Below are 72,089 nucleotides of genomic sequence, written 5' to 3'. Positions count from 1 at the left end.
CTATTTTTGTCTCATCAGACCACATGACCTTCTCCCATTCCTCCTCTGGATCATCCAGATGGTCATTGGCAAACTTCAGACGGGCCTGGACATGCGCTGGCTTGAGCAGGGGGACCTTGCGTGCGCTGCAGGATTTTAATCCATGACGGCGTAGTGTGTTACTAATGGTTTTCTTTGAGAGTGTGGTCCCAGCCCTTTTCAGGTCATTGACCAGGGCCTGCCGTGTAGTTCTGGGCTGATCCCTCACCTTCCTCATGATCATTGATGCCCCACGAGGTGAGATCTTGCATGGAGCCCCAGACCGAGGATGATTGACCGTCATCTTGAACTTTTGCGCCAACAATTGTTACCTTCTCACCAAGCTGCTTGCCTATTGTCCTGTAGCCCATCCCAGCCTTGTGCAGGTCTACAATTATATCCCTGATGTCCTTACACAGCTCTCTGGTCTTGGCCATTGTGGAGAGGTTGGAGTCTGTTTGATTGAGTGTTTGGACAGGTATATTTTATACAGGTAACGAGTTCAAACAGGTGCAGTTAATACAGGTAATGAGTGGAAACAGGAGGGCTTCTTAAAGAAAAACTAACAGGTCTGTGAGAGCCGGAATTCTTACTGGTTGGTAGGAGATCAAATACTTATGTCATGCAATAAAATGCAAATTAATTACTTAAAAATCATACAATTTGATTTTCTGGGTTTTGGTTTTAGATTCCGTCTCTCACAGTTCAAGTGTACCTATGATAAAAATGTCAGACCTCTACATGCTTTGTAAGTAGGAAAACCTGCAAAATCGGCAGTGTATTAAATACTTGTTCTCCCCACTGTATATCATGAACTGCATTTGAGGAACAATGGGAAAGTAATTCTGCTTTGAAAGTTGATAAACTTGTAAACTCACTTTTGAGAAAATGGCCTTTGAATGTTTAGGTACCTACTAAAGAGGTCTTCTTTGTATACACCCATTCAGCATCGTTCACACCCTCTTAAGCTTTAGCCCCACCCATCTCGTTTCGCTCTCGGAGTGTTCAGAGCGCACACTGGACGCTCTGGCAGATGAGTAGGGTTGATCCGAGCGTTTTGACCTCAACGGCAGTCAAGCACCCAAACTAACTGGCTAACATTGACTAGCTTGCTAGCTACTTCCAGACATAAAGTTGGGATCATGGTTAATTGTTTACCTCTGGATAACGTGAAAACAGTCTAACCACTGACCATTTTACTCGCCCTAGCAGAGCTGGTTAGGCTGTTTCCATGTTATCCAGAGCGTCGGTGACTGTAACTGTGCTGCTGGCAACAATTTAATTACACCTTTTTGCCGACGTTTACTGACACCAGCCATATTCAACGGGTGTTGAGCGTTGTAAATTCATCAGTTATTCTGCGCTCTGGCACACTCAGACTGAATTTACGAACGCACCCGAAATGGTTACTTGTATAGTGTAGTCTTTTGTTAAGACATGTAGCTAACTAGCTAGGTAAACAATGAACCATAATCCCAACTCATGATGTCACTACCCTGCGTGAATCTGCAGGTAGCTAACCAACCAGGTTCAATGTTAGCTAGCTAACATTAGGCTATAACAAGCCAAGCAAATTACTCTGAGATACGAATAATAAGATCATACATGTAACATTAGCTAGCGAGCCAGCTATCCAGCTAACGTTAGCTAGCTAAACAATGAACAATCCCAACTCATGGCGTTACTACCCTGCATGAATCTGCAGGTAGCTAACCAACCAGGTTCAATTTTAGCTTGCTAACATTAGGCTATAACTAGCAAAGCAAATGGATCTGAGATATGAATAATAAGATCATGCACATAACATTAGCTAGCCAGCCAGCCAACCAGCCAGCTAACATTAGCTAGCTAGCTAAACTATTAACAATCCCAACTCATGACGTTACTACACTGCATGAATCTGCAGGTAGCTAACCAACCAGGTTCAACGTTAGCTAGCTAACATTAGGCTATAACTAGCCAAGCAATTGGCTCTGAGATACAAATAATAAGATCATACACGTAACATTAGCTAGCGATAAAGCCAGCTAACATTAGCTAGCTAGCTAACAGTACACTTTAACTTGAAATGAAACCCCTTTCTGTCAAAATTTGAAATGTGTAATATCTGAAAATGTAGCTAGCTAGACTATCTTACCCGCATACATCATGCATGGATGGATGCGTCTCCCTGTCACGGATGCCATGGTTTCCCTTAGTTTGAAGATGTAATCCGGAGACAGGTGTTTCTCCATCTCTTGAGCTATTATACTCTAATTCCACTGATTTCAAAACTCAATCATCCATAAAGTGGAAAACAACACTTTTGCAGCGCCACTACACGATACATTTAAAAAAAACCTGCGTTAGACAGGATTACCTACACATACTGACCAATCTGAACTCCTCTCTCGGCATGTCCAGCCCACTCATTATCTCAGCCAAAAGATGACAGGTCCGCAGGGAGTCTAGTTTTTCTCCTGAGTGGCGCAGTGGTCTAAGGCACTGCATCGCAGTGCTAACTGTGCCACTAGAGATCCTGGTTCGAATCCAGGCTCTGTCGCAGCCGGCCGCGACCGGGAGACTCATGGGCGGCGCATAATTGGCCCAGCGTTGTCCAGGGTAGGGGAGGGAATGGCCGGCAGGGATGTAGCTCAGTTGATAGAGCATGTTGTTTGCAACGCCAGGGTTGTGGGTTCGATTCCCACGGGGGGCCAGTATAAAAAAAAAATGTATTCACTAACTGTAAGTCGCTCTGGATAAGAGCGTCTGCTAAATGACTAAAATGTAAATGTAAATGTAGTGGAAAGGTTGTAGTCTTTTTCTGTGGCTTAACAAATTAGGCTCGTAATTTAACAATTTGATTCGTATTTACAGATGGCATACAAGTTTGTTATTAAGGCACATGAAAGTTCACATGTTCCAGGAGGCAGTTCTGCCAAAGAAAATGCATTTTGATAAAATAAATAAAGTTTACGTTCAAATGGCTCTCCTGTGAAGTAGTGACCCGCGACATGCACCTAGTTTCCAGAAACTAGTCACATTTGTGCACCTTGGCTTCGTAGCTTGAAATAAGTGCTAACAGTGACTTATTTTTTGAAATTCCACTTGATGGCTCGCACATCACAAGTCAGGCATTAACTCGGTTATAGATAGAATACATGATTATATGAAAATATTATATTTTAAGGCATTTAACGCAGCACTAAAATTAATGCATTTCAATTAGAGATTCCTTATTCTTTACCGTTTGTGGGCGGGACTGAAGCTGTGGCCAGGGATGCAAGGCCCGAACACGTTCCTCCATATTCCGCTTTCTGTGTAAGGTAGGGTCGTACTCTGCGAATGTTGTAGAGCATGAACCTGCAGGATCGGGTCACCGCTTTGATGTTAGCGGAGAACGACAGGGTGTTGTCCAGGGTCACGCCAAGGTTCTTTGCACTCTGGGAGGAGGACACAATGGAGTTGTCAACCGTGATGGCGAGATCATGGAGCGGGCAGTCCTTCCCCGGGAGGAAGAGCAGCTCCGTTGTGCCGAGGTTCAGCTTGAGGTGGTGATCCGACATCCACACTGATATGTCTGCCAGACATGCAGAGATGCGATTTGCCACCTGGTTATCAGAAGAAAATTAATTGTGTGTCGTCTGCGTAGCAATGATAGGAGAGACCATGTGAGGATATGACAGAGCCAAGTGACTTGGTGTATAGAGAGAATAGGAGAGGGCCTAGAACTGAGCCCTGGGGGACACCAGTGGTGAGAAAACGTGGTGCGGAGACAGATTCTCGCCACGCCACCTGGTAGGAGCAACCTGTCAGGTAGGACGCAATCCAAGAGTGAGCAGCGCCGGAGATGCCCAACTCGGAGAGGGTGGAGAGGAGGATCTGATCGTTCACAGTATCAAAGGCAGCGGATAGGTCTAGAAGGATAAGAGCAGAGGAGAGAGAGTTACCTTTAGCAGTGCGGAGTGCCTCCGTGACACAGAGAAGAGCAGTCTCAGTTGAATGATCAGTCTTGAAACCTGACTGGTTTGGATCAAGAAGGTCATTCTGAGAGAGATGGCAGGAGAGTTGGCTAGAGACGGCACGCTCAAGAGTTTTGGAGAGAAAAGAAAGAAGGGATACTGGTCTGTAGTTGTTGACATCGGAGGGATCGAGTGTAGGTTTTTTGAGGAGGGGTGCAACTCTTGCTCTCTTGAAGACGGAAGGGACATGGCCAGTGGTCAAGGATGAGTTGATGAGCGAGGTGAGGTAAGGGAGAAGGTCTCCGGAAATGGTCTGGAGAAGAGAGGAGGGGATAGGGTCAAGCGGGCAGGTTGTTGGTCGGTCGGCCGTCACAAGTCGCAAAATGTCATCTGGAGAGAGAGGGGAGAAAGAAGTCAAAGCATAGGGTAGGGCAGTGTGAGCAGGACCAGTGGTGTCATTTGACTTAATAAATGAGGATCGGATGTCGTCAACTTTCTTTTCAAAATGGTTGACGAAGTCATCCACAGAGAGGGAGGAGGGAGGGGGAGGAGGAGGAGGATTCAGCAGGGAGGAGAAGGTGGCAAAGAGCTTCCTAGGGTTAGAGGCAGAGGCTTGACATTTAGAGTGATAGAAAGTGGCTTTGGCAGCAGAAACAGAGGAAGAGAATGTAGAGAGGAGGGAGTGAAAAGATGACAGGTCCGCAGGGAGTCTAGTTTTCCTCCATTTCCGCTCGGCTGCCCGGAGCCCTCTTCTGTGAGCTTGCAATGAGTCGTCAAGCCACGGAGCAGGAGGGGAGGACCGAGCCGGCCGGGAGGATAGGGGACATAGAGAGTCAAAAGATGCAGAAAGGGAGGAGAGGAGGGTTGAGGAGGCAGAATCAGGAGATCGGAGAAGGATTTAGCAGAGGGAAGAGATGATAGGATGGAAGAGGAGAGAGTAGCGGGAGAGAGAGAGCGAAGGTTGCGACGGCACATTACCATCTGAGTAGGGGCAGAGTGAGTAGTGTTGGAGGAGAGCGAGAGAGAAAAGGATACAAGGTAGTGGTCGGAGACTTGGAGGGGAGTTGCAGTGAGATTAGTAGAAGAACAGCATCTAGTAAAGATGAGGTCAAGCGTATTGCCTGCCTTGTGAGTAGGGGGGGGGACGGTGAGAAGGTGAGGTCAAAAGAGGAAAGGAGTGGAAAGAAGGAGGCAGAGAGAAATGAGTCAAAGGCAGACATAGGGAGGTTAAAGTCACCCAGAACTGTGAGGGGTGAGCCATCCTCAGGAAAGGAACTTATCAAGGCGATAAGTTTTCAATTACAATGGTCAAAAAGAAGCTAAAATAGCTTCTTAGCTAATAGCAATTTCTCAAGCAAGAATTTTGCTAAGACTGGCTGGGAGGGGTCTGAGTGGGAGGGGAAAATTGAAGAATAGCTGTTATTGGCAGAGAGGTTTGGAACACTCTTTCTCATTGGTCTATTAGCTAATTTGATGTCACCAGGCAGGCCAAACTCCATCCCACCAAAACAGGCTGAAATTTCAGCTGGTCTTTTCAAAAAGCTCTTACACTAAAATGGCATTATCATTGTTGTCACAATTTAACAGTACTATTCCAACCTCATAGTGTGGAAATATATATACAACACAGGAAAATCACGTTTGTGACTGCACTGGGCCTTTAACAAGTTATAAAATACATCTGAAAAGGGTAGGGGTCCAAATTATTGACACCCCTGTTGTCAATACATTTCAATACCTCACCTTGCGAGGATAACGGCACTGAACCTTTTTCTAAAATGTTTTATGAATTGGAGGACACATTGGGAGGGATATTTTTTTTTTAGGCAAACTATAATTTTTTTATATATTTTTTTAGGGGGTAGATCAGCTTTAATATGGCAGATAGATTGTAACTTCCATCAATGTAATTGTCTGCATCACTTCCAATCACCAATTCTTTCTCGCAAATATATATATATATATATATATACAGTGGGGAGAACAAGTATTTGATACACTGACGATTTTGCAGGTTTTCCTACTTACAAAGCATGTAGAGGTCTGTAATTTTTATCATAGGTACACTTCAACTGTGAGAGACGGAATCTAAAACAAAAATCCAGAAAATCACATTGTATGATTTTTAAGTAATTAATTTGCATTTTATTGCATGACATAAGTATTTGATCACCTACCAACCAGAAAGAATTCCGGCTCTCACAGACCTGTTAGTTTTTCTTTAAGAAGCCCTCCTGTTCTCCACTCATTACCTGTATTAACGGCACCTGTTTGAACTCGTTACCTGTATAAAAGACACCTGTCCACACACTCAATCAAACAGACTCCAACCTCTCCACAATGGCCAAGACCAGAGAGCTGTGTAAGGACATCAGGGATAAAATTGTAGACCTGCACAAGGCTGGGATGGGCTACAGGACAATAGGCAAGCAGCTTGGTGAGAAGGCAACAACTGTTGGCACAATTATTAGAAAATTGAAGAAGTTCAAGATGACGATCAATCACCCTCGGTCTGGGGCTCCATGCAAGATCTCACCTCAATGATCATGAGGAAGGTGAGGGATCAGCCCAGAACTACACGGCAGGCCCTGGTCAATGACCTGAAAAGGGCTGGGACCACACTCTCAAAGAAAACCATTAGTAATACACTACGCCGTCATGGATTAAAATCCTGCAGCACACGCAAGGTCCCCCTGCTCAAGCCAGCGCATGTCCAGGCCCATCTGAAGTTTGCCAATGACCATCTGGATGATCCATAGGAGGAATGGGAGAAGGTCATGTGGTCTGATGAGACAAAAATTGAGCTTTTTGGTCTAAACTCCACTCGCCGTGTTTGGAGGAAGAAGAAGGATGAGTACAACCCCAAGAACACCATCCCAACCGTGAAGCATGGAGGTGGAAACATCATTCTTTGGGGATGCTTTTTTGCAAAGGGGACAGGACGACTGCACCGTATTGAGGGGAGGATGGATGGGGCCATGTATCGCGAGATCTTGGCCAACAACCTCCTTCCCTCAGTAAGAGCATTGAAGATGGGTCATGGCTGGGTCTTCCAGCATGACAACGACCCGAAACACACAGCCAGGGCAACTAAGGAGTGGCTCCGTAAGAAGCATCTCAAGGTCCTGGAGTGGCCTAGCCAGTCTCCAGACCTGAACCCAATAGACAATCTTTGGAGGGAGCTGAAAGTCCGTATTGCCCAGTGACAGCTGGAGAAGGTCTGTATGGAGGAGTGGGCCAAAATCCCTGCTGCAGTGTGTGCAAACCTGGTCAAGACCTACAGGAAACGTATGATCTCTGTAATTGCAAACAAAGGTTTTTGTACCAAATATTAAGTTCTGCTTTTCTGATGTATCAAATACTTATGTCATGCAATAAAATGCAAATTAATTACTTAAAAATCATACAATGTGATTTTCTGGATTTTTGTTTTAGATTCCGTCTCTCACAGTGATATGATAAAAATTACAGACCTCTACATGCTTTGTAAGTAGGAAAACCTGCAAAATCGGCAGTGTATCAAATACTTGTTCTCCCCACTGTATATACAGTGGGGGAAAAAAGTATTTAGTCAGCCACCAATTGTGCAAGTTCTCCCACTTAAAAAGATGAGAGAGGCCTGTAATTTTCATCATAGGTACACGTCAACTATGAAAGACAAATTGAGAAAAATGTTTCCAGTAAATCACATTGTAGGATTTTTAATGAATTTATTTGCAAATTATGGTGGAAAATAAGTATTTGGTCACCTACAAACAAGCAAGAATTCTGGCTCTCACAGACCTGTAACTTCTTCTTTAAGAGGCTCCTCTGTCCTCCACTCGTTACCTGTATTAATGGCACCTGTTTGAACTTGTTATCAGTATAAAAGACACCTGTCCACAACCTCAAACAGTCACACTCCAAACTCCACTATGGCCAGAGAGAGGTTGTGTTTTCTCTAGCAGGAGGTAAGCTTGGCTTCTTATATGGTGTTGAGTAAAGCTTAAACCATGTATTTAGATTGTAGGTAGGTATTGTAGGTAGGTATTGTAGTTAGGTATTATAGGTAGTTTACTTAGGTAGTTATTGTAGGTTATTGTAGGTAAGTATTGTATTCGGCGGACCCCGGCGAAGCACGAGGCTAGCTTACCCACTACTTGGACCAACAAAGCTAGCTAGCTAGCTAGCGGGTAGCTACTGGTAACTTTTAGCAACTGTGGTTAGTTGTTTCCAATGTTATTTCACGCTTAAGAGTACCTGTGATTGAGCCAGCTGTTTTTCTAACCTCATTATCCGAGGCATTAACGTTAGGTGGTTGGTAGCTGCTGTACTTAATTACAGCTACTGATTGCAGTCTGCCACACAGACAGCTGGCGTCGGGTAAATTTGGCTTTATACATAGCTTGGGCTTTGTCGAGTAAGGCTTAAACTATGTATTTAGATTGTAGTTAGGTATTATAGGTAGGCATCGTGGGCTGTATATTATTAGGTAGTATAGGTAGGCATCGTGGGCTGTGTGGGTAGTTGTTGTATGTAGTTATTGTAGGTTACTTTTGAATTCGGCGGTGCCGGGTGTAGCACGAAGCTAGCTAGCTAACTCACCTCCTGGATTAGCTGGCGAGTAGCTATTAGCAACGGTAGCAACTAAAAACATTATCCTTTTAGCCAGCTACATTCGTTCGCAGCGACGCCATTTTCAAACAAAGTCAACACAGCAGCCATTGCTAGCTAGCCAACACTACCAGCTGGCTGTACTGTGGTAGCTAAATACAATATCTTTGTGCTAGCTAGCCAACGTTTAATTATTGCTGCGTTATGAAAGAACTAGACACGGACACGAATTATCTGTTTAGTGTGTTCACACACTATTGGTAGTTTGTTGTAACCAAGTATTGGTGCTAAACTGTGTGTTATTGGATTCTAGCATGCTAGTTAGCTATGGCGTCATAGTTAGCTAGCTGAATAAAGTAAGTTGAGTCTATTCATTGAAACATTGAACCGCTGTAGTTTACAACAATTCTAATTTCTAAAGTGGAAGTTGGGAGAGTTTTATTCGGGTGGTTCAGTGAAACAATTATAGTTTCTGAGGTGGAAGTTGGGAGAGTTAGATTTTTTTTGGTGAGGGAGGCCCTGCTCTCTCCTTTCCCAGATGTTTAGTTCATTTCATTCCGATCTCCTCTGCATTATTGTAGCCATCTGCTACAGCCTGTCAACTATGCCTCTGCCTATCCCTGTTCTCTCCTCTCCGCACAGGCTACACAAACGCCTCACACCGCGTGGCTGCTGCCTCTCTAACCTGGTGGTCCCTGCACGCACCACACACCTGGAGTTCCAGGTCTCAGGCAGCCTCTGGAACTGCCGTTCTGCCGCCAACAAGGCTGACTTCATCCCAGCCTATGCTACCCTCCAGTCCCTCGACTTCCTGGCGCTGACGGAAACATGGATTACCACTGAAAACACTGCTACTCCTACTGCTCTCTCCTCGTCTGACCATGTGTTCTCGCATACCCCGAGAGCATCTGGTCAGAGGGGTGGTGGCACAGGAATCCTCATCTCTCCCAAGTGGTCATTCTCAATTTTTCCCCTAACCCATCTGTCTATCTCCTCATTTGAATTCCACGCTGTCACAGTCACTAGCCCATTTAAGCTTAATATCCTTGTCATCTATCGCCCTCCAGGTTACCTTGGAGAGTTCATCAATGAGCTTGACGCCTCGATAAGTTCCTTTCCTGAGGATGGCTCACCCTTCACAGTTTTGGGGGTTTCAACCTCCCTACGTCTACATTTGACTCATTTCTCTCTGCCTCCTTCTTTCCACTCCTCTCCTCTTTCGACCTCACCCTCTCACCGTCCCCCCCTACTCACAAGGCAGGCAATACGCTTGACTTCATCTTTACTAGATGTTGCTCTTCTACTAATCTCACTGCAACTCCCCTCCATGTCTCCGACCACTACTTTGTATCCTTTTCTCTCTCGCTCTCCTCCAACACTACTCACTCTGCCCCTACACAGATGGTAACACGCCGCCGCAACCTTCGCTCTCTCTCTCCCACTACTCTCTCCTCTTCCATCCTATCATCTCTTCCCTCTGCTCAATCCTTCTCCCTCCAATCTCCTGATTCTGCCTCCTCAACCCTCCTCTCCTCCCTTTCTGCATCCTTTGACTCCCTGTGTCCCCTATCCTCCCGGCCGGCTCGGTCCTCCCCTCCAGCTCCGTGGCTTGATGACTCATTGCAAGCTCACAGAACAGAGCTCCGGGCAGCTGAGCGGAAATGGAAGAAAACTAAACTCCCTGCCGACCTGGCATCTTTTCACTCCCTCCTCTCTACATTTTCTTCATCTGTTTCCGCTGCTAAGGCCACTTTCTACCACTCTAAATTCCAAGCATCTGCCTCTAACCCTAGGAAGCTCTTTGCCACATTCTCCTCACTGCTGAATCCTCCCCACCCCCCCCCCCCCCTCCCTCTCTGTGGATGACTTCGTCAACCCCTTTGAAAAGAAGGTTGACGACATCCGATCCTCGTTTGTTAAGTCTAATGACACTGCTGGTCCTGCTCACACTGCCCTACCCTATGCTTTGACTTCTTTCTCCCCTCTCTCTCCAGATAAAATCTTGCGACTAGTGACTGCAGGCCGCCCAACAACCTGCCCGCTTGACCCCATCCCCTCCTCTCTTCTCCAGACCATCTCCGGTGACCTTCTCCCCTACCTCACCTCGCTGATCAACTCATCCTTGACCGCTAGCTATGTCCCTTCCGTCTTCAAGAGAGCGAGAGTTGCACCCCTTCTCAAAAAACCAACACTCGATCCCACTGATGTCAACAACTACAGACCAGTATCCCTTCTTTCTTTTCTTTCCAAAACTATTGAGCGTGCCGTCTTTAGCCAACTCTCTTGCTATCTCTCTCAGAATGACCTTCTTGATCCAAACCAGTCAGGTTTCAGGACTGGTCATTCAACTGAGACTGCTCTTCTCTGTGTCACGGAGGCTCTCCGCACTGCTAAAGCTAACTCTCTCTCCTCTGCTCTTGTCCTTCTAGACCTGTCTGCTGCCTTTGATACTGTGAACCATCAGATCCTCCTCTCCACCCTCTCCGAGCTGGGCATCTCCGGCGCGGCTCACTCCTGGATTGCGTCCTACCTGACCGGTCGCTCCTACCAAGTGGCGTGGCGAGAAGCTGTCTCCGCACCACGTGCTCTTACCACTGGTGTCCCCCAGGGCTCAGTTCTAGGCCCTCTCCTTTTCTCCCTATACACCAAGTCACTTGGCTCTGTCATATCCTCACATGGCCTCTCCTATCATTGCTACACTGACGATACACAACTAATCTTCTCCTTTCCCCCTTCTGATAACCAGGTGGCGAATCGCATCTCTGCATGTCTGGCCGACATATCAGTATGGATGACGGATCACCACCTCAAGCTGAACCCTGGCAAGACGGAGCTGCTCTTCCTCCCGGGGAAGGACTGCCCGTTCCATGATCTCGCCATCACGGTTGACAACTCCGTTGTGTCCTCCTCCCAGAGTGCGAAGAGCCTTGGCGTGACCCTGGACAACACCCTGTCGTTCTCCGCTAACATCAAGGCGGTGACCCGATCCTGCAGGTTCATGCTCTACAACATTCGGAGAGTACGACCCTGCCTTACACAGGAAGCGGCACAGGTCCTAATCCAGGCACTTGTCATCTCCCGTCTGGATTACTGCAACTCGCTGTTGGCTGGGCTCCCTGCCTGTGCCATTAAACCCCTACAACTCATCCAGAATGCCGCAGCCCGTCTGGTGTTCAACCTTCCCAAGTTCTCTCACGTCACCCCCCTCCTCCGCACACTCCACTGGCTTCCAGTTGAAGCTCGCATCCGTTACAAGACCATGGTGCTTGCCTATGGAGCAGTGAGGGGAACGGCACCTCCGTACCTTCAGGCTCTGATCAGTCCCTACACCCAAACGAGGGCATTGCGTTCATCCACCTCTGGCCTGCTGGCTCCCCTTCCTCTGCGGAAGCATAGTTCCCGCTCAGCCCAGTCAAAACTGTTCGCTGCTCTGGCACCCCAATGGTGGAACAAGCTCCCTCACGACGCCAGGACAGCGGAGTCACTCACCACCTTCCGGAGACATTTGAAACCCCACCTCTTTAAGGAATACCTGGGATAGGATAAAGTAATCCTTCTACCCCCTCCCCCCCCCCCCCCCCCCCCCAAAAAAAAAAAAAAAAGATTTATTGTAAAGTGGTTAACCCACTGGCTATAGGGTGAATGCACCAATTTGTAAGTCGCTCTGGATAAGAGCGTCTGCTAAATGACGTAAATGTAAATGTGAAAGACCAAAGAGCTGTCAAAGGACACCAGAAACAAAATTGTAGACCTGTAACAGACTGGGAAGACTGAATCTGCAATAGGTAAGCAGCTTGGTTTGAAGAAATCAACTGTGGGAGCAATTATTAGGAAATGGAAGACATACAAGACCACTGATAATCTCCCTCGATCTGGGGCTCCACGCAAGATCTCACCCCGTGGGGTCAAAATGATCACAAGAACGGTGAGCAAAAATCCCAGAACCACACGGCGGGACCTAGTGAGTGACCTGCAGAGAGCTGGGACCAAAGTAACAAAGCCTACCATCAGTAACACACTACGCCGCCAGGGACTCAAATCCTGCAGTGCCAGACCTGTCCCCCTGCTTAAGCCAGTACATGTCCAGGCCCGTCTGAAGTTTGCTAGAGTGCATTTGGATGATCCAGAAGAGGATTGGGAGAATGTCATATGGTCAGATGAAACCAAAATAGAACTTTTTGGTTAAAACTCAACTCGTCGTGTTTGGAGGACAAAGATTGCTGAGTTGCATCCAAAGAACACCATACCTACTGTGAAGCATGGGGGTGGAAATATCATGCTTTGGGGCTGTTTTTCTGCAAAGGGACCAGGACGACTGATCCGTGTAAAGGAAAGAATGAATGGGGTCATGTATCGTGAGATTTTGAGTGAAAACCTCCTTCCTTCAGCAAGGGCATTGAAGATGAAACGTGGCTGGGTCTTTCAGCATGACAATGATCCCAAACACACCGCCCAGGCAACGAAGGAGTGGCTTCGTAAGAAGCATTTCAAGGTCCTGGAGTGGCCTAGCCAGTCTCCAGATCTCAACCCCATAGAAAATCTTTGGAGGGAGTTGAAAGTCCGTGTTGCCCAGCGACAGCCCCAAAACATCACTGCTCTAGAGGAGATCTGCATGGAGGAATGGGCCAAAATACCAGCAACAGTGTGTGAAAACCTTGTGAAGACTTACAGAAAACGTTTCACCTGTGTCATTGCCAACAAAGGGTATATAACAAAGTATTGAGAAACTTTTGTTATTGACCAAATACTTATTTTCCACCATAATTTGCAAATAAATTCATAAAAAATCCTACAATGTGATTTTCTGGATTTTCTTTTCTCATTTTGTCAGTCATAGTTGACGTGTACCTATGATGAAAATTACAGGCCTCTCTCATCTTTTTAAGTGGGAGAACTTGCACAATTGGTGGCTGACTAAATACTTTTTTCCCCCACTGTATACACATATCCTTTTTAAAATTATATTTCCCTTCATTACTTTCCAACCCCACCACCCCTTCCCTAATTGGAGTAAACTAGTGAACAACAATGCTTAGGCATTGGTAGGGATTTTAGACCATTCTTCCACACAGATTCCTTCTAGATCCTTGATATCCTCCGTCTGCACTTATGGACGGCCCTCTTCAATTCAAACCACATGTTTTCAATGGGTTTTAGGTCTGGAGACTGAGATGGCCATTGCAAAATGTTGATTTTGTGGCCAATTAACAAATTCTTTGTGGATTTTGTTGTGTGCTTGGAGTTATTTTCTTGCTGGAAGATACACTTGCGGCCAAGTTTCAGCCTCCTGGCAAAGGAAATCAGGTTTTTCGCTAAAATCTTAACAAGGACCCCAGGAACAGTGGAAGCAAGATAGAACCATAACATCAAAGCTTTACAACCATATTTTACAGTTTGGGTATGGGGTTATTTTCTGCTCATGCATTCGCATTTCCACGGTTGGTCCGCTCATTAGGCAGGATTAGGCGGCCGCCTATGGCCAGATTCTGACCAAGACGCACAACCAACAACAACAACACATAAAACCTTATATAAATCTGCCCAAAAACAATGACAATTTCTCTCAACCAGTGGCATATTGGCTTTTTAGGTGAGCGCTGATGCTACCCTGTGATAAACAGTGCCCACTTTGTCAAAGGCAGGGGAGCAAAATATTTTGCTTGTCCATTCCCAGCGCACATATCCAGGGTGCTGTTTGAGAGATGCATCGCTGCGCCCCCCCCCCCCCATCAATTATGTAGCAGATATAGGATATGATAGAAAGAGTATGTGGCCTTTTCTGTAGCCTACAGGCTGGAGATAAAATGTATGACAATGTAATGAGACGGACACTTTTTACATCATGCAGGTTTCTCCGATCAAATAGCCTAACCTAAATGGCGCCCAATCAAATAAAAAATGTGCTGTCATGTTAACAAACAACCAGTGGAGGCTGCTGAGGGGAGGACGCCTCATAATAATGTCTGGAACGGAGCACATGGAATGGCATTAAACACATAGAAACCATGTGTTTGATTAATTTGATACCATTCCACCTATTCCGCTCCAGCCATTACCACAAGCCCGTCCTCCCCAATTAAGGTGCCACCAATCTCCTGTGCAAACAACATACACTGCATTCAGAAAGTATTCAGACCTCTTACGTTACAGGCCTATTCTAAAATGGATTAAATTGTTTTTTCCCCTCATCAATCTACACACAATACCCCATAATGATAAAGCAAATAACTTTTTTTTTTTTTATGTTTGCAAATATACCAAATTAAAAACGGAAATATGACATTTACATAAGTATTCAGACCCTTTCCTCAGTACTTTCTTGAAGCACCTTTGGCAGCGATTACAGCCTTGAGTCTTCTTGGGTAAGAAGCTACAAGCTTGGCACACCTGTATTTGGGGAGTTTCTCCCATTCTTCTCTGCAATTCCTCTCAAGCTCTGTCAGGTTGGATAGGGAGCGTCGCTGCACAGCTATTTTCAGATCTCTCCAGAGGTGTTCGATCAGGTTCAAGTCCCTGGCTGGGCCACTCAAGGACATTCAGAGACTTGTCCCGAAGCCACTCCAGTGTTGTCTTGGCTGTGTGCTTAGGGTCATTGTCCTGTTGGAAGATGAACCTTCGCCCCAGTCTGAGGTCCTGAGTGCTCTGGAGCAGGTTTTCATCAAGGATCTCTCTGTACTTTGCTCCGTTCATCTTTCCCTCGATCCTGACTAGTCTATCAGTCCCTAACTCTGAAAAACATCCTCACAACATGATGCTACCACCACCATGCATCACCGTAGAGATGGTGCCAGGTTTCCATTTAAGAATGATGAAGGCCACTGTGTTTTTGGGGACCTTCAATGCTGCAGAAATTATTTGGTACCCTTCCCCAGATCTGTGCCTCGACACAATCCTGTCTCGGAGCTCTATGGACGATTCCTTTGACCTCATGGCTTGGTTTTTGCTCTGACATGCACTGTCAACTGTGGGACCTTACATATACAGGTGTGTGCCTTTCTAAATAATGTCCAATCAATTGAATTTACCACAGGTGGACTCCAATCAAGTTGTAGAAACATATCAAGGATGATCATTGGAAAAAGGATGCACCTGAGCTCAATTTCTAGTCTCATAGCAAAGGGTCTGAATACTTATGTAAATATGGTATTTCTGTTTTTTAGGTTTAATAAATTAGCATAACATTAGAAAAACCTGTTTTTGCTTTGTCATTATAGGGTACTGTATGTAGATTGATGAGGAATAAAAATAATTTAATCAATTTTAGAATAAAGCTGTAACGTAACAAAATGTGGAAAAAGGGAAGGGATCTGAATACTTTCCGAATGCACTATATCCTAAAAACAGGACAGGTCAAAGTAAGATTGACAATATGGAATGGACAATCACAACTGTTGTCCATGAGTTTCACCTCATTGTCATGATCAGTGGTTTCAAGTTTGTATCCTTACATTTTTGACAAGCTGATCATAGCGAAAAATAAAATACTTCTGCATTTCCCGGTGTGTAAACACATTGCAAATAGGCTCACGATAACTCCTGATAAAGTTGGGTAGCTGATATTCAGAAATTAAATAGCCAAATTGATGTCACGTGAATCAGGACTAAGAAAGCCAATGCAACGGCCTGTTTTACAAACGGTGGGCCTACCAGTGTTTCCCAACCCTGGTCCTCGAGAACCCTCAACAGTAAATATTTTTATTTTAACCCTGGACGAGCACAACTGATTCAACTTGTCAACTAATCATCAAGCCCTCAATTAGCTGAATGAGGTGTGCTTGTCCAGGGATACAACAAAAATGTGTACCGTTGGAGGTACTGGAGGACTGGAGTTGGGAAACATTGGCCTACCACATTGATGGGCATTCATAAAATTCCACTCGGGTGGCCTGGACTTCTTTTTTTAGTGCAGTCTGGACCGGCCTTGATTTCCACACCCACGGACATTGGTTTTTGATCCGGTTTGGACCAAATCTGAATCAATCATAGACATCTATGTTTGGTTCAGATTTGCTGCGGTTTAGACCGGCCTTGATTTCAACGTCCACGGACATTGATTTTTGGTCCGGTCCTGACCAAATCTGAACCAATCATAGACATCTATGTTTGGTTCAGATTTTGTCCAGTCTGGACCAGCTTTGATTTGGCTCAAACATAGACGTCTATAAATAACGTATTTTCAACTTTCATTCAGAACCAAAAATAAGCCTGAATTAAACATTGGGAAAATACATATTTTCAACATCCAAAAAATCTGTATAATCAACTTTCATTCAGAACCAAAAATGAAGTTGATTTCAACGTCTGGAAAGTACGTATTTTACACGTCTTTTCAATGTAATTTTGCTTCAAGTTTTTATAAAAAAAATTTAGGGGGCTCATTTTGACGCCAAACCCACCACTGGTGTGCGTGGCCAAAGAGCTCTATTTCCATGTCATCTGACCATAGCACCGATTCCAATCCAAGTGCCAATGCCGTTTAGCAAACTCCAGGCCTTAACATTTGTTGGATGACATGAAAATAGAGCTCTTTGGCCACGCACACAAGTGGCATCACTATAAGAACAGGTGATAAGAAAGTAGTTCACAGGAGAATTGTGTTTGTGAGATTTACTGGGTTACAGCTGAAATTACAACTATAAATTAAATGCTTACTAAGACTATAACAAATGCTAAAATTGACGTTCCATGTTGACCTTATACAGAGGCTTGCAAAAGTATTCATCCCCCTTGGCGTTTTTCCTATTTTTTTGTATTACAACCTGTAATTTAAATGGATTTTCATTTGGATTGCATGTAATGGACATACACAAAATCGTCAAAATTGGTGAAGTGAAATGAAAAAAAGAACTTGTTTCAAATCATTCTAAAAAATAAATAACAGAAAAGTGGTGCGTGCATATGTATTCACTCCCTTTGCTATGAAGCCCCTAAATAAGGTCTGGTGCAACCAATTACCTTCAGAAGTCACATAATTAGTTAAATAAAGTCCACCTGTGTGCAATCTAAGTGTCACATGATCTGTCACATGATCTCATTATATATACACTTGTTCTGAAAGGCCCCAGAGTCTGCAACACCACTAAGCAAGGGGCACCACCAAGCAAGCGGCACCATGAAGACCAAGGAGCACTCCAAACAGGTCAGGGACAAAGTTGTGGAGAAGTACAAATCAGGGTTGGGTTATAAAGAAATATCAGAAACTTTGAACATCCCACAGAGCACCATTAAAAATCCATTATTAAAAAATGGAAAGAATATGGCACAAACCTGTCAAGAGAGGGACGCCCACCAAAACTCACGGACCAGGCAAGGAGGGCATTAATCAGAGAGGCAACAAAGAGACCAAAGCTCCACAGCGGAGATTGCAGTATCTGTCCATAGGACCACTTTAAGCTGTACACTCCACAGAGCTGGGCTTTATGGAAGAGTGGCCAGAAAAAAGCCATTGCTTCAAGAAAAAAATAAGCAAACACGTTTGGTGTTCGCCAAAAGGCATGTGGGAGACTCCCCAAACATATGGAAGAAGGTACTCTGGTCAGATGAGACTAAAGTGAGCTTTTTGGCCATCAAGGAAGACGCTATGTCTGGCGCAAACCCAACACCACTCATCACCCAGAGAACACCATCCCCACAGTGAAGCATGGTGGTGGCAGCATCATGCTGTCAGGATGTTTTTCATTGGCAGGGACTGGGAAACTGGTCAGAATTTAAGGCATGATGGATGGCGCTAAATACAGGGAAATTCTTGAGGGAAACCTGTTTCAGTCTTCCAGAGATTTGAGACTGGGACGGAGGTTCACCTTCCAGCAGGACAATGACCCTAAGCATACTGCTAAAGCAACACTTGAGTAGTTTAAGGGGAAACATTTAAATGTCTTGGAATGACCTAGTCAAAGCCCAGACCTCTATCCAATTGAGAATCTGTGGTATGACTTAAAGATTGCTGTACACCAGCGGAACCCATCCAACTTGAAGGAGCTGGAGCAGTTTTGCCTTGAAGAATGGGCAAAAATCCCAGGCTAGATGTGCCAAGATTATAGAGACATACCCCAAGAGACTTGCAGCTGTAATTGCTGCAAAAGGTGGCTCTACAAAGTATTGACTTTGGGGGGGTGAATAGTTATGCACGCTCAAGTTTTCTGTTTTTTTGTCTTACTTCTTGTTTGTTTCACAATCAAAAATATTTTGCATCTTCAAAGTGGTAGGCATGTTGTGTAAATCAAATGATACAACCCCCCCCAAAATCTATTTTAATTCCAGGTTGTAAGGCAACAAAATAGGAAAAATGCCATGGGGGGTGAATACTTTCGCAAGCCACTGTAGCTCATGGAAATGGCTTATATTTTTAGAATAAGATCTAATATAAAAGGTATGTGTCAATGTATGGGCACTCTCTGATAAACGTATTGACGGTGATTCCTCTTTTCAAACCTTTTCTTTGCAGTATTTTAGATATACTTGTCAGGTTTCTGTCAGAGGGCATAAATCATCACTCTTAATATCCTGGATCTTTCCTTGTCCCCTGTTACTTGTTGCTAGTCTTTAGCAAGCCAAATGTGAAAGCTTTGACCTACCCATTGCCCCCTACACCTGTCGTGTTGAATCTCTCAGCTTAGTCAATGTTTTAGCGAGAGCTGGGACACACTGAAGACACTGAGGCCTGTATGTGAGCAAATCCTGTGAGCAGGAAAGTAAGTGATCCTCCCATTGCTGTCCCCATTATCTGTAAAAACAGTAAATTATATACTAGGTTATTTACCTCTTGATATTTTGTTGAAAATGTTTTTTTACAGACGTGTAAGTGTAGGATTTTTAAATATCTACATTTTCCATAAATCAACAGCCAGTAATGGTTATTTGAGGAAATGTACTTTATGAACATTTTATTTTCTTGACATGCATTTAACTATATTAAAATGTGGGAGTTGTGTAATTCCTACTCTGTAGTAATTCCTGTCTGTAGTGCAAGTACAATAACAGTGAGTAAATAACAGTACGTATTAAGCTAAATACAACTGTCTGCAAATGACCTCATGGTTAAATGTCACTAAAACATTTACAATCCGTCCTTAACTCTTTCATGTAGCAAGGTCAAAAGTTGGAAGAAAAAAAACTGTGGTTCGGAGCTGTAAAATGTCAAAACGAACAATTGCCCATCAAGGTACAATACAACTATGTAAACAATGGAGGGTGACTTCATTGTACGGACAATAGGTTTGCTTTCATCACTGTAACCTTGGTTCCCAGACAGAAAACCAAAAAAAGGGTGGTCCTTAGACACTCTTTTCAGAGAAAGGGAACCAGGTTGACATCCCGGTATCATCCCATCCTACTTCAATAACCCTTTCCTGTTTGGGTAAAGGAGGGGGTGGAGGTAGAGGAGGAGGGGGGCAACTTTAACCCTGGTAATCTCCCAGAGTTCCTGCCGAGGCTTCTGTCAGGAACCCTGGTGATGCGTAGAGCGGGTGTCCCGTGTCTTGCGCCCATTTATCACCGCTGCCACATCCTCACCTTTGATTATGGCAGGTATTTATTGGTTTGTTTAGGTGCCGGGGGCACACAGGAAGGGGCACCATCCAGAAGCCATTTCGTAGATACTACGAGGGACCTTAGGGCGTTAAAGGTGGAAGTACATCACACCATTCCAGTTTATAGGTGTTGTTTTAATGTGTCAAGCTTCAAGACTGTCAGAGGCTTTAAAGGTTAAGGACTAAAAGACATGGTGCTAGGAGAGTCTGAGTGGCTGATTATTGATATATTTTCTCCTCAACATGAACAACAGCAGTTCAACTGTATTGCGAATTGCCTGCATCTTTGGTGTTCAGTGCATCTACACCTGCTATTGTGTCAATACTGTTTACAGACTCCCAGTCTCTCTGTCTACTGGCTAAAATTTACATAAAGATGTGTCTGTCCCCCACACGAGAGCGATCAAACGTCTGTGTTGATCAGAATTAATTGAAATCCATAATGTTGTGCAGCACAGAGTTACCAACAGAATATAAAGCAGCTTTGAGCTATTTAGGGATGTCCTGATGATGATTAAGAAACGTAAACAAATGCATATGCAATAGTATTGACATTTGTTTTGCTTTTTGTATGCTTGTGGTGTTGTCAGCAATCAGCACTTTCCTAATTAATCTGCCTATAGTCATGTGATAGGCCTACAGTTGCATTATTGTAGCATACCTGCACCATTGCTCTGATACCATACCGCTCATTATAGTACATGAAGCTAATACATACATACTGTATATTGGCTGTTGAAAATCTGCTCAGAATACAGATATACCCTAAAATGGACTATAATGTTCTGATACTGGATATTAAAATTGAAAGGAGACTCCTGTGTTGGCAATACTTTAGACCTCCTGTTATTTTAGTTAACCAATTTAACTGGTGATAAAATAGCAAAAGCTATGTCCATACCTGAACCCCCATAGTGTGGTGGTCACTGAGATGGAGGTGACCATTTATTCTGGCTTTATTGGAGTGGAAAACACAGCTAACGGGATTTTACTCTTACCCACATGTGTATTAGGCAACCAGTGATCTGTAAAGGCGCTCCGCTGGGGTACGCTAGCGAGTCTCTTTTATGCTGTGATCTATTGCCCGCTTCAACTCCGATGATCTATCATACGGAACTGGCAGTAACGGATGAGAATGATCTGCTGGAAAAACTCTCTCATTTGTCTCTGTCGCAGTCAGTGAACTAGAGGAGACGCTAATACAGGGAGACGGCCCAGGGAGGGGATATAATTATGTCTCGGTGCTCCTCTGCTCGCTCGCTGCATATGGAAGGCATATTAGACCATAATAAAGCCAGGCCTCGCTTCCTTTCTTTCTTTCCTCATATCTCTCTCTCTCTCCTTTCCTCTCCCTGTGGCTGTCTCCTCTTTTACTCCCACTGTCTCTTTCAGCAGGTCCCCCTTGGCTTACTCACTTTGCCTGTGCCAATTGTTTCCTCAAGACATTATTTTTCATGTACAGCTTTCAGACTATGTAAAGGGCTTGAATGTGAGGTTATATTCATGCGCACTACTTAACTGTTTATTTCAGAAGATACTGGTAACACTTAACTTGAAGCACCTATTTATGATGTGTTATGTTGTCATAAATATCTTCATAACACATATAGGTATAGTCAAAGAGTAATAGGAAACGGTATAGTAAAGGAATAAAGCACAAGAGGACCATTAGCTGTGATATATACAGTGAGGGAAAAAAGTATTTGATCCCCTGCTGATTTTGTACAATTGCCCACTGATAAAGACATGATCAGTCTATAATTTTAATGGTAGGTGTATTTGAACAGTGAGAGACAGAATAACAAAACAAAAATCCAGAAAAACGCATGTCAAAAATGTTATAAATTGATTTGCATTTTAATGAGGGAAATAAGTATTTGACCCCTCTGCAAAACATGACTTAGTACTTGGTGGCAAAACCCTTGTTGGCAATCACAGAGGTCAGATGTTTCTTGTAGTTGGCCACCAGGTTTGCACACATCTCAGGAGGGATTTTGTCCCACTCCTCTTTGCAGATCTTCTCCAAGTCATTAAGGTTTCAAACCTGACGTTTGGCAACTCGAACCTTCAGCTCCCTCCACAGAGTTTCTATGGGATTAAGGTCTGGAGACTGGCTAGGCCACTCCAGGACCTTAATGTGCTTCTTCTTGACCCACTCCTTTGTTGCCTTGGCCGTGTGTTTTGGGTCAGTGTCATGCTGGAATACCCATCCACGACCCATTTTCAATGCCCTGGCTGAGGGAAGGAGGTTCTCACCCAAGATTTGACGGTACATGACCCCGTCCATCGTCCCTTTGATGCAGTGAAGTTGTCCTGTCCCCTTAGCAGAAAACCAAAGCATAATGTTTCCACCTCCATGTTTGACGGTGGGGATGGTGTTCTTGGGGTCATAGGCAGCATTCCTCCTCCTCCAAACACGGCGAGTTGAGTTGATACCAAAGAGCTCGATTTTGGTCTCATCTGACCACAACACTTTCACCCAGTTCTCCTCTGAATCATTCAGATGTTCATTGGCAAACCTCAGACAGGCCTGTTTTCTTGGTGACTATGGTCCCAGCTGCCTTGAGATCATTGACAAGATCCTCACGTGTAGTTCTGGGCTTATTCGTCACCGTTCTCATGATCATTGCAACTCCACGAGGTGAGATCTTGCATGGAGCCCCATGCCGAGGGAGATTGACAGTTATTTTGTGTTTCTTCCATTTGCGAATAATCGCACCAACTGTTGTCACCTTCTCACCAAGCTGCTTGGCGATGGTCTTGTAGCCCATTCCAGCCTTGTGTAGGTCTACAATCTTGTCCCTGACATCCTTGGAGAGCTCTTTGGTCTTGGCCATGGTGGAGAGTTTGGAATCTGATTGATTGATTGCTTCTGTGGACAGGTGTCTTTTATACAGGTAACAAACTGAGATTAGGAGCACTCCCTTTAAGAGTGTGCTCCTAATCTCAGCTCGTTACCTGTATAAAAGACACCTGGGAGCCAGAAATCTTTCTGATTGAGAGGGGGTCAAATACTTATTTCCCTCATTAAAATGCAAATCAATTTATAACATTTTTGACATGCGTTTTTTTGGATTTTTTTGTTGTTATTCTGTCTCTCACTGTTCAAATAAACCTACCATTAAAATTATAGACTGATCATTTCTTTGTCATTGGGCAAACGTACAAAATCAGCAGGGGATCAAATACCTTTTTCCCTCACTGTATATATATACTAACAGGGATGAAAACACATTTCCCAGAAATATTCCATATAAACAAAAAGCGTATTTGTTTACATCCCTGTTAGTGAGTATTTCTCCTTTGCTGATCCATCCACCTGACAAGTGTAGCATATCAAGAAGCTGATTAAACAGTATGATTATTACACAGGTGGACCTTGTGCTGGGGCCACTCTAAAATGTGCCGTTTTTTCACACAACACAATGCCACATATGTCTCATGTTTTGAGCGGGAATGCAATTGGCATGCTGACAGCAGGAATGTCCACCAGAACTGTTGCCAGAGAATGTAATGTTAATTTCTCTACCATAAGTCGCCTCACACGTCGTTTTAGAGAATTTGGCAGTACGTCCAACCGGCCTCACGACCACAGACCACATGTATGGCGTTGTGTGGGCGAGCGGTTTGCTGATGTCAACGTTGTAAACAGAGTGCCCCATGGTGGCGGTGGGGTTATGGTATGTGCAGGCATAAGCTACGGACAACGAACACAATTTCATTTTATCAATGGCAATTTGAATGCATAGAGATACATTGACGAGATCCTGAGGCTCATTGTCGTGCCATTCATCCGCCGCCATCACCTAATGTTTCAGCACGATAATGCACGGCCCCTTGTCGCAATTATCTGTACACAATTTCTGGAAGCTGAAAATGTCCCAGTTCCTCCATGGCCTGCATACTCACCAGACATGTCACCCATTGAGCATGTTTGGGATGCTCTGGATCGACGTGTATGACAGCATGTTCCAGTTCCCACCAATATCCAGCAACTTTGCACAACCATTGAAGAGGAGTGGGACAACATTACACAGGCCACAATCAACAGCCTGATCAACTCTATGCGAAGAAGATGTGTCGCGCTGCATGAGGCAAATGGTTGTCACACCAGATACTGACTGATTTTCTGATCCACGCCCCTACTTTTTTTTAAGGTGTCTGTGACCAACAGATGCATATCTGTATTCCCAGTTAGGTGAAATACATAGATTAGGGCCTAATGAATTAATTTAAATTGACTGATTTCCTCATATGAATTGTAACTCAGTAAAATCTTTGAAATTGTTACATGTTGCGTTTATATTTTTGTTCAGTATATACAGTGGTGTGAAAAAGTGTTTTCCCCCTTCCTGATTTGTTATTTGTTTGCATGTTTGTCACACTTAAATGTTTCAGATCATCAAACAAATGTAAATATTAGTCAAAGATAACTCAAGTAAACGCAAAATGCAGTTTTTAAATGAAGGTTATTATTAAGGGAAAACAAAATCCAAACCTACATGGCCCTGTGTGAAAAAGTGTTTGCCCCCTCTGTTATAACACAACTCAACTGTGGTTTATCACACCTGAGTTCAATTCCTCTAGCCACACCCAGGCCTGATTACTGCCACACCTGTTCTCAATCAAGGATTCACTTAAATAGGACCTGCCTGACAAAGTGAAGTAGACCAAAAGATCCTCAAAAGCTAGACATCATGCCGAGATCCAAAGAAATTCAGGAACAAATGAGAAAGAAAGTAATTGAGTTCCATCAATCTGGAAAAGGTTATAAAGCCATTTCTAAAGCTTTGGGACTCCAGCGAACCACAGTGAGAGACATTATCCACAAATGGCGAAAACATGGAACAGTGGTGAACCTTCCCAGGAGTGGCCGGCCCGACCAAAATTACCCCAAGAGCACAGCGACGACTCATCCAAGAGGTCACATAAGACCCCACAACAACATCCAAAGAGCTGCAGGCCTCACTTGCCTCAGTTAAGGTCAGTGTTCATGACTCCACCATAAGAAAGAGACTGGGCAAAAATGGCCTGCATGGCAGAGTTCGAAGACGAAAACCACTGCTGAGCAAAAATAACATTAAGGCTCGTCTCATTTTTGCCAGAAAACATATTGAAGATCCCCAAGACCTTCGGTAAAATACTCTTTGGAAGGTGTGTGTCCCATTACATCTGGCGTAAAAGTAACACCGCATTTCAGAAAAAGAACATCATACCAACAGTAAAATATGGTGGTGGTAGTGTGATGTTCTGGGCCTGTTTTGCTGCTTCAGGACCTGGAAGACTTGCTGTGATAAATGGAACCATGAATTCTGCTGTCTACCAAAAACTCCTGAAGGAGAATATCCGTCCATCTGTTCGTGACCTCAAGCTGAAGCGAACTTGGGTTCTGCAGCAGGACAATGATCCAAAACACACCAGCAAGTCCACCTCTGAATGGTTGAAGAAAAACAAAATGAAGACTTTGGAGTGGGATAGTCAAAGTCCTGACCTGAATCCTATTGAGATGCTGTGGCATGACCTTAAAAAGGAAGTTCATGATCGAAAACCCTCCAATGTGGCTGAATTACAACAATTCTGCAAAGATGAGTGGGCCAAAATTCCTCCACAGCGCTGTAAAAGACTCATTGCAAGTTATCGCAAATGCTTGATTCCAGTTGTTGCTGATAAGGGTGGCCCAACCAGTTATTAGGTTGTAGGGGGCAATCACTTTTTCACACAGGGCCATGTGGGTTTGGATTTAGTTTTCCCTTAATAACAACAACCTTCATTTCAAAACTGCATTTTGTGTTTACTTGTGTTATCTCTGACTAATATTTAAATTTGTTTGATGATCTGAAACATATAAGTGTGACAAACATGCAAACAAATAAGAAATCAGGAAGGGGGCAAACACTTTTTCACACCACTGTATATACCTTTAGAGTAACACTTTACTTGACACCCAGCGTCATAACATGTTATGACACGGTCATAACCATGTCATAATATGTCATAACAGCTGAGATAACTTGTCATAACCTGTCATAATATGGTCATAACACTGTCATGACCCATATATTTACACCTGTTGTGACATATATTGCATTATTTTATGGCTGGCTATGACACCTACATACTGTAAGTGTATCAAAACCCACATTTATTCAAATGTATTTTTTCCTTGACAAGAAGTTTCCTTTCGTTTGAAAGTTTGTTTCTTAAGTCCTTTGTTGTTGAATTCTTGAATTCTTTACAGTCATGTTTTTCATCAAATTTTAAACAACTTGTAGAAAATACACTTTATGATATTTTCAAGAAGCATTATGAACATCCTGTGTCACTTTACTTGGACTAAGAAATGCACTTTATGACACTGTCAAGAAGCATTATGACCATCCTGTGTCACTTTACTTGGACTAAGAAAACACACTTTATGACACTGTCAAGAAGCATTATGATCATCCTGTGTCACTTTACTTAGTCTAAGAAAATACGCTTTATGACATTGTCAAGAAGCATTATGACCATCATAATCATATAAGCCAGATAGGCCTATCACATACATGCCCTTATGTCAGTCATCAGTCAAAAAGAGGGTGTCTTGTCCTGCTCCTGAACTCTGCTCCTGCATTCATCCCAGTCATCAGCAACAGAGCATTGGGGTAGGTGCATGTCTGACATCAATGTGTGCGCAATTACAATGATAATTTAATATGGTCAATTTCAGAAAATGTTATATGACATAAACATACTGTTGACAAGTAGGCTATGGTTTAATGGAATGTTTTGCCTTGTATGGTAGGTTTTGTGGGTTTTGACACTCTTATGTAGGTATCAAGACCAGCCATTAAATAACACAATATATGTCACAACAGGTCTAAATATATGTGTCATGACAGTGTTATGACCATATTATGACAGGTTAAGACAAGTTATGTCAGCTGTTATGACACTGGGTGTCAAGTAATGTGTTACCTTATAGGGTCAGAATGATCTATGAGGTGCTGTGAATGTTTATAAGGCCATATAACATTTCACATAAAGGTGCTTCAAGAAAAGTGTTACCAAGATAATGCAAACATTGGTAATGTTTCCAGGTATAATATAATAATAAAAGTGTGTGCCTCTCCAAGGAGTGTGTGCCAGTGGATGGCAATGCCAGAGATCTGTTACCAAGTTTAGAGCCATGCCAGTGGATGGAAGGACATACTTTTGGGTGGTACACAGGGGAGGGAAAGTGAGAGGGTAAAGGAGGGAGGGAAGGGAGAGTGTCCGTCATAGAATTGATGGTAAATATAGCACAGCTCCAGCCACAGACTAGATCAATCACAGAGGACCACAATCAGTGTGTCACCACGTCTCTGTCCCATCTTACGTGCATGGGAACCTGACAATGAATGTGGGACAGCCCAATTCTTCATAATATTCTGTGTGTAGTAGCCTACAGAGGCTTGTCAGGGGAAAGCTGAAAAGCCATGGGTTCTGACAGCCGGACTCACTCACCGTACGACCATCCGGTTTGAATTGCATTGCTCTCTGGATTCCAGTTCGGAGTGGGTGATAAATGCAGAGTCCCTGCAACTATTGGACGTTGGGCAAAGGGCCGAGCAAGGCTGTTGCCTTCCAGCTGTGTGGGGGAAGAGCTGTAGGCCAGACCGTGGGCCTGAAGAACAGGCTGAGGAGGCAGGACATGCAGGGCCAGATCCCATAGCCCAGAGCCAAGGAACTTACACAGGGAGAATACACCACCTGATGCCAAGCAAATGTGCACACACATAAGACACCAGCACAAACAGACACATGTTCACATAGATATAAATGCAAATGCACACTACACACTCTGAAGAACATTGGTGCTCCTAGTGCATGAATAACCAGTGGGGTTATAATGATTTGCTTACCTCTCTTTCATCAGTTCAAAGTTTGTTTTGCTATCCATGCTAACGGCATAACCTTGGAATTTATATATGACCAACAAGCTCTTAATCCTGTCAGAAAAGGAATACAGCCACAATAGTAAGTGTCTTCCAAGCTAGCCAGTCAATTTCCCACCAGGAAGTTACCAGTGTGTTTTAAGCCGAGGTCCCTCAATGACGGATGCACAGGAGACCAGAAGGAAATGTGTATGTGTATGTGTCCAGACAGTGGATTTCCTGTGGACCAAAGAGAAAAGTGTCACTGCGGCTCATCTGTCATAAACGTGACAAGAACCAATGTTAGGCTTCTGCATTGTTTGTGCATTTGGTCATTGGTGGTGAATTAAGTGACCAGCGCCAAAGAACTGCCTGCTTCAGGCCTTGGGGCATGTGAATCGGAGGATATTGGCTGTACACCCATCTAAATCCCTGCGGACTCATGGAGGGAGCAAATGAAATCTGAAATCTATTGAGATGTCCCTCTGGGCAAAAATAGTTAGAATCAACATAATGTCCTTTTTATTTCAACTTACTTTATATTTACTTACTTAAGTCGGATATCAACCAAAACTGACTGTTGACTTCATGTCTTTGCTGATAGGGTGTTTGTTTTGACAGACTGGAGCTCTGAGTGACAGTCTGTTTGCGGAGTTATGAACAGGATGTAGTGGTGGTGGTACTTTGGAAGGACCTCAGTAGCCCTGGTGAGTGCCTGCTGCCTGGGGCACTTTACTTCCGTTGCAAAACTCTGGAACATAGACTTGTTGTGTGTTCTGATCCATAATTCATCTGCATATCTTGCTCAAGGTTTTCCCTGAGCTGTTTTTCCTCATTTCTCGGCTGACTGACTAGGTATAGTTAAACGAAAGGCTTGTTATGGTTAAGGGTAATTTTTGGGATCTCAAGCAGAAGCAATTTGATACATTTAATCAAATCAAATCAAATAAACTTTTATTAGTCACATGCGCCGAATACAACAGGTGCAGACATTACAGTGAAATGCTTACTTACAGCCCTTAACCAACAGTGCATTTATTTTTAATAAAAAAGTAAAATAAAACAACAACAAAAAAGTGTTGAGAAAAAAGGAGCAGAAGTAAAATAAAATAACAGTAGGGAGGCTATATATACAGTGGGGGAAAAAAGTATTTAGTCAGCCACCAATTGTGCAAGTTCTCCCACTTAAAAAGATGAGAGAGGCCTGTAATTTTCATCATAGGTACACGTCAACTCTGACAGACAAATTGAGAATTTTTTTTCCAGAAAATCACATTGTAGGATTTTTTATGAATTTATTTGCAAATTATGGTGGAAAATAAGTATTTGGTCACCTACAAACAAGCAAGAATTCTGGCTCTCACAGACCTGTAACTTCTTCTTTAAGAGGCTCCTCTGTCCTCCACTCGTTACCTGTATTAATGGCACCTGTTTGAACTTGTTATCAGTATAAAAGACACCTGTCCACAACCTCAAACAGTCACACTCCAAACTCCACTATGGCCAAGACCAAAGAGCTGTCAAAGGACACCAGAAACAAAATTGTAGACCTGCACCAGATTGGGAAGACTGAATCTGCAATAGGTAAGCAGCTTGGTTTGAAGAAATCAACTGTGGGAGCAATTATTAGGAAATGGAAGACATACAAGACCACTGATAATCTCCCTCGATCTGGGGCTCCACGCAAGATCTCACCCCGTGGGGTCAAAATGATCACAAGAACGGTGAGCAAAAATCCCAGAACCACACGGGGGGACCTAGTGAATGACCTGCAGAGAGCTGTGACCAAAGTAACAAAGCCTACCATCAGTAACACACTACGCCGCCAGGGACTCAAATCCTGCAGTGCCAGACGTGTCCCCCTGCTTAAGCCAGTACATGTCCAGGCCCGTCTGAAGTTTGCTAGAGTGCATTTGGATGATCCAGAAGAGGATTGGGAGAATGTCATATGATCAGATGAAACCAAAATATAACTTTTTGGTTAAAACTCAACTTGTCGTGTTTGGAGGACAAAGAATGCTGAGTCGCGTCCAAAGAACACCATACCAACTGTGAACCATGGGGGTGGAAACATCATGCTCTGGGGCTGTTTTTCTGCAAAGGGACCAGGACGACTGATCCGTGTAAAGGAAAGAATGAATGGAGCCATGTATCGTGAGCAACGAAGGAGTGGCTTCGTAAGAAGCATTTCAAGGTCCTGGAGTGGCCTAGCCAGTCTCCAGATCTCAACCCCATAGAAAGTCTTTGGAGGGAGTTGAAAGTCTGTGTTGCCCAGCGACAGCCCCAAAACATCACTGCTCTAGAGGAGATCTGCATGGAGGAATGGGCCAAAATACCAGCAACAGTGTGTGAAAAACTTGTGAAGACTTACAGAAAACGTTTGACCTGTGTCATTGCCAACAAAGGGTATATAACAAAGTATTGAGAAACTTTTGTTATTGACCAAATACTTATTTTCCACCATAATTTGCAAATAAATTCATAAAAAATCCTACAATGTGATTTTCTAGATTTTTTTCTCTCATTTTGTCTGTCATAGTTGACGTGTACCTATGATGAAAATTACAGGCCTCTCTCATCTTTTTAAGTGGGAGAACTTGCACAATTGGTGGCTGACTAAATACTTTTTTCCCCCACTGTACAGGGGGGTACCGGTGCAGAGTCAATGTGCGGGGGCACCAGCTAGTTGAGGTAGTTGAAGTAATATGTACATGTGGGTAGAGTTAAAGTGACTATGCATAAATAATTAACAGAGTAGCAGCAGCGTAAAAAGATGGGGTGGGGGGGCAGTGCAAATAGTCCGGGTAGCCATGATTAGCTGTTCAGGAGTCTTATGGCTTGGGGGTAGAAGCTGTTGAGAAGTCTTTTGGACCTAGACTTGGCACTCCGGTACCGCTTGCCGTGCGGTAGCAGAGAGTACAGTCTATGACTAGGGTGGCTGGAGTCTTTGACAATTTTGAGGGCCTTCCTCTGACACCGCCTGGTATAGAGGTCCTGGATGGCAGGAAGCTTGGCCCCAGTGATGTACTGGGCCGTACGCAATACCCTCTGTAATCACTTAAATATACAATAAATACTTTTTAAAAACTCTAGCCAAACTCGTTTCCTGATGTGTTTAGTCTGGCCAAGCCATTTATGATACACATTGCAAACCAGGGAGAGGATGGCACAAAAATTTTCCACAAATTTTTCTAAACTACAGAATTTGGTTCACAGAATTAGAAAACTGCAGTAAGGCTTTGGCGAGCCAGATGGAGAAAAACTTTAAACGATATGTTTCCATGTAGCATTAGCAACTAGAAAGGTGATGTTAGCTAGCTAGCATCCATAGACAGCATATACAGATAGCTTGCTATCTCAATGTGTCCCCACAGCATGCAATTATCCAAGATTGAAAAAAGAAACAAAGCATGTAAGGTCTTAGAGTACAGATTGCCTTCTAATTTGATACAGCCCCAGGAAGCTAGCAGCTAACAATCAAACATACATATAATGACATAACCTGTTTATATAGTATAGTAAGGCATCAGTAACACTTTATTTGCATAGTATATCTGTAGATGCTCTACACAGACTATCTACAGACTATCAATAACATTTCAACTAACTATCTACTAACCCTAGCTCTAACCCTAACCTTAAACCTTATCCTAACCCTAAATTTAACCCTAACCCTAGCCCTAACTCTTACCCTTATTCTAAACCTAACCCTAACCATAACCTTAGCAAGCAGTTGCTTATCAACAGATAGTTTGTTGATAGTATGACCATCTGTAGATCATTATAATTACATGTAGGCCGTACATGGCAGCTCAAAGCTGAATTGCAGCACACAGCACATACAAGTCATTTAAACCAAAGAAAGTCAGTCAGAGATGGTTGATGGTGGATGATGGTCATTCAGTTGGCTGCTGGTATGATGGTCTGGGAGAGGTTGGTTTGGGTCATGTTTATTTGCTCTGTGAGGCTAGACACATTATTTGAATGTTAGGCTTTGAATATTTTGCCACCAAATGATGCTTCAGTGCTCCAGAACATTCTGGTCAGCTTAGTTCAACACAATTGAGATGTCTATGCTTAAATATACTGTGCTAATTTCGTCCCTTAACACTGGACGAAAAGGGTCAATATCAGGGGATATCTTTACCTGCCATTTTATTAAATATAAGGAGTAGACGTGTTCCAGATATGCATGTCCTTCATTTCATATACGAAGCTAGGATATTCTCTGTAATGGGACAGTTCTGTAATGGGACAGTTTCGACATGCATCCAATCCGGACCTCAGAAATCTCCCCGCTATCATATGAGTCCAGGGAGATATCTGGGGTGAGATAGGTTCAAGACACGCACCTGATGCACATGCACCATTTTACATATTTGTAGAATATTCGGAAAGGGTGTGTCAACATGCTGACATATCTAAGCTTTTATACTTAGGAATGAACAAATGCACATATTTTCAGAAATGTATTATATCTGTAGTCATTACCTGATCATTTATGTTTCCGTATATCTAATGAAATGCATAATTTCAATAGATATCCTTACATGATATGTAATATTCATCCTCAAATGTCTGATAAAAAATGGGCTAAATCCAACTCATGAAATGTCCAGAGCCCAAATAATTGTACCTGTTCAGGCACCGAAAATCATTGTGCTTCTTCACATGGTGACATACACAACATGACCAATAATATGTGGACACCTGCTCGTCGAACATCTCATTTCAAAATCATGGGCATTAATATGGAGTTGGTCCCTCTTTGCTGCTATTACAGCCACCACTCTTCTGGGAAGGCTTTCCACTAGATGTTGGAACATTGCTGCGGGGACTTGCTTCCATTCAGCCACAAGAGCATTAGTGAGGTCGGGCACTGATGTTGGGCGATTAGGCCTGGCTTGCAGTCAGCGTTCCAATTCATCCCAAAGGTGTTCGATGGGGTCGAGGTCAGGGCTCTGTGCAGGCCAGTCAAGTTCTTCCACACCGATCTCGACAAACCATTTCTGTGTGGACCTCACCTTGTGCACAGGGGCATTGTCATGCTGGAACAGGAAAGGGCCTTCCCCAAACTATCTAGAATGTCATTGTATGCTGTAGCGTTAAGATTTCCCTTCACTGGAACTAAGGGGCCTGGCCTGAACCACTAAAAACAGCCCTATACCATTATTCCTCCGCCACCAAACTTTACAGTTGGCACTATGCATTCGGGCTTGACATTGCGCATGGTGATCTTAGGCTTATTTTCGGCTACTCGGCATGGAAACCCATTTCATGAACAGTTCTTGTGCTGACGTTACTTCCAGAGGCAGTTTGGAACTCGGTAGTGAGTGTTGCAAATGAGGACAATCTTTACACGCTACGTGCTTCAGCACTCAACGGTTCCATTTTGTGCGCTTGTGTCGCCTACCACTTCACGGCTGAGCTGTTGTTGCTCCTAGATGTTTCCACTTCACAATAACAGCACTTACAGTTGACCAGGGCAGCTCTAGCAGGGCAGAAATCTGACGAACTGACAAGGAAAGGTGGCATCCTGTGACGGTACCAAGTTGAAAGTCATTGAGCTCTTCAGTAAGGCCATTCTACTGCCAATGTTTGTCTATGGAGATTGCACGGCTGTGTGCTCGATTTTATACACCTGTCAGCAATGGGTGTGGCTGAAATAGCCGAATCCACTAATTTGAAGGGGTGTCCACATACTTTTGTATATATACGGCTCTGGAAGAAATGAAGAGACCACTGCACATTTTTCTTAAATCAGCATCTCTACATGTATGACAGCCATTCCATTCCAGTGTCTGTTGAATTTCAACACAGGTACACCTCATTCTACTGAATTAGGTACTGATTAGGTGATCACCTGAACCAAATCTTATTTAACGGCGAAAGTATAAAAACCACTGCTGTGGTCATCACTATCCTCTTGCAATAGGACCAGCTGGATGGCAAAAACAGTGCTAATAGTACCTCAAAAGTATTATTAATAAAAAAATAACTATTGACCATGCCAAAAAAGTTGAAAAGGAAAGTTTTGAGTGAGGAAAAGAAAGGTTCAATTCTGGCTTTACTGGCAGAGGGATACAGTGAGCGTCAGGTTGCTTCCATCCTTAAAATTTCAAAGACGGCGGTTCATAAGGGCAAGGTCAAGCAGCAGACATTGGGGACAACAAAGCTACAGACCGGCAGAGGGCGAAAACGACTCTCTACTGACCGGGATGACCGCCAACTCAATCAAATGTCACTCAACAACCGTAGGATGACATCAAGTGACCTACAAAAAGAATGGCCAACGGCAGCTGGGGTGAAGTGCACGGCGAGGACGGTTCGAAACAGGCTCCTAGGGGCAGGGCTGAAGTCGTGCAAAGCTAGAAAAAAGCCCTTCAACAATAAGAAGCAAAGAAGAGCCAGACTGAGGTTTGCAAAAGACCATTAGGATTGGACCATAGAGGACTGGAGTAAGGTCATCTTCTCTGATGAGTCCAGTTTTCAGCTTTGCCCAACACCTGGTCGTCTAATGGTTAGACGGAGACCTGGAGAGGCCTACAAGCCACAGTGTCTTGCACCCACTGTGAAATTTGGTGGAGGATCAGTGATGATCTGGGGGTGCTTCAGCAAGGCTGGAATAGGGCAGATTTGTCTTTGTGAAGGACGCATGAATCAAGCCACATACAAGGTTGTCCTGGAAGAAAACTTGTTTCCTTTTGCTCTGACGTTTTTCCAGCAGGACAATGCGCCATGCCACACAGCCAGGTCAATGAAGTTGTGGATGGAGGACCACCAGATCAAGACCCTGTCATGGCCAGCCCAATCTCCAGACCTGAACCCCATTGAAAACTTCTGGAATGTGGTCAAGAGGAAGATGGATGGTCACAAGCCATCAAACAAAGCCGAGCTGCTTGAATTTTTGCGCCAGGAGTGGCATAAAGTTACCCAACATCAATGTGAAAGACTGGTGTGAAAATCAGGGTTACTCCACCAAATATTGATTTCTGAACTCTTCCTAAGTTAAAACATTACTATTGTGTTGTTTAAAAATGAACATGAACTTATTTTCTTTGCATTATTCGAGGTCTGACAACACTGCATCTTTTTTGTTATTTTGACCAGTTGTCATTTTCTGCAAATAAATGCTCTAAATGACAATATTTTTTATTTGGAATTTTGGAGAAATGTTGTCAGTAGTATATAGAATAAAACAAAAATGTTATTTTTACCCAAACACATACAGTGGGGAATCATACAATGTGATTTTCTGGATTTTTGTTTTAGATTCCGTCTCTCACAGTGATATGATAAACATTACAGACCTCTACATGCTTTGTAAGTAGGAAAACCTGCAAAATCGGCAGTGTATCAAATACTTGTTCTCCCCACTGTATATACAGTGGGGGAAAAAAGTATTTAGTCAGCCACCAATTGTGCAAGTTCTCCCACTTAAAAAGATGAGAGAGGCCTGTAATTTTCATCATAGGTACACGTCAACTATGACAGACAAATTGAGAAAAGAAAATCCAGAAAATCACATTGTAGGATTTTTAATTAATTAATTTGCAAATTATGGTGGAAAATAAGTATTTGGTCACCTACAAACAAGCAAGATTTCTGGCTCTCACAGACCTGTAACTTCTTCTTTAAGAGGCTCCTCTGTCCTCCACTCGTTACCTGTATTAATGGCACCTGTTTGAACTTGTTATCAGTATAAAACACACCTGTCCACAACCTCAAACAGTCACACTCCAAACTCCACTATGGCCAAGACCAAAGAGCTGTCAAAGGACACCAGAAACAAATTGTAGACCTGCACCAGGCTGGGAAGACTGAATCTGCAATAGGTAAGCAGCTTGGTTTGAAGAAATCAACTGTGGGAGCAATTATTAGGAAATGGAAGACATACAAGACCACTGATAATCTCCCTCGATCTGGGGCTCCACGCAAGATCTCACCCCGTGGGGTCAAAATGATCACAAGAACGGTGAGCAAAAATCCCAGAACCACACGGGGGGACCTAGTGAATGACCTGCAGAGAGCTGTGACCAAAGTAACAAAGCCTACCATCAGTAACACACTACGCCGCCAGGGACTCAAATCCTGCAGTGCAAGACGTGTCCCCCTGCTTAATCCAGTACATGTCCAGGCCCGTCTGAAGTTTGCTAGAGTGCATTTGGATGATCCAGAAGAGGATTGGGAGAATGTCATATGGTCAGATGAAACCAAAATAGAACTTTTTGGTAAAAACTCAACTCGTCGTGTTTGGAGGACAAAGAATGCTGAGTTGCATCCAAAGAACACCATACCTACTGTGAAGCATGGGGGTGGAAACATCATGCTTTGGGGCTGTTTTTCTGCAAAGGGACCAGGATGACTGATCCGTGTAAAGGAAAGAATTAATGGGGCCATGTATCGTGAGATACAGAGTGAAAACCTCCTTCCATCAGCAAGGGCATTGAAGATGAAACGTGGCTGGGTCTTTCAGCATGACAATGACCCCAAACACACCGCCCGGGCAACGAAGGAGTGGCTTCGTAAGAAGCATTTCAAGGTCCTGGAGTGGCCTAGCCAGTCTCCAGATCTCAACCCCATAGAAAATCTTTGGAGGGAGTTGAAAGTCCGTGTTTCCCAGCGACAGCCCCAAAACATCACTGCTCTAGAGGAGATCTGCATGGAGGAATGGGCCAAAATACCAGCAACAGGGTGTGAAAACCTTGTGAAGACTTACAGAAAACGTTTGACCTGTGTCATTGCCAACAAAGGGTATATAACAAAGTATTGAGAAACTTTTGTTATTGACCAAATACTTATTTTCCACCATAATTTGCAAATAAATTCATAAAAAATCCTACAATGTGATTTTCTGGATCTTTTTTTTCTCATTTTGTCTGTCATAGTTGACGTGTACCTATGATGAAAATTACAGGCCTCTCTCATCTTTTTAAGTGGGAGAACTTGCACAATTGGTGGCTGACTAAATACTTTTTTTCCCCACTGTACCTATAAATAGTAAAACCAGAGAAACTGATCATTTTGCAGTGGTCTCTTAATTTTTTCCGCAGCTGTTGTGTATCTGAGCATATATTTGCACCATGTTCAGTAGTAGGCTATACAAGGCACAGAAAGGCAAACATCTTCATATTTAATCCAAGTTGCTATTTCCAAAGCAGATCTCTGATATTTGTTTAAAAAATGCAGCATAGCAAATCCAGAGCTCCAATCATAACACGTTTTCTGTAAAGATGCAAACATAGGCCAATCTTTGCAAAAAAAATATTTTATTTATTTAACAGAAAATAAAAATTGCACACCCTCAATACCCTGCCTGCCCTGTTTGTTATGGATGATGGATGCGATGGGTGCAGATTGGGTTGTCAGTGGTGGTCCCTCGCAGTCCAGACCCAATGTGGTGGTAGTGTTGGTCCGTGATCCACTCCAAACTGCCAATGCAAGAAAATGTTGTAATTTCACATTACCATACCACAAGGTAGCTACTCTACCTGCTTCATTCATGACGAGAAAACTAACTGGAACACGCTAGCTAGCTAGCTAAACTAAGCTATCTAACTAGCTAGCTAATATTAACCAGTAATACAAAATACGTCTACATTTTTAAAAACTTTAGCTGTCACCTTGAGGCTTGATAAGGGGTCAAAATGTTTTTCCCTGAAGGGAAGGCAATTTCGTTATTTGTTAGCTAGCTAGGCTACCAGTTAGCTTTTAGCCCCCTATCAAGCCTAGCTAGCTAGGTAGCTAGCCCTACTGGCTGCTGGCCAAATTAGCTAACATTCTTGATTCTAGTTACTAAGATAAATAAAACATCTCAAATTAACTACTAATTTTATCATTAACTTCTTTTAGGTATTTTCTCAACAGCTTCTCACTTCTTTGTTTCTCCAGTTGTCAGTTCGAACACACACCATTTACACACTCATTTGTGACGCCCAAATAAAGAATTACAGTTGGAACTCGGCAGCAGACAACACAAGATTTGTGTTGCTAGGCTACCAGTTACAGTGCTTTTAGCTTGCAGTTTGTGCGTGCTTTTATCTGGTGGGAATAAAACAATTATAGCTGTCTGAAAGAATGATATGGATTTAATATTTGTCAAATTATTGAGCATGTCCTCAAAACTCAAATAAGCAACAGAGATTGTCCTTATTTAGCATATGCATATCAAGATCCTGATACGGACCTCAGTCAAGATCATATGAATTGTATGTGCTGAGAAAATATACTATGTAGGCCTTCTGTCAGTATTTGTAATCATATAGAGAAAATAAGATGTCCACATAGGCCTATCTCAAGATATCTAATGAGTAAATATCTGGCCATACCATGTATGATATCTGGAGGGAATCCAAAATGATTTGTGCATGAAAGAAAAATATGGATTTCATATTTGTCAAATTATTGAGCATGTGCTGAAAACTCAGAAATGCATCAGAAATTGTCTTTATTTTCAGCATATCAAGATCCGGATATGGACCTCAGCGAAGAGAAGCATATCTGGAATCAATATATCTTCATATCTTGAATGTGCTGAGAAAACAGATGCATCCTCTGCCTTATTGTGAATTGGGAGTTACCTATCTAATAGAACAAAGAGGGTTTTCGTTCATGGAAGCCTATCTAATGCAAAATCAGTTGAGTGTGGTGTACCGCAGGGCAGCCGGCTAGGGCCATTTTTTTTCTCTTTTTACTAATGACCTTCCACTGACCTTGAATAAAGCCTGTGTGTCTATGTACGCTGATGACACAACAGTATACACGTTGGCTGCAACAGTAAAATAAATAACTGACACTGTTAACATAGAGCTCCAGTCAGTTTTGGAGTGGGCAACTAGTAATAGGCTGATGCTAAATATCTAAAAAAAGAAAAGCATAATTTTTGGGACAAATCACTCGCTCAACGCTAAACCTCATTTTGATCTAAATTGAATACTGTGGCAATTGAGCAAGTTGAGAAGACTAAACTTCTGGATGTGACCCTAGATAGAAAGCTGTCATGGTCAAAACATATAGACTCAATGGTTGCTAAAATGGGAAGAGGTCTGTCCATGATAGGGCGTTGCTCTGACTTCTTAACATCTCAGTCGACCAGTCAGGTCCTACAGGCCCTAGTTTTGTCACACCTGGACTACTGCTCAGCTGTGTGGTCATGTGCGGCAAAGAGGGACATAGGTCAATTGCAGTTGGTCCAGAACAAAGCAGCACATATCGCACTTACGATGTACACGGATGGCAAGTGTCAGTAACATGCATTTCAATCTCTCCTGGCTCAAAGTTGAGGAGAGTTTGACTGCATCACTATTGGTCTTTGTGCGAGGTATTAATGTGTTGAAGGTATCGAACTGTCCGTTCAAGCAGTTGGCACACAGTTCAGACACTCATCGGTACAACACAAGACACGCAACCAGAGGTCTCTTCACAGTCCCCAGGTCCAGAACAGAGGCTGGGAAATGCACAGTATTAAATAGAGCCATGACTACAGGTAACTCAAGCTAGCAATAAAAAAAAGATTTTAAAAAAGATAAAAGAACACATTACTGCACAAAGGGGACTGTGAAGAAACACAGCTATTTTATATATATTGTAATTTGTACTGTACTATGTATTAGACCTAGATATTGTGTGTATGTACTGATATGTAGGCTATGTGTGATGTTTTACATGTATGTGGTTCAGTCCTTGACTAATAATGTTCTGTACTATGTAATTTATTATGTCATGTTTCATGTGAACCTCAGGAAGAGTAGCTGCTGCTTTTTCAGTGGATAATGGGGATCCTAATAAATACCAATAACAATGCAATGTATACAGTCAGTATTTGTCAACATGAAGAGAGATAATAGGATGTCACATATCTCAGGATACTGAATGAGTCCAAATCCGGCCATAGGAAATCATGTCCATGAGTGTCAAGGCGTCAGTGTAATGCGGTAGGCGAAGTCAGGCGCAGGACACAGAGCTAATCAAAAGGCGTACTTTACTCGAAGGTAAAAGAATGAACAACAACCTCCACGCAGGGAGGGAACAAACCCGCACACTAACGACAACCGAAACATGAACAAACACGCAGAACACACAGTGTGAGACAGAGGGTTAAATAGGGAAGACATAACTACATAATGGGAAACAGGTGTGACCAATAAAGACAAAACAACTCGAACATAAATACATGGATCGGTATCAGCTAGTACTCCGGTGACGACAAACGCCGAAGCCTGCCCGAGCAAGGAGGAGGGGCAGCCTCGGCAAAATCCGTGACAGTACCCCCCCCCCCCCCCCCCCCTCCCTTGACGCGCGGCTCCAGCGGACGGCCAGGAGGACACGGAGCAGGGCGGGTCGGATGACTCTGGTGGAAATCCCTCAACATGGAGGGATCGAGGATGTCCCTCCTAGGGACCCAGCACCGTTCCTCCGGACCGTACCCCTTCCACTCCATGAGATACTGCAGGCTCCCCACCCGATGCCTCGAATCCAAGATCGAACGGACCAAGTACGCCGGAGCCCCCTCGATGTCCAGTGGGGGTGGAGGAACCTCCCGTACCTCAGACTCCTGGAGTGGACCAGCTACTACCGGCCTGAGGAGAGACACATGGAACGAGGGGTTAATACGGTAATTAATAGGAAGTTGTAACCTATAACAAACCTTGTTCAATCTCCTCAGGACTTTAAATGGCCCCACAAACCGCCGACCCAGCTTCCGGCAGGGCAGGCGAAGGAACAGGTTTTCGGTCGAGAGCCAGACCCGGTCCCCCGGTGCATACACCGGGGCCTCACTGCGGTGGCGATAGGCGCTCACCTTTTGTCGCCTGATTGCCATTGCAGGTGTACATGAGCAGCGTTCCAGGTCTCTTCCGAGTGCCGAAACCACTCATCCACCGCAGGACCCTCAATCTGGCTCTGATGCCAAGGTGCCAGGACCGGCTGATAACCTAACACACACTGGAAAGGCGTAAGGTTAGTAGAGGAGTGGCGGAGTGAGTTTTGGGCTATCTCTGCCCAGGGGATATAACCTGACCATTCCCCTTGCTGGTCCTCGCAATAGGACCTCAGAAACCGACCCACATCCTGGTTAACTCTTTCCACCTGCCCATTACTCAGGTGAAAACCTGAGGTAAGGCTAATCGAGACCCCCAGACGTTCCATGAACGCCCTTCAGACCCTTGAGGTGAACTGGGAACCCCGATCCGATACAATATCCTCAGGTACCCCGTAGTGCCGGAAGATGTGTGTAAACAGGGCCTCAGCAGTTTGTAGGGCTGTAGGGAGACCTGGCATAGGAATGAGACGGCAGGCCTTCGAAAACCGATCCACAACGACCAGGATCGTGGTGTTCCCTTGTGAGGGGGGGAAGGTCCGTCACAAAATCCACCGATAGGTGGGACCACGGCCGTTGTGGAACGGGTAGGGGTTGTAATTTCCCTCTGGGCAGGTGTCTAGGTGCCTTACAATGGGCGCACACCGAGCAGGAGGAAACATAAACTCTCACGTCCTTGGCTAAAGTGGGCCACCAGTACTTCCCACTGGCCAGGATGACCAGAGGAGGGTGACGTGTGAACCCAATAGATCAATCGATCACGAACCTCGAGCGGCACGTACATCCGACCCTCTGGACACTGGGGGGGAGTGGGCTCGGTACGTAACGCCCGCTCAATGTCTGCGTCAAACCTCCCACACCACCGGTGCCACCAGACACGACGCCGAGAGTATGGGAGTGGGCTCAATGGACCTCTCCTCTGTGTCATACAGTCGGGACAGGGCATCTGCCTTAGTGTTCTGGGAACCTGGTCTGTAAGTGAGAGTAAACACAAAACGAGTAAAGAACATGGTCCACCTTACCTGACGAGGGTTCAACCTCCTCGCCGCCCGGATGTAGTCCAGGTTACGATGGTTAGTCAAAATGAGTAAAGGGTGTTTAGCCCCCTCAAGCCAATGCCTCCACACTTTCAGAGCTTGAACCACAGCTAACAGCTCCCGGTCCCCCACTTCATAATTACGCTCCGTTGGACTGAGCTTCTTAGAAAAGAAAGCACAGGGGCAGAGTTTTGGTGGCGTTCCCGAGTGCTGAGACAGTACAGCTCCAATCCCAGCCTTGGACGCATCCACCTCAACCTGGAATATCAAGGAAGGATCCGGATGAGCCAGCACCGGAGCCGAAGTAAACAGGTCCTTCAGATGCCCAAAAGCCCTGTCCGCCTCAGCTGACCACTGTAGACGTACCGGTCCTCCCTTTAGCAAGGAGGTAATGTGAGCCGCTACCTGCCCAAAGACCCGGATAAACCTCCGGGAGTAATTGGCAAAACCCAAGAATCGCTGCACCTCCTTCACCGTGGTTGGAGTCTGCCAATTACGCACGGCCGAAATGCGGTCAATCTCCATCTCCACACCTGACGCGGACAGGCGGTGTCCTAGGAAGGAGATGGACTCTTGGAAGAACAGACATTTCTCCGCCTTCACATACAGGTCATGCTCCAACAGTCTACCAAGCACCTGACGCACCAGGGACACATGCTCGGCCCGTTTAGCGGAGTATATGAGAATGTCATCAATATACACCACTACACCCTGTCCATGCAGGTCCCTGAAAATGTCATCAACAAAAGATTGGAAGACTGAAGGAGCATTCATCAAACCGTATAGCATGACGAGGTACTCATAGTGCCCCGAGGTGGTACTAAATGCCATCTTCCACTCATCTCCCTCCCGGATACGCACCAGGTTGTACGCGCTCTGAGATCCAATTTAGTGAAGAAGCGCGCCCCATGCAATGACTCCGTCATACTCGCAATCAGAGGCAATGGATAGCTGTATCTTACAGTGATCTGATTTAGACCACGGTAGTCAATGGACGGGCGTAAGCCACCATCCTTCTTCTTCACAAAAAAGAAACTCGATTACACAGGGGAAGTGGACAGCTGAATGTATCCCTGTCTCAGAGATTCGGTGACATATGTTTCCATAGCCGCCGTCTCTTCCTGTGACAGAGGATACACGTGACTCCGGGGAAGCGCAGCGCCTACCTGGAGGTTTATCGCACAATCCCCCTGTCGATGGGGTGGTAATTGGGTCGCCTTCTTTTTACAGAAGGCGAGAGCCAAATCGGCATATTCAGGCGGAATGTGCATGGTGGGAACCTGGTTTGGACTTTCCACCGTAGTTGCCCCTACGGAAACACCTACACACCTCCCCAAGCACTGACTTGACCATCCCTTGAGAGCCCTCTGTTGCCATGAAATAGTGGGGTCATGAGAAGTTAACCAGGGAAGCCCCAACACCACGGAAAACGCAGGAGAATCAATCGGATATAGACTAATTATTTCCTCATGCCCCTCCTGCGTCTTCATCCAGAGTGGCGCTGTGACCTCCCTAAACAGACCTGACCCTAAAGGGCAACTATCTAGGGCATGGATAGGGAAGGGCACATCGACTGGCACAATAGGAATCCCTAACGTACGGGAAAACTAACGATCAATAAAGTTCCCAGCTGCACCTGAATCTACTAGCGCCTTATGCTGGGAATGAGAAGAAAACTCGGGAAATACAACATTAATACACATATGCGCAACAGGGAGCTCTGGGTGAGTTGAGTGCCTACTCACCTGAAACGGTTAATCCGTGCGCTGCCTACTGCCTCGACTCCTTGTAGGCCCTCCCCAGCACCGACCAGCAGTGTGTCCTCTGCGGCCACAGTTGGTGCAGGGGATGGCCCCTCTACCGGTCTCCCTCATAGCAGCACCTCCGAGCTCCATAGGGGTAGGGTCGGAGGTGCTGGGGGATGGAATGGACGGCCCCTGATCCGGACGTCCGCGGGTAGCCAACAGGTTATCCAGTCGAATCAACATATCCACCAGTTGGTCCAGGTTTAGGTTGGTGTCCCTGCAGGCCAATTCCCGACGAACGTCCTCCCTCAAGCTGAAACGGTAGTGGTCGATGAGGGCCCTCTCATTCCATCCTGCGCTGGCAGCCAGAGTCCGAAATTCCTGCGCGCTCCTCTTCCCCTGTCTGAGGTGGAATAGACGCTCACCGCCGCTCTCCCCTCTGGTGGATGATCGAATACCGCCCTAAAGCGGCGGGTAAACTCTGCATACCTTACAGTTGCGGCATCTATTCCCCCCCACTCGGCGTTGGCCCACTCCAGCGCTTTACTGGACAGACAGGAGATGAGGGCGGACACGCTCTCGTATCCCGAGGGAGCCGGGTGTATAGTTGCCAGGTAGAGCTCTACCTGGAGCAGAAAACCCTGACACCCGGCAGCTGTACCGTCATAAGCCCTCGGGAGCGAGAGCCGAATCCCACTGGACCCAGAGGGTGAAGCGAATGACATCGGTGTAGGTGGTGGTGTAATCGGAGGAGGTATAGGGATACCTCCTCTCTCCCATCGCTCCATAGTGTTCACAACTCGTTCCATAGCGGTGCCGAGAGCCTGGATCATGGCCGCTTGTTGTTGGACACGTTCCTCCATCGATCCGGCTGGCATAGCTGTACCTGCTGACTCCATGTAGATGGTGCGTGTTTCTGTCAAGGCATCAGTGTAATGCGGTAGGCGAAGTCAGGCGCAGGACACAGAGCTAATCAAAAGGCGTACTTTACTCAAAGGTAAAATAATGAACAACAACCTCCACGCAGGGAGGGAACAAACCTGCACACTAACGACAACCGAAACATGAACAAACACGCACAACACACAGTGTGAGACAGAGGGTTAAATAGGGAAGACATAACTACATAATGGGAAACAGGTGTGACCAATAAAGACAAAACAAGTCGAACATAGATACATGGATCGGTAGCAGCTAGTACTCCGGTGACGACGAACGCCGAAGCCTGCCCGAGCAAGGAGGAGGGGCAGCCTCGGCAAAATCTGTGACAATGTGTGATATTCGGAGTAATCCCAATACCATATATGTCTAAAAGACACATCTGGATTCAGAATTTGTCAGGATATTGTGCAAATCCACAACTCAAAATATGCATTGGAAATGGTCTGTATTCTCTAGAATATCAAAAACGTGTCATGTAAAGATATCGCCTGATATGGACCCTTTTCCCCCAGTGTAAAACCTAGAACTTGATCATTGTATTGAATGAAATTAGCTCCCACATTGCATTCCAACTGGTGTAGCTAATACAAATTTACATTGTAAGAAATTAGAAGTGATCTATGGGTGACCACCTTTTTGGTCCAGTCGTACTTCATTCCATTCTTGAAGTGGCAGCATAGCTCAGCTAATGCTGATCTCGAACCTGACTCCGAGCCTCCTGGCTTGACCTGTGTGTGTCCTCAGAGATCAACAGTCAATTAAGCGCCCTCTCACGTTTTTTTTCTCAAGAATAAAGTAAAGCTCAGGTTAGACCCATATGCCACTGGCTGGCTAATTGGAACCAGGGTCTGTAAAAATGGGAACTTTAGTAAAACATGCCGTAAAATTCTGAAGGCTAACCATAAACTAACCGATTTCTTTCATTCTTTTAAAGGGAACTCTAACTGAAACCTCTGTGTAAACCTTTACGAGGACCCCTGGGGTCACCAGTAAACCAGTTAATAGAGATGAGATATGAGTGGGGTACTTGGGCCTCCCATTTCGTTAGCATTTTTTTTGTTTTTCGCATTCTTAGGAGGGGTCAAGTGCTGTTCTGAGGAAAATGCAGCCTCATCTCAGATGTCATCTCAGATGTCATTTATATGAAAGAGCAAAACTAAAATGGTACCACTTAGACAGGACTTACCAGATAAGTGTCAACACATTAAAGTAGTCCCTCAATTTTGTCTGGTTTCTCTAATACCAAGTTCGGCGTGACAGCTATAGGAGCATCAAACAACCATGACGTTCCTTTAAAAGGTGAGACTCACACTGTTTTAGTGGCCCTCATGTGGTGAGATTGTCTTTATGTTCTCCTTGAGATAATTTGTTGGCTGCTCAGACCTATTACTGATTATAATGGTTATATTTTTATTTTAATATAAATGTTGTATTTTTGTTTTGTGTGAATTGAGGTTTGTTGTATATTTTTAAGTATGATAACAATAAATCTTGAATTTCTTAAAGATTTGATGTGATACATGATAATGCTGAGATGCTTCATCAAGAGTTAAGGTCCTACAGGATCAATTTCAAATTGATGTAGTAAAGGCAGAGGTCACTACCCTAATGACATAATCATGTCATCCCAGAGTGCAATGCTTTACACGTAGACACACAGTTTGACTGAAGTAGGGCATGACGCCATACCTCAAAATACAGAAATGGATCCCACCCAAAGTAAAACAAAGATCACCTCTCTGTAGTCTCATACACACTGGGGATACACCCCCACATTAACTCAGGGAATATGTGTTCACAATTACATAGCTACTTTACTTCATTCACACAGTGAACAAATATATGTTTCATATCAGGGAGGACTTTAATATTTCTGGACATTTTGTACACCTTGACAAAGTGCATCTCAGATTTTTTACTCCCTCGTTCATTTTGACCTGTCTTACAGTTAAATGAGTCTTCAGCTTTTGAAGGAAATACTCGGCTCAGCTCAGCAGTGCCATAACGAGAGAGAGAATTAAGTGGCCTCTGAGTCATAGCAAATCTATTAGCACAGGAATGATGATGGTGCTGAAAATCCTGACAAAACAATTTGTTAATTTTACAAATGATAATGATTTTTTGGTCAGTTGGCCCCGGGCAGTGAAAATATTAAGCCTGGTAAAAGGGAATGTTGTAAGAGTTCATGTGTCTGCGATGCTGTGGTCGGCCAGGGCAGCCGTCCACATTTTTCTGTGTGACGTTAACAATCTCGGGTTACCTTAAAGCCTGAACCCCGGCGAGTCCTAGACCACCCTTCGATTAATCTTCCGCTTGTAGCTCCTTATAATTTGCCATTACAAAAGCCATTAAACCTGGAGCCTGAGTCTGGGCTCCGGGGACTCCTTGTGAGGAGGGTGCGAGGCTCGGATAGGCCTCCAGTTGGCCTCTTGCACCTCAGACGAGCCCCCAGAAAACAGACAGGTACTTAAAACAGGGTGAAAAGATCACTTTAAAGAAAACAAGGATGATTAATGGGGGAAAATGAGGGCCCTTTAGGTTCCTTTCATCTGGTCCTGATTCAGGTCTTCGGTGGGCCATTAACCCATAGGACAACTGTCCGCTGCATACGGGAGAAATGAAATCCCAGTGCTGGGTTCAGACAAATGTATATGCCTCGGAATGAATGTAGAACGGGAGGTGACTTTGGAGAGTTATTTCAACAGAATAATGTCTAGCTGTGATCAACTTTTGCCAAAGTTCCACTGATATCTTTAGTAATGCTGTACGTAGTACAAGTTAACAAAGATAAGATTTGAAATACATCTCGGTTGTAATCATGCAGTGGATGACTACCGATTAGGTATTTTTCCTAAAATAGTTAATGCATGTAAATGACCACAAAATTGTAAAATATATAGTATCAGATTACTGAATAAACTTTATTGATCTACAAGTAGGGGAATTGTGTAATTGAAATAGACAGAACAGTCAAAGAATATTCCTAGAGATTAAATTGATTCAAATCTAGGTTCATTTATCAACTGGGCGAGATTCCCCAACCATAAAATTCGATTTGGAACATCAATCTTCATTGTGTAGTGTACGTAGAGTAATGCATCATGGAGAATTCCTGTTGCTGAACGATGTAATTGTCATACCTAGGGACCATGACACTGTGTTCCATGCGCATCTCCTTTTTAGGTTACATTACATTCATGGGTTGTTATGCGAGAACAATTTTAGCAGATTATACCACAGGTTTGTTGAATATTTTGAATATATTGAAATATTTCCGAAAAATCCATATTACTTCAAATGAACACTCATGTTACACATTTATTAGACATTTTATTTTAGGTGTATGTAGGTACATATTTTCATTGAGCTTGTGTGGAACATTGTGGTTCTAGTTAGTGATGGAATTTTCACATCCAACATTTGCATTAAAACAAAGAGCCAGGTATGGGTGTAAATAACTAGCTTTTGGATGGAAAGGCCAGAACACTGGTATGGTTCGTGACAAGTACAAAGCCCACACCTGGCCAGAAGTGAAATCAAATCTATCCTGAACTCTGCCGCTCTCATTTTGCTCTGGCAGTTTTCCGCAAGCAGGGTTCTGGGTCAAAAGGCAGGAGAGTGATTTCAGCCCGGGTCACACTCGGAGACAGTTTCACACAGTAATGCATTTTAAAGCTGTGGCTTTGCCATGACTGAGCACTATTCCAAACATGTTTACGTTGTATCTGTGTATTAGAGACTTTCCCTCAATAGTTTTTATTTATTTATATAATATGACTAATAATTGTATTTATGTTCTTTTTTTAGACATATGTATGGAAGGATGGTTATCAATGTCAATCTGCCTGAATGAAAAATGTATCCCAAGACCTACTGTGATATATTTCAATGGTCACATTAGAATCTTACAGTTTACGTAAAGTATTTAATGAGCATTAAACCACATATTAATCATTAAACACATCCTGTAAAGGGTACATCCTGTAATATGTAAGTCAGTGACTGGTAGAAGATCAATAAACCAATTCCTCTTGGTTATGTCCAGTAATCTCCAAAAATAACATTGCTCCTGAAGAAAAAAATAAATCAAGGCAAATGATCTCCCTGAGATTTATCTCCCTAAAATGAGTTCCTTTCACACGGCTGGCCACGGGAGAGAAGGCGGCTCCTGCTGGGATGGAGGAATAATCATGAATTAACCTTTGAACTGTACTCCCGAGTGGCGCAGTGGTCTAAGGCACTGCATCGCAGTGCTAGCTGTGCCACTAGAGATCCTGGTTCAAATCCAGGCTCTGTCGTAGCCGGCCGCGACCGGGAGACCCATGGGGTGGCGCGCAAGTGGCCCAGCGTCGTCCAGGGTAGGGGAGGGAATGGCCGGCAGGGATGTAGCTCAGTTGGTAGAGCATGGCATTTGCAACGCCAGGGTTGTGGGTTCGATTCTCACGGGGGGCCAGTATGAAAAAATAAAATAATGTATGCACTCACTAACTGTAAGTTGCTCTGGATAAGAGCGTCTGCTAAATGGAGAGTCAATTAAGTCACCAGAGTGTGCTTTTTCACTGTCAACCATGCCCATTGCCAAGTCGAAGCAAATTGTTGATTTAGACAGCGGAACCAAACTTTATTAACCTGTTCCATGCTTTGATGCAGTCATTTGATCATCCAATAAAGTGTGGCCATGCAAACCTCAAATCAGAATTACATGTGTTATGTTAGCTTGTAGGGAATTGTTGAACGCCTGTTTGTCCCGTAGCTTTTAGGGTAATGTGGAGAAAGACAAAAGAGGAAAAGGGAAAGAGTTCACACGAATACATAAATTGTGCTCAACTTATACGGGGTGTGACACGGGGTGTGACGAGCTCAAATTAATGGACAAGCACATCATTACATTGGCCAGTAAAGCGTTTTGGGCTTCCCTTTTAGCCCAAATGGCCAGTGGATCAGGGCGGTGATTTTTGTTTCAAGTTTGAATGTCACATGCACAAGTACAGTGAAATGCATTTCTTGCAAACTCAAAACCCATCAATGCAATAATCAATAAGAATGTAAGACTAGAAAAAAAACATGAGAAATTAGAAGAAATATGAACAACACAATAAGTAAGTAAGCATACTATATACAGGGTCAGTTCCACTACCATATATTTAATGTGCAGGGATACTGGAGTGATGGAGGTAGATATGTATAGGGGTAAGGTGACTAGGCATCAGGATATAAGATAAACAGAGTAGCAGCAGCTTGTATGTGAGTGCGTGTGAGGGTGTGTAGAGTCAGTATAAATGTATGTGCATGTTCTGTGTGAGTGAGAAGATGATAGAGACAAAAATAAAAAGGTCAATAAGGATACAAGGTTAACTCAGATAGTCCGTCTAGCTATTTTGTTAGCTATTTATCAGTCTTATTGCTTGGGGATAGAAGCTGTTCAAGAGCCTGTTGATACCAGACTTGATGCACCGGTACCGCTTGCCATGCGGAAGCAGAGAGAATCGTCTATGGCTTGGGTGGTTGGAGTCTTTAACGATTTTCCAGGCCTTCCTACCACAACGCCTGATATAGAGGTCCTGGATGGCAGGGAGCTCTGCCCCAGTGATGTACTGGGCTGTCCGCACCACCCTCTGTAGCACCTTGCGATCGAGGGCGGTGCTATTACCATACCAGACAGTGATGATGCCAGTCAAAATGTGAAGCTATCGACCCGCTCCACTGCAGCCCCGTTGATGTGGATGGGGGCGTGCTCGCCCCCCCCCCCCCCCCGTTTCCTGTAGTCCACGTTCAGCTCCTTGGTCTTACTGACGTTGAGGGAGAGGTTGTTGTTCTGGCACCACACTGCCAGGTCACTGACCTCTTCCCTGTAGGCTGACTCATTGTTGCCGGTGATCAGGCCTACCACCGTCGTGTCATCAGCAAACTTGATGATGAGGTTGGAGTCGTGTTTGGCCACACAGTTGTGGGTGAACAGGGAGTACAGGAGGGGTCTAAGCACACAACCCTGTGGGGCCCCTGTGTTGAGGGTCAGCGTGGTGGAGGTGATGTTACCTACCCTCACCACCTGGGGTCGGCCCGTCATGAAGTCCAGGATCCAGTTGCAGAGGGAGGTGTTCAGACCCAGAGTCCTAAGCTTGGTGACGAGCTTGGAGTGGACAATGGTTTTGAATGCTGAGCTGTAGTCAATGAACAGCATTCTCACATAGGTATTCCTCTTATCTAGGTGGGTGAGGGCAGTGTGGAGAGCAATTGAGATTGGGTCATCTATGGATCTGTTGGGGCGGTATGCAAATTGGAGTGGATCTAGGGTGGCTGGGATGGTGGAGTTAATGTGTGCAATAACCAGCCTCTCAAAGCACTTCAAGATTACAAAATTGAGTGCTACAGGGCGGTAGTTATTGTGGCATGAAGCCTTAGAGTTTTTGGGGACAGGAACGATGGTGGTCATCTTAAAACATGTGGGGATTACAGACTGGGACAAGGAGAGGTTGACAATTACCCTGAATATGCCTGCCAGCTGTTCTGTGCATGCTCTGAGAACGCCCCTTGGAATACCGTCAGGCCCCGCGGCCTTGCGGGTGTTGACCTGATTAAAGACCTTTTTCACTTTGGCCTCGGAGAGCGAGATCACCCAATCCTCTGGGTCGGTGACGGCCCTCACAATCGGCACGATGTTGTTCTTGTTAAAGCATGCATAAAATGCATTGTGTTCGTCTGGTAGAGCGGCATCGTTGGGCAGATCACGGTTGGGTCTTCCTTTGTAATCCCTAATGGACTGTAGCCCCCGCCACGTACGCCGGGTGTCGGAGCCTGTGTAGTATGATTCCACCTTATTCCAATATTGTCCTTTTGCTCATTTGGTGACTTTGCGGAGGTCATAGTGGGACTTCTTGTACTTATTCTTGTCCTCGACCGTAGCTTCAGGGTTGTCTATGATAGCTCTGTGTGCGGTAACCCTTTCCTTTAGTTTAGCGCCAACCTCTGTGTTAATCCAGGGCTTTTGATTGGGGAAGCAGCAAACCCTCACCGTGGGGACAACGTCGCCGATACATTTTCTACTGAAGCCGGTGACGGAGGTGGATAGCTAGCCAATGTTATCGGCTGAGTCTTGAAACATATTCCAATCAGCGCTAGTAAAGCAGTCCTGTAGCATAAACTCTGATTCTGGTGACCATTTCTCAACGGAGTGAGTCATCGGTACTTCTTGTTTGAGTTTCTGCTTGTAAACAGGAAGCAGGAGTACGGAGTCATGATCTGATTTGCCGAATGGTGGATGAGGGAGGGCCTTGTATGCTTGCTTGTGGGTAGAATAACAGTGGTCTAGGACTTTAACGCCCCTAGTGGCATTGGAGACGGGCTGATGGAAGTTGGGCATCACATGTCTTAGTGACGAGGAATTAAAATCGCCGGCAACCAGAAAAGCAGCCTCTGGATGTAGGTTTTCTTGCTTGTTTATAGCCTTGTACAGTTCATTAGGTGCCAGCTTGTTCATTTTCTTATCCTGGGGGGGTATCTTGTCCGAGAGCCATGTTTCAGAAAATAAAATAAAATTGCAGTTTCGAGAGTCCTGTTGGTTGCAAATCCGCAATCGGAGGTCATCCATCTTATTATCGAGCGACTGTACATTAGCCAGTAGAATGAAGGGAAGAGGTGGCCGGTTGAAAAAAGTGTTAAACAAATAAAAATATATTATAGATTTCAGATTCTTCAAAGTAGCCACCCTTTGCCTTGATGACAGCTTTGCACACTCTTGGCATTCACTCAACCAGATCATGAGGAATGCTTCTCCAATAGTCTTGAAGGAGTTCCCACACTTGTTGGCTGCTTTTCCTTCACTCCGCGGTCCAACTCATCCAAAACCATCTCAATTGGGTTGAGGTCGGGTGATTGTGGAGGCCAGGTTATCTGATGCAGCACTCCATCACTCTCCTTGATCAAATGTCCCTTACACAGCCTGGAGGTGTGTTTTGAATCATTGTCCTGTTGAAAAACAAATGATAGTCCCACTAAGCGCAATCCAGATGGGATGGCGTATCGCTGCAGAATGCTGTGGTAGCCATGCTGGTTAAGTGTGCCTTGAATTCTAAATAAATAACTGATAGTGTCACCAGCAAAGCACCATCACACCTCCTCCTCCGTGCTTCACGGTGGGAACCACACATGCGGAGATCATCCGTTCACCTACTCCGCGTCTCACAAAGACATGGCGGTTGGAACCAAATACAGTGGGGGAAAAAAGTATTTAGTCAGCCACCAATTGTGCAAGTTCTCCCACTTAAAAAGATGAGAAAGGCCTGTAATTTTCATCATAGGTACACGTCAACTCTGACAGACAAATTGAGAATTTTTTTTCCAGAAAATCACATTGTAGGATTTTTTATGAAGTTATTTGCAAATTATGGTGGAAAATAAGTATTTGGTCACCTACAAACAAGCATGATTTCTGGCTCTCACAGACCTGTAACTTCTTCTTTACGAGGCCCCTCTGTCCTCCACTCGTTACCTGTATTAATGGCACCTGTTTGAACTTGTTATCAGTATAAAAGACACCTGTCCACAACCTCAAACAGTCACACTCCAAACTCCACTATGGCCAAGACCAAAGAGCTGTCAAAGGACACCAGAAACAAAATTGTAGACCTGCACCAGGCTGGGAAGACTGAATCTGCAATAGGTAAGCAGCTTGGTTTGAAGAAATCAACTGTGGGAGCAATTATTAGGAAATGGAAGACATACAAGACCACTGATAATCTTCCTCGATCTGGGGCTCCACGCAAGATCTCACCCCGTGGGGTCAAAATGATCACAAGAACGGTGAGCAAAAATCCCAGAACCACACGGGGGGACCTAGTGAATGACCTGCAGAGAGCTGGGACCAAAGTAACAAAGCCTACCATCAGTAACACACTACGCCGCCAGGGACTCAAATCCTGCAGTGCCAGACGTGTCCCCCTGCTTAAGCCAGTACATGTCCAGGCCCGTCTGAAGTTTGCTAGAGTGCATTTGGATGATCCAGAAGAGGATTGGGAGAATGTCATATGGTCAGATGAAACCAAAATAGAACTTTTTGGTAAAAACTCAACTCGTTGTGTTTGGAGGACAAAGAATGCTGAGTTGCATCCAAAGAACACCATACCTACTGTGAAGCATGGGGGTGGAAACATCATGCTTTGGGGCTGTTTTTCTGCAAAGGGACCAGGACGACTGATCCGTGTAAAGGAAAGAATGAATGGGGCCATGTATCGTGAGATTTTGAGTGAAAACCTCATTCCATCAGCAAGGGCATTGAAGATGAAACGTGGCTGGGTCTTTCAGCATGACAATGATCCCAAACACACCGCCCAGGCAACAGAGGTAACTCTGGGTCTTCCTTTCCTGTGGCGGTCCTCATGAGAGCCAGTTTCATCATAGCGCTTGATGGTTTTTGCGACTGCACTTGAAGAAACTATCAAAGTTCTTTACATTTTCCGGATTGAGTGACCTTCATGTCTTAAAGTAATAATGGACTGTCATTTCTCTTTGCTTATTTGAGCTGTTCTTGCCATAATATGGACTTGGTCTTTTACCAAATAGGGATATCTTCTGTATACCAGCCCTACCATGTCACAACACAACTGATTAGCTCAAACGCATTAAGAATTGCGAAATTTATTCCAGGTGACTACCTCATGAAGCTGGTTGAGAGAATGCCAAGAGTGTGCAAAGCTGTTATCAAGGCAAACGGTGGCTACTTTGATGAATCTCAAATATAAAATATCTGTTGATTTGTTTAACACTTTTTTTGGTTACTACATGATTCCATATGTGTTATTTCATAGTTTTGATGTCTTCATTATTATTCTACAATGTAGAAAATAGTAAAAATAAAGAAAAACTCTTGAATGAGTAGGTGTGTCCAAACTTTTGACAGTTACTGTATAGCTTGTTATATTTCTATTTTCCATACCTTTAGATGTCAGAGCTGTAATGACAAAGGGAAAGAAAAATGTGTGAAAGATCAAAGTTCCAGCTAGTTGGTCTGAAGTCAAAACCAACAACCACAACCCTTGGACATTGATTTTTGTTGTCGATGACACCAGACATATTATGGCTGCCGCACAGTAGCAACAAACACGACGACTAGCCGCTCAAAGAGCTCTCCCGGTTACACTATTAAAGCTACAGTTGTGTGAGGCTCAACATGGTGTGAAAACAAAACAAATGTAATCTCCAGTGCCAGAGCGCGTCTATGGCCTCTGCTATAGAGAACAGCATGCGTAATTAAAGCATGGTTTGGTCTGTTAGTACTGGGCTGACCTTTTATACGTTTACAGTTCTCCTGACATTTCTCCTGATTGGTAAAAAAAAACTACACCAAGCTGCTCAAAGAGAAATCAGGACTTCGGCTTTGTTTCCTCAGTTAGAGAATGGCTTTTATTGATCCAAACGGTTTGGGTTTTACAGAGGATCAATCTTCCATGTTTGTTAACATTAACTTGTGACTGTTTCCATTTCAAAACATGATCCAGCTTATATTAGTTTTCTTGACTGGTGGCATTGCTGTGGGGAATGGACGGAATGGAAGATCATGAATTTGTCACGGATCCCCCCGGTACTGCTGCTCATTCCGTTCACCAGCTCCGGAGGTCTATGTCACCGGCCTTCTAGGTGTCACTGAACTAGATCATTACCACCAACCCCGGACTGTCTCGTTACGCACACCTGGTTCCCATTCAACCTGATTAGTACGTGTATACAGTTGAAGTCGAAAGTTTACATACACCTTAGCCAAATACATTTAAACTCAGTTGTTCCACAATTCCTGACATTTAATCCTAGTAAATATTCCCTGTCTTAGGTCAGTTAGGATCACCACTTTATTTTAAGAATGTGAAATGTCAGAAAAATAGTAGAGAGAATGATTTATTTCAGCTTCTATTTCTTTCATCACATTCCCAGTGGGTCAGACGTTTACATACACTCAATTAGTATTTGGTAGCATTGCCTTTAAATTGTTTAACTTGGGTCAAACGTATCGGGTAGCCTTCCACAAGCTTCCCACAATAAATTGGGTGAATTTTGGCCCATTCCTCCTGACTTTGTTGTCCTTAAGCCATTTTGCCACAACTTTGGAAGTATGCTTGGGGTCATTGCTCATTTGGAAGACCCATTTGCGACCAAGCTTTAATTTCCTGATTGATGTCTTGAGATGTTGCTTCAATATATACACATAATTTTCCTTCCTCATGATGCCATCTATTTTGTGAAGTGCACCAGTCCTTCCTGCAGCAAAGCACCCCCACAGCATGATGCTGCCACCCCGTGCTTCACGGTTGGGTTGGTGTTCTTCGGCTTGCAATCCTACACCTTTTTCCTCCAAATATAACGATGGTCATTGTGGCCAAAGAGTTATATTTTTGTTTCATCAGACCAGAGGACATTTCTCCAAAAAGTACGATCTTTGTCCCCATGTGCAGTTGCAAACCGTAGTCTGGCTTTTTTATGGCGGTTTTGGAGCAGTGGCTTCTTCCTTGCTGAGCGGCCTTTCAGGTTATGTCGATATAGGACTCGTTTTACTGTGGATATAGATACTTTTGTACCTGTTTCCTCCAGCATCTTCACAAGGTCCTTTGCTGTTGTTCTGGGATTGATTTGCACTTTTCGCACCAAAGTACGTTCATCTCTAGGAGACAGAGCGCGTCTCCTTTCTGAGCGGTATGACGGCTGCATGGTCCCATGGTGTTTATACTTGCGTACTATTGTTTGTTCAGATGAACGTGGTACCTTCAGGCGTTTGGAAATTACTCCCAAGGATGAACCAGACTTGTGGAGGTCTACAATTTTTTTTCTGAGGTCTTGGCTGATTTCTTTTGATTTTCCCATGATGTCAAGCAAAGAGGCACTGAGTTTGAAGGTAGGCCTTGAAATACATCCACAGGTACACCTCCAATTGACTCAAATGATGTCAATTAGCCTATCAGAAAGTTCTAAAGCCATGACATCATTTTCTGGAATTTTCCAAGCTGTTTAAAGGCACAGTCAACTTAGTGTTTGTAAACTTCTGACCCACTGGAATTGTGATACAGTGAATTATAAGTGAAATAATCTGTCTATAACCAATTGTAAAAATTACTAGATGTCCTAACCGACTTGCCAAAACTATAGTTTGTTAACAAGAAATGTGTGGAGTGGTTGAAAAACGAGTTTTAATGACTCCAACCTAAGTGTATGTAAACTTCAGACTTCAACTGTATATACGTGTTTGTTTAGTGCTTCATCCCCGTCGTTTTTTCATGACGTACCCTGCGTTGGGGTGAGTAAAATAAAACCCTATTACGTATTCCTGCACCTGTCTCCTATCATTATACAACGTGACAAAATTATCGACGCTCCTAAATGGAGACAGTTGGAAAGGCCAAGCTCGTGACCATCATAGAGACCGTCAGCATCCCGAGGACTGTCTCTCCAGCCTCGGCAACGCCATGGACAGCGTGCTGGCAACCATCCTGCGTTTGGAGGGGAATGTGCAGTCCCTCCAGCCTCCAGCACCGGTTCCTGAGGTGTTACTGTCAGGACCGGCCGGGAGAGTGGAAAGATTTTCTACCTTGGGCTGAGTACGCGCAGATTTCCTCTGCCACTCCTCCACTAACCTCACTCCTTTCCAGTGTGTGTTGGGATATCAGTCGACCCTGGCACCTTGACATCCGAGCCAGACCGAGGCCCATGCGGTGGACGAGTGGTTTCGGCGTGCTGAGGAGATCTGGAACACTGTGCACACTCATCTCCAGCGGGCCATGCATCGGCACAAGGAACAGGCCGACCGCCACCGGAGTGAGATGCCTGTTTTCTCTCCAGGCAACCGGGTCTGGCTCTCCACCCGGAACCTGCCCCTCCGCCTGCCCTGCCGGAAGCTGAGCCCTCAGTTTGTGGGGCCGTTTAAAGTCCTGAGGAGGGTTAATGAGGTAACGTACCGTTTGCAACTCCCTGCTGATTACCGCATTAAACAGACTTTTTTTGTGTCTCTCCTCAGGCCAGTGGTGCCTGGTCCCCTTACTGAGGCTGGACCCAGTGACGCACCACCTCCTCCTCTGGACATTGAGGGAGGTCCGGCGTACTTGCTCCGTGAAATCCTGGATTCGAGGCGTCGGACGGGGCATCTCCAGTACCTCATCGACTGGGAGGGGTACGGCCCAGAGGAGCAGTGCTAGGTTCCTGCGGTGGACATCCTGGATGCTTCGCTGGCCGGTGTCGTCCCACTGCTGGGGGGGGGCTCTGGAGGTCTACGTCACCGGCCTTCTAGGTGTCACGCACACCTGGTTCCCATTCCCCCTGATTAGTATGTGTATATATGTGCCCTCTGTCCCCAATTGTCCTTGTCGATAATTGTCCCATTTCCATTTGTCTTGTGAGTACTTTGTATTTCAGGTTACATACCGTGGAATTGTGCACTTATTACGGGTCTCGTCCCATGTATTATTTAGAGGTTTACACCTCGCTCTTTTGGTTGGGTTTCATCCCTTTGTTATATATATATACAGTGGGGAAAAAAAGTATTTAGTCAGCCACCAATTGTGCAAGTTCTCCCACTTAAAAATATGAGAGAGGCCTGTAATTTTCATCATAGGTACACGTCAACTATGACAGACAAAATGTGGGAAAAAAATCCAGAAAATCACATTGTAGGATTTTTAATGAATTTATTTGCAAATTATGGTGGAAAATAAGTATTTGGTCAATAACAAAAGTTTCTCAATACTTTGTTATATACCCTTTGTTGGCAATGACACAGGTCAAACGTTTTCTGTAAGTCTTCACAAGGTTTTCACACACTGTTGCTGGTATTTTGGCCCATTCCTCCATGCAGATCTCCTCTAGAGCAGTGATGTTTTGGGGCTGTCGCTGGGCAACACGGACTTTCAACTCCCTCCAAAGATTTTCTATGGGGTTGAGATCTGGAGACTCCAGGACCTTGAAATGCTTCTTACGAAGCCACTCCTTCGTTGCCCGGGCGGTGTGTTTGGGATCATTGTCATGCTGAAAGACCCAGCCACGTTTCATCTTCAATGCCCTTGCTGATGGAAGGAGGTTTTCACTCAAAATCTCACGATACATGGCCCCATTCATTCTTTCCTTTACACGGATCAGTCGTCCTGGTCCCTTTGCAGAAAAACAGCCCCAAAGTATGATGTTTTCACTCCCATGCTTCACAGTAGGTATGGTGTTCTTTGGATGCAACTCAGCATTCTTTGTCCTCCAAACACGACGAGTTGAGTTTTCACCAAAAAGTTATATTTTGGTTTCATCTGACCATATGACATTCTCCCAATCCTCTTCTGGATGCACTCTAGCAAACTTCAGACGGGCCTGGACATGTACTGGCTTAAGCAGGGGGACACGTCTAGCACTGCAGGATTTGAGTCCCTGGCGGCGTAGTGTGTTACTGATGGTAGGCTTTGTTACTTTGGTCCCAGCTCTCTGCAGGTCATTCACTAGGTCCCCCCGTGTGGTTCTGGGATTTTTGCTCACCGTTCTTGTGATCATTTTGACCCCACGGGGTGAGATCTTGCGTGGAGCCCCAGATCGAGGGAGATTATCAGTGGTCTTGTATGTCTTCCATTTCCTAATAATTGCTCCCACAGTTGATTTCTTCAAACCAAGCTGCTTACCTATTGCAGATTCAGTCTTCCCAGCCTGGTGCAGGTCTACAATTTTGTTTCTGGTGTCCTTTGACAGCTCTTTGGTCTTGGCCATAGTGGAGTTTGGAGTGTGACTGTTTGAGGTTGTGGACAGGTGTCTTTTATACTGATAACAAGTTCAAACAGGTGCCATTAATACAGGTAACGAGTGGAGGACAGAGGAGCCTCTTAAAGAAGAAGTTACAGGTCTGTGAGAGCCAGAAATCTTGCTTGTTTGTAGGTGACCAAATACTTATTTTCCACCATAATTTGCAAATAAATTCATTAAAAATCCTACAATGTGATTTTCTGGATTTTTTTCCCTCCATTTGTCTGTCATAGTTGACGTGTACCTATGATGAAAATTGCAGGCCTCTCTCATCTTTTTAAGTGGGAGAACTTGCACAATTGGTGGCTGACTAAATACTTTTTTTCCCCACTGTATATGTGTTTGTTTTGGGCTTCGTCCCCGTCATTTTTCATGACGGACCCTGTGTTGGGTGGAGTAAAATAAAACCCCTATATCGTACATTGCCTTGCAAAAGTATTCACACCCCTTGGCGTTTTTCCTATTTTGTTGCATTACAACCTGTAATTTAAATGTATTTTTATTTGGATTTCATGTAATGGACATACACAAAATAGTCAAAATTGGTGAAGTGAAATGAAAAAAATTACTTGTTTCAAAAAATTCTAAAAATAAATAACGGAGAAGTGGTGCGTGCAAATGTATTCACCACCTTTGCTATGAAGCCCCTAAATAAGATCTGGTGCAACCAATTACCTTCAGAAGTCACATAATTAGTTAAATAAAGTCCACCTGTGTGCAATCTAAGTGTCACATGATCTGTCACATGATCTCAGTATATATACACCTGTTCTGAAAGGCCCCAGACTCTGCAACACCACTAAGCAAGGGGCACCACCAAGCAAGCGGCACCATGAAGACCAAGGAGCACTCCAAACAGGTCAGGGACAAAGTTGTGGAGAAGTACAGATCAGGGTTGGGTTATAAAAAAATATCAGAAACTTTGAACATCCCACGGAGCACCATTAAATCCATTATTAAAAAATGGAAAGAATATGGCACCACAACAAACCTGCCAAGAGAGGGCTGCCCACCAAAACTCACAGACCAGACAAGGAGGGCATGAAGCAGAGAGGCAACAAAGAGACTTAAGATAACTCTGAAGGAGCTGCAAAGCTCCACAACGGAGATTTGAGTATCTGTCCATAGGACCACTTTAAGCCGTACACTCCACAGAGCTGGGCTTTACGGAAGAGTGGCCAGAAAAAAGCCATTGCTTCAAGAAAAAAATAAGCAAACACGTTTTGTGTTCACCAAAAGGCATGTGGGAGACTCCCCAAACATATGGAAGAAGGTACTCTGGTCAGATTAGACTAAAATTGAGCTTTTTGGCTATCAAGGAAAACGCTATGTCTGGCGCAAACCCAACACCTCTCATCACCCCGAGAACACCATCCCCACAGTGAAGCATGGTGGTGGCAGCATCATGCTGTGGGGATGTTTTTCATCGGCAGGGACTGGGAAACTGGTCAGAATTGAAGGAATGATGGATGGCGCTAAATACAGGGAAATGCTTGAGGGAAACCTGTTTCAGTCTTCCAGAGATTTGAGACTGGGACTGAGGTTCACCTTCCAGCAGGACAATGACCCTAAGCATACTGCTATAGCAACACAAGTGGTTTAAGGGGAAACATTTAAAGGTCTTGGAATGGCCTAGTCAAAGCCCAGACCTCAATCCAATTGAGAATCTGTGGTATGACTTAAAGATTGCTGTACACCAGCGGAACCCATCCAACTTGAAGGAGCTGGAGCAGTATTGCCTTGAAGAATGGGAAAAAATCCCAGTGGTTAGATGTGCCAAGCTTATAGAGACGTACCCAAAGAGACTTGCAGCTGTAACTGCTGCAAAAGGTGGCTCTACAAAGTATTGACTTTGGGGGGGTGAATAGTTATGCATTCTCAAGTTTTCTGTTTTTTGTCTTATTTGTTGTTTGTTTCACAATAAAACATATTTTGCATCTTCAAAGTGGTAGGCATGTTGTGTAAATCAAATGATACAAACCCCCCAAAAATCTATTTTAATTACCAGGTTGTAAGGCAACAAAATTGTAAACTGCCAAGGGGGGGTGAATACTTTTACAAGCCACTCTATTCCTGCACCTGTCTCCTATCATTATACAACGTGACAGAATTGGACACTAGGGAACTATCTAGATCGGCTTTTTGCCTTCAAGTTGTTGGATTTGTCCTCCTTTACATTGAATGAAGCGCATATACATATATTCTTGTTCAAACCTTTTCAATAAAAAGCTTTTTATGAAAATTATGAATATATAACATGAATATAAGTTATTAATTTTACAGATTGTTTCCCTGTCCTTATCTATATATCGAAAAATGCTTTGCATTACGATTACTATGGCTCCAATTCCACCATATTATTGTAAGGCCTTTTTTCTTCCCTCCGATCAGTTCTGTGTGAGCGGGAAGCCTGTGATCAAAAGATGGGGCGGGACAGCTGCTTAATAATTCAGAAGATGGAGATTAAAAAGTGAATTCGGTCGGCACTTTATTAAAAGCCAGGGTAATTGCTTCGACCGCCTCAATAAGAGAGGCCTAATTCGGTTACAGGCACTTTGCATGTAATTGCTGAAAATGAACAATGCCGTCTCGTAGAGAATCCTATCCACATGGAATCCCCATCCCACACCTGATTCAATAAGGAGCCTTATGAAATGATGACTGCGATTTGACATGGTCTTTGACACAGTATTGTCTTGTGAAAAGAGCTCATTGTATTAGTGAAATGTTAGTTTGTTTACTTCTTAGTGTGTACGTTTTTTATGTTTTATCATGCATCATTCTGGAATCTGACTCATAAAAATTCTATAAACATTTGCTGTGGTCTGAATAATTACATTGTTACACCGTACTTACAAATTTGATATTGGTTTGCAATTTCAATTTCTGTAATTACAAATGATGGTCATAATTTCCCTATACATTGAAGCTCTTGAAATGTAAGATTGAATGCTCATCAGATGTGGTGTAGCATACATACTCATGTGAAACCAATTATCGTGAAACATATTTCTCATTCTAGTTTTTTTAACACATTTTTCTGGAGGTCCCTGGTGATGTCACTCATGCAGCGTTACAATATTTTTCTGATTTAAACGTGAGCTGGTATATGAATCAATGAACCCAGCTGCTGTTTGTGTGACCCATCATGTCATCAGTCGCATGTGTATTAGGAACTGGGCTTTTTCCATCCACAGGCACTACATCACAAAACTAAGGGAGTTGCTACCAGATGGTTAAACAAACACATCGCCCAACTGCCCATAACTCAAATCCACTTAGCACCCCTTGTCAACATATCTTTCACTCGTCCGCTACTATCTTCTGTGCATGGAGGGAGGGAACGAGAGAAAAAAGAATGAAGAATAACACGAATCTGGAAGAAATTCTTGCCTGGTGTGTTTAATTTTAATCAGCAAGCCCATCCATCCCCAGTTCTCTCTCTCTCCTCCCCCTCCACCCAGGTGTGTTGAATAATGAGGCCGAGCAGCAAGAACCCGGAGTGACAACGCGTGTGTGGGTCACAGAGACAAAGCCCAAATAGGCCGTCCGACCAGGGCCTTTTTGTTGGAGCGCTCAGGGAGTCGCCCAGGACTCAGGGCAGGGGTTAAGAGTTGGGAGGTCGCGGGGTCATCCCATTTTCCTTTCTCTCGGCCTCATCCCCATGCTTAAAGCCTCAACGGCGTACTTGAGAGGGTCATTTATTAACCTGTGTCTTGTCCAGCTTGTGTGAAGGGAATTGCTCTTCTCACTTTAAAGGACTAACAGGCATTTTGAATTGGGTTAAGATGCTTCCTTCAGCTTTCCCATCCTTTAACTATCTGTGTGAGGGAGCTAGCTAGCTTATTTAAGACCATTCCAATGAGCTGAGTGAGAGATTGCGGAGGGAACGTTTGATATGGAATCTTTGCCATTCCTCTGCGTCTGTTAGCAGCAGTGTAGTACGGGTGAAAAGTTGAGAGAACTATTATCTCAGGTCATAATAGTCAAAGGCATGGATACTTAAAGTGAATGCCAGAAATGCCAGCTACTGTATGTTCAAAAGTGGACCACTTTCAAATTGCATTTGGTTTTTGGAATGTGTAAAATATCATTTTCAGACAGCAGAACATGAAACCCAGTTTAACCATCACTCCTGTGCATAGGGGGATGATGGGGGATGATGGGCACTTGGGAGGGTGAGGGATGACACGGCAAAAGTAAAACCAGATTTAAAATACCCACTTAAAGGCACAATCTGTAATCTTAACAGCCCGACCATGCCACTTTGTGTGTTTATGAGTGAGCACATTATTGTGTGGTTTTGTGAGTAAGCCTATATCAGTATTCATTTCTGAGTATGTGTGAGTACAGTAATCTGTGTTTAAGTGTTAGATATGTTGTGTGTTAATATGCTATCATATTCCACTTTGAGTTTGAGTTGGCCTTATCAGCTTATTGAGTGGGTAACAACATTGGAGGCACCGCTGGGATTCATTTTAAAGTGAGCACCGACACATTATGCAAGAAAGGCAGATGAGTGAGAGACGTTGGAAGAAAGGCTAGCTGGATTTAGCTATCTTGCCATTGACTGCATTGTCATTGTTGCAACGTGAGTATGACAATGAGTCGACGAAAGAGGGAAGCATTGTGGGATGAAATCGAAGAGTTCAACGGACTGAAGTCGTCACTTAGACCATTGTAATGACAATGGAATGTTGACTGTTATTGTAAAGATAAACATTTGGCACTACCCGCTGCCTTATTCCATATATTCTGATTTAATAAAGTTGTCCTCTAATGCTGGGGGATGGAGATGGGCCAGAAGAAGTGGATAGAAAAGCCAAAGCAAAAGGACACGGGCTGAACCTGTCTGCCTCCGGGGTGATAAAGCAGAGGTTCTCACGGAGCAGCATGTAACTTAAAGAGCATGTATTTATCTCAAAGCCTGCTTAGATAGCGCTGCCAATGTGCAATGAGGTAATTCCCTTGGCGCGCGGTTGATTGATACATACTGGCTGCAGCTCTAAATGGAGGCCCACTGGACTGGTGGGGATGCGCGGGGTGAAAAATAAAAGTTTCCACAGATAGAGACATCCAAATGTGAGCGGGACCCAGCGTGGGGTTCATACCGCGGGCCCATACACTGCATACCTGTTGGCCAAGGCGTGCTGCACGCTCTTAAGTGTCAGACTCCCTACAGTCAGTTTTGATGTTTCCAAAACCAGCTTTGAAGGGTTGATGTGTGCATGTGTCTGTGTGTGTGTGTGTAGTCAGGGTATGATTATGGATGTCTACTCCATCTTCTGCAATGGTTCTGTTCCATATCAGGGGCAAGGGGAAGGGAAGGCCGAACGCTGTGATTGGAAGAGTAAGTGTCTCACAGATGGAGTCAGGGAAGCATGCTGAGATGAGCTCAATGGGGGCCCCAACCTCTACTTTCCTTTCACTTTTATCTATGATTATACACTGTATTCATGTGTTTTTGTATTGGTATGCTTCTCTGAACTGCTCAGCCTCCATCGTAAGCTAATAACTTGTAAGAAATATCTAAATTGGCACAAATTCAATATTGTTTCACTGTACATTAAAACTGGTTAATACGATCTCACATTATTCACATCGAAATATTGACAGGATCAAGATGAATTAGTAGTTTTTTTCCAACAACATTATTCGAAAGCAAATGCTTACTTACACGGTAAATATAAAGATTTTTAAAGCCTTGCAGCACTATCCCATGTGTTGGCCAGACATTGATTATTAAACCGTTAAGCTTACCATATTCTTCCCAGTCGAAATAGTTTGTGCACATATGATGACATTTTGTAGGAGTTTGTTGTCATTCAACAAGAGACGACTAGTTTTCAGGCAAATATTTTCACTTGAGAAATACTGTACCAAACTTCTTAGTTAGATGTAAAATTGACATGTAAAAAGACCTCCTCGGCAAAAACGTCAAAATGAATTACAGATTTCTTGATTTATCTTTGATTCATTCTGACTATTTTGCGGAAGTGTATACTAGCTATGTTGTTGCTACGGCGTCTCAAGATGGACAAGCCTGTCTTTTAAGGGAGAATGCGAGCACAGACGTTCACTTCGCCTAGCCGAGTTCTGCTAGGAGCCTATGTACAGTATACGGACACATTTACTGTTGTGTCCAGTGATGTGCAGTCAGGGTATGGAGGGTAGGCAGGGCTTACCCTGTTATAATAAAAAATAAATAAAAAAAACTATTAAGAAAAGTCAGATAATAATTATCAATGATTCTGGTGGTTTTTGTGCTCAAAATCTCAGAATTAGCTAAAAATGAAAGGTGCCAGGGTACTCATTACTTCCTTTCCAACCATTCAAGTCATTGATGCCGCCGCCGTTCCTGAGTCCAGTCACTGTCGACAGGTGTTTTGCCTAGCTTGAAGTAGCTACATTTGTTACATTAAGCCGATTTCATATTTTGCGCATGCGTATTGCCTAAACATGTTGTGTGGATATTGCCTGGGGTAAGTTGTGCACATTTTGGCATGTCTACCTAATTTGGCACTCACATCCCTTGAACTGAATAAAGCTAGCTACCTAGCTAAAACAACCTGACAAATGGACACAATTGCACCTATAAAAAAACTCCAAACTAATAGGTAGCGGAGAGTACAAAATAAAAGTGCAGGATCATGATGGATTTGGAAAACCTTTGTCTAACCCTCCCAGAGTTTTGCCGTAGGGACATATATACGCGTGTCACAGTCTGACACGGCATCAATAAGCTGTCATGTTAAAGCTTAAATAATTTCCAAGTTCCAATACACAAGCTGAAGTATTGAGTAGGCCCTGGGCTTCTGTGATCAATGAGTCATCCTGAGAGACACCTCCATTAATGGGCCCTGATTTCCTGAATCTAGACAAATCTGTGTTTTTTTTTTACAGTATACTGCAGTTCTGACTTTGTAGTATCCCTTGAAAGTAAATCGCCTTTCAGTTATGCAATTGTTATGGCGCAGTGCTGACACAATAGTTTGGCAAATACTAATACATTTCAAACCTGCCTGAATGAAATATTTGGCACAGTCAGGAAGAATGGAGAATAGTGACTAATTCAGAGAACAAAAATACCAATTACATTGGTGTGTCATCAACAGGATAATTTAAGAGCATTTTGACTGTTTTACATAATTTCTTGTGTCCAAGGAAAGCTTCACTTACAAGTGCTTTCCCAAGAAAGGTGTGACATTGGTGTGTGCATGCGTGCAAGCGTTCGAGTGTATATATTGAGAACAAGGGAGCAAGTGGACAGGGAGAAGGGCCAGGCAGTCCTTTCACTGCAGCCCCGGCTAGTGAGACAGAACACGAGGGGCGGGAAATTGAGGTGCATTGATCTGTCCTATGCCGTTTCTCACCGAGCTCATGAAATCATTAACCCTGCTGACACGGACACAGGAAGCAACAACAGAGTATCTTTCAGAGGTTAATTAAAAATAAAACCACAAGGGGCTAGGGCGGGGGCGTCACACACCAGGGACAAGCACACAGACTTCCAAATGAGCACTAGTGTTGGCCCATGCAGAGAGTTGCGTGCCTGTGGTTAGCATAGCACTACTCTTACCAAGAGGAGGATGCACCATAGGAGAGATGGAGGTGTCTACCAGAAATGTAGGATGTTCACTAAGCCGTAATACGAAAATGTTAATCCTGTTTATGTCTTCTTCCGCAGATGTGAAAGAAAAGTTCATTGAGTTATTCATAGAAAAAGTGATTTTCTGCTACTTTTAGGCTTAAAAATAAATTATTAACTATAGACGATGAAGATATTGGATTTACAGCACATCTCTCTCTGTCGTTTTATACCTAACCAATGCTTTGGTTGTGGTCTATATTACAGTATGACTTTAACTCAGGAGAAATGATGATGAATGAGATTTTTTTTAAAGCTCTTTTTTTTATGCAGTCAAAACGTCAATATCAGTCTTTGCGATTTAGATTTATGAGCCATCATCTGAATGATACCTAAAAGTCTTCTAGCAATAAGAACAATGTAATTTGTTCTGTGATTTAAAGGGATGAATCAAAGCAAATGGAACTTTCTGGAACCTTATCATTGGAGCTCTTTGCCATACCTCTTTGACTCATACATTTTTTATACATCCGTTATTGAACATGCTGATTACGTCCTCTGAAAGACATTTAAAACCCCAAAGTTTCTTAATAAGCAGTAATGTGTACGACCGAGACGTCATTTACGAAGGCACTGATTCGATTGCTTCAACGCACTAGCGTAAGTCGTTTTATTAGTTTGCTACTGTTTGTACAGCGTAAACAGGTTACGTGTTTGCAGTACTCTGAAAATGTGACATGGCTCTCCTTTATTGTCCTCTATTGAGTAGCTTTATTACTTTCTCTGGTCCTGGGTTACAGGGGAAATTATGCTCCCCTGTCAGTTTTCTGCAGTGCTGCACAGCCCTAAACTAGCAGGCCTCACTGTAATTACCGCTAGTCTGCTGACTCAGGCCACACACAGGCACTCACACAAAAGTGCATGCTCACCCTCACACACAAACACACATCACACACATTATGCGCATGCAAACCCATACACACACACACACACATATACAGTGGGGTCCAAAATTATTTAAACCCTTTATAAAGATGAACAAAAATGACTTTATAAAATGAATAATTAAAATACTGAGCTATATGTGACCGACCGCCTTGATTCGGTCTTATGTAGCAAAATTTGAAATGGTGTTTTTTACATTGGATAAAAGTAGAGACTCAGAGCTAGAAATTGATATATCATACACTGCAGTTGAGGAACAATGGGAAAGTAATTCTGCTTTGAAGGTTAATAAACTTGTAACCCCACTTTTGAGAAAATGGCCCACAAATGTTTTGGTACACCTACTGGAGAGCTCTTCTTTGTCTACATCCATTCAGCATCGTTCACACCCTCTTAAGTCTTAGCCCCATCCATCTCTTTAAGGATTCACATGTGAGGTCATGTGGTAAACACACGCTATATCAAATAAAATCTAAGTTTATTTGTCACATGCACAGGATACAGAAGGTGTAAACAGTACAGTGAAGTGATTACTTGCATAGTAGCAATATCAAAAACAGAAATTTTATAAATATTTTATCATTATTAGATGATGCTTACCCGGCACACTTGTCTAAATTGATTGGTCATGTGAAGGAAATGCAGTAACCACCCCCCAGCCACATCTGGCTAAGTGGATGGGTCACTACTGTCTAGACATGTACACATGTTCATGAAATACAATAGATGGCTGTAATCACCCCCAGACACACCTGGCTAATTTGAAGGGTCATGTAATCATCTGGCTGAAGTGGAGTCTTTTGTTTAGACATTTAGCTAGCTACAGTCCCAGTCAAAAGTTTGGACACACCTACTCATTCAAGGGTTTTTCTTTATTTTTACTATTTTCTACATTGTATAATAATAGTGAAGACATCAAAACTATGAAATAACACATATGGAACCATGTAGTAACCAAAAAAGTGTTATACATATCAAAATATTTAGATTCTTCAAAGTAGCCACCCTTTGCCTTGATGACAGCTTTGCACACTCTTGGCATTCTCTCAACCAGCTCCATGAGGAATGCTTTTCGAACAGTCTTGAAGGAGTTCCCACATATGCTGACCACTTGTTGCCTACTTTTCCTTCACTCTGCGGTCCAACTCATCCCAAACCATCTCAAATGGGTTGAGGTCAGGTGATTGTGGAGGCCAGGTCATCTGATGCAGCACTCCATCACTCTCCTTCTTGGTAAAATATCCCTTAGACAGCCTGGAGGTGTGTTGGGCCATTGTCCTGTTGAAAAACAAATGATAGTCCCACTAAGCGCAAACCAGATGGGATGGCGTATCGCTGCAGAATGCTGTGGTAGCCATGCTGGTTAAGTGTGCCTTGAATTCTACATAAATCACAGACAGTGTCACCAGCAAAGCACCCCCCACATCAAATCAAATCAAATGTTATTTGCCTCATGCGCCGTATACAACAGGTGTAGACATTACTGTGAAATGCTTACTTACAGCCCTTAACAAACAATGCATTTATTTTTTAATAAAAAAGTAAAATAAAACAACAACAACAAAAAAGTGTTGAGAAAAAAAGAGCAGAAGTCAAATAAAATAACAGTAGGGAGGCTATATACAGGGGGGTACCGGTGCAGAGTCAATGTGCGGGGGCACCAGCTAGTTGAGGTAGTTGAGGTAATATGTACATGTGGGTAGAGTTAAAGTGACTATGCATAAATAATTAACAGAGTAGCAGCAGCGTAAAAATATGGGGTGGGGGTGGGGGGCAGTGCAAATAGTCCGGGTAGCCATGATTAGCTGTTCAGGAGTCTTATGGTTTGGGGGTAGAAGCTGTTGAGAAGCCTTTTGGACCTAGACTTGGCGCTCCGGTACCGCTTGCTGTGCGGTAGCAGAGAGAACAGTCTATGACTAGGGTGGCTGGGGTCTTTGACAATTTTGAGGGCCTTCCTCTGACACCGCCTGGTATAGAGGTCCTGGATGGCAGGAAGCTTGGCCCCAGTGATGTACTGGGCCGCACGCACTACCCTCTGTAGTGCCTTGCAGTCGGAGGCCGAGCAGTTGCCATATCACACCTACTCCACCATGCTTCACGGTGGGAACCACACATGCAGAGATCATCCGTTCACCTACTCCGTGTCTCACAAAGACACGCCGGTTGGAACCAGAAATCTCAAATTTGGACTCATCAGTCCAAAGGACAGATTTCCATCGGTCTAATGTCCATTGCTCGTGTTTCTTGGCACAAGCAAGTCTTGTCTTCTTATTGGTGTCCTTTAGTAGTGGTTTCTTTGCAGCAATTCAACCATGAAGGCCTGATTCACGCAGTCTCCTCTGAACAGTTGATGTTGAGATGTGTCTATTACTTGAACTCTGTGAAGCATTTATTTGGGCTGCAATTTCTGACGTGCAGTTAACTCTAAGGAACTTATGCTCTGCAGCAGAGGTAACTCTGGGTCTTCCTTTCCTGTGGCGGTCCTCATGAGAGCCAGTTTCATCATAGCACTTGATGGTTTTTGCAACTGCACTTGAAAAAACTTTCAAAGTTCTTGACATTTTACAGATTGACTGACCTTTGTGTCTTAAAGTAATGATGGACTGTCATTTCTCTTTGCTTATTTGAGCTGTTCTTGCCATAATATGGACTAGGTCTTTTACCAAATAGGGCTATCTTCTGTATACCAACCCTACCTTGTCACAACACAACTGATTTGCTCAAACACTTTAAGAAGGAAAGCAATTCCACAAATTAACTTTTAACAAGGCACACCTGTTAATTGAAATGTTAGCTAGCTAACACTAGGCTACAACTAGCAATGCAAATGGATTTCTGATTCAAATAATATTACTACGCAGATCATACACGCAATGTTAGCTAGCGAGCCAGCAAGCTAATGTTTGCTATCTAACTAACAGTACGCTTTAACTTGAAATAAAAACAACTTTCTGACAAAATTAGAAACGTATATCTGAAAATGTTGCTAGACTCTTACCTGTATACATGGATGAACGCTTCACGGCAGACTGGAACCATTTAACTCTGTTTTGTTTGTAGCTACATCTTATTTGGCCAGCGTTGTGTCAAGTCACTCCGGTTCACACTGACCGTGGCGTGTGCAGAAAGTAGTCCATCACTATTTCCAACTGATAATGCCTGCTACATTCAGGGCATCAATGTTGTTGAGAAAAGTAGCAAAACTTTTGTAGTTCTCGATGGCTAATGTTATATCTTTCAAAAACGGCGTGGTAGAAAAGACTGTCAACACATACTGAACAGCTCACGTTATAGACAGAAGCATGCTACATGGCAGACCAATCAAAACTCATCTCCCGGAATGTCCAGCCTATCCATTATGTCAGCCAATCATGGCTAGTGGGAAGGTTCCTGTCTTTTTCCGTGGCTAAACCAACTAGGCTCGTAATTTAACAATTGTATTTGTATATATGGATGGAATACAAGTTTGTTATTAAGGCATATGAAAGTTCACATGTTCCAGAAGGCATTCCTGCCAAAACACGCATTTTGATAAAACATTTATGTTTACGTTCAAATGCCGCTCCTGTGAAGTACTGATGTTTTTACATATGCCTAGTTTCCTGAAATGAGTCACATATTGTATGTAAAAAAAATAATGGTGGGAAATAGATAATTTTATACTAATACAATTGCTCAGAGAAAGAGATTTTGTTTAGCAAGTAATATATTTTTTCTCTCAAAAAGGTCAAAATTATTGACACCCCTGTTTTCAATACCTTTCAGTACCTCATCTTGCGAGGGTAACGGCAGTGAGCCTTTTAAAAAATGTTTTATGACAAAGGAGAACACATTGAGAGGGATCTTAGATCATTCCTCCATACAGAATCTTTTCAGATCCTTGATATCCTTCGTCTGCGCTTATGGTGAGCTCTATTTTCATGTCATCTGACCATAACACTGCTCCAGTCCAAGTGCCAATGCCGTTTATGAAACTCCAGGCGGTGCTATGGTCAGATGACATGAAAATAGAGCTCTTTGGCCATGCACACCATTGGTGGGTTTGGTGTCGAAAAACAGAAGCATATGCAGAAAAGTATTCTATAGCAATAAGAGCAATGCAATTTGTTCTGTTATTTAAAGGGGTGAATCAAAGCAAATGAAACTTTCTGGAACGTTATCATTGGGGCTCTTTGCCATACTATTTTTTTATACCTCCGTTATTGAAAATACTGATTACGTCCTCTGAAAGACATTTGAAACCACAAAGTTGTACCTCGTACCTACAGTGAATATGGTAGTGCATCTTTGAT

This window comes from Coregonus lavaretus (genome assembly GCF_964263955.1).
Source record: "Coregonus lavaretus genome assembly, chromosome: 29".
Lineage (NCBI taxonomy): Eukaryota > Metazoa > Chordata > Actinopteri > Salmoniformes > Salmonidae > Coregonus > Coregonus lavaretus.
Note: the sequence above shows the minus strand (reverse complement) of the source record.